General features: G+C 49.5%; 1 protein-coding gene across 2 annotated transcripts; it reads right to left on the bottom strand.

Annotated features, from left to right (window-relative positions):
* Positions 1 to 29049: 29049 nt before the first annotated feature.
* On the bottom strand, positions 29050 to 64367 carry NT5M (5',3'-nucleotidase, mitochondrial). Of its 2 annotated transcripts, none has more exons than XM_045983960.1 (5): positions 64098 to 64367; positions 60877 to 60977; positions 49575 to 49635; positions 31044 to 31176; positions 29050 to 29816 (listed from the first exon to the last, which is right to left on the bottom strand). In XM_045983960.1, exons 1-5 carry the CDS (start codon positions 64365 to 64367, stop codon positions 29674 to 29676), a joined length of 708 nt encoding a protein of 235 aa, XP_045839916.1. In that variant the 3' UTR covers positions 29050 to 29673. The 2 variants fall into 2 exon arrangements, with proteins under 2 accessions (XP_045839916.1, XP_045839917.1); XM_045983961.1 differs by having other exon boundaries at positions 31062 to 31176.
* Positions 64368 to 71223: the final 6856 nt, after the last annotated feature.

Raw genomic sequence — 71223 nt, 5'->3', positions numbered from 1 at the left:
GGCCCGAAGGCCCCAGGTGGGCCTGGTTTCACCTCCCTGGTGGGGGCGGAGGCCCTGAGGAAGGGACCCTGCAGGCTCTTCTGGTGGGAAGAAAACACCACTGGCCTCTCCGTCCCTGTCCCCATCTCCCTCTTCCTCTCCACCTGTCTCTTCCCTGTCTTTCCGAATGTGACCCTCTTGGGTCTGGCCTTGGCTGTGCTGGAATCGCCTACACACAGGGCTGCCACCTGCTCTGAGCAGCAGACCGCTGGCGTCCCCCGCGACAGTGAGCGGCAGTCCCCAGTGAGCCTGGTCCCCCCCACCTCCACATTCTGACCCCCGGGCTCCCAGTGTGGGGAAGAGGTTCCCGCTCCAGCCTGGCTTCCCTGCCTGTCATGGGCCTTCCCTCCCCTTTTCCTCCCCATCCTCCCCATCAGCTAGGACGGTGCTGTAGCTGGGAGCCCAGACACCGGGCTTCCTCCATCCCTGGGTGTCACGCAGGACGGGACCCAAGCGTGTCAGCTGACTTTGGAAAAACCCTTCCTTCAACCTCCCACCGCCCTGCCCGCAGCCCAGGATTTCTGCCCCCATCTTCAGGACAGTCAGAGATTGTGGGGCCTGACAGCAGCGACTGAGGTCTCCTCTTCTAGCCAAACGTGCACATTCCGCAGACGGGAAACTGAGGCCCACGATGGGGCCTCATCTCTCTGTCCTCTTCCGATACATGGAGATAACAGGAGAGTCTGCCTCAGAGTGTTGCTGGGAGGATAAAACAGGGCTTGGCCATGGGAAATGCTCACAGACACTTGTTTGAGCCTGTGTTGCTGTTGCACCCATTTTGCCGATGCGACTCAGAGAGATTGAGGCACACACTTGCCCAAGGGCACATACCAAGCAATAGAACCAGGGTGAACCCTGTGCTGAAGGGACCTGAAGGGCAGAGGGCGTGGTGGGGAAGGTATGGGGTGTGCAGGAGCCCAAGCAGCTGCTGGGGCCTGGCCCGGCCTGGCCCCAAAATGCGGAGAAGGGGTGGGACAGGCGGCTGCTAGGAGCCTGTGCCCTCCAGCTTAGGCTCTTGTCAGCGGCTGACATTTATAACTGTGCCTAATGTTCCTGCTCAACCCGAGGGAGCCTTTCCCTCCCTAATCTGCCTAACATTACCCAGCCTTGAAATGATGGCAATTACCCCTAGGGCTGGGTAAATGGCTGTGGGAGGAGGCGAAAAGCTTCATTGCTCTGAACCAGGCAGCCCGCCCCGCCCCGCCCCACCAGGCACCCCTGCTGCCTGCCTCTGTGTCTCTCTCTCTCTGTCTCTCTCTCCCCAGATCCTACATTACAGGCTTCAGTATGGGGCATGAGAGGCCCCTTTGGCCCCCGATCTGGAAGCTCCAGGCTGGCCAGCACTACAGAGGGCCTCACCCACACCAAGAACCCTTTTCCATCCTCATCCCTTCCTCCGTCCATGCTTCGTAGCAGACTCATCATTTGTCTTCTGGGGAGACTGAGGCTCAGACTTTAACATGTTGCCCAAGGTTCCCTGGGAAGGACCCAAACAGAGACACAGATCCAGGAGCCCTGGCTCCGAGCCCCCAACTCCTTCTCCAGAAACAAACACCCCCCACCCCCGCCACCGTGAGCGGTGTTAACACCCGGGCCTCTGAGACGGCCAGCAAGGAGACAGAGAGTGCCCTCCCCGCCAGATGGTCAGTGACGTTGCCCGGGTTTCGTGGTTATCAACCTCGGTGTCTTCATCTGTAAAACGGAACTGCTTGCGTATCAGTGTCCACAGCGGCACAAACCGTGATTCCCACCCCCCGCAGCGCAAACAACCCAAGTGTCACCAACAGTCCAACGGATCTGCAAAATGGGGTCTCTCCAACAATGGAAAGGCATTCTCAGCCAGGGAAAGGCATGAAGGGCTGGCATACGATGTCACGTGGACCAACTTGAAAACACGATGCTGACTGAAAGGAGCTGGTCACAAAAGGTTACATGTTGGATGGATCTTTGTAAACGAAATGTCCGAGATGCTGGCGAGGATGTGGAGAAAGGGGAACCCTCTTACACCGTTGGTGGGAATGCAAATTGTGAGTGCAGCCACTCTGGAAAACAGTATGGAGGTTCCTCAAAAAGTTGAAAATAGAGCCAACCAACGACCCAGCAATCTCACTACTGGGTATTTACCCCAAAGATACAAACGTAGTGATCCGAAGGGGCACCTGCACCCCAATGCTTATAGCAGCAAATGTCCACAATAGCTAAACGATGGAAAGAACCTAGATGTCCGTCAGCAGATGAATGGATGAAGAAGACATGGGGAATAGATAGATAGATAGATGTAATCTCTATCTTTATCTCTATCTCTATCTGAATCTATCCATTTATACCTATCCGTCTATCTATCATGAAATAATACTCAACCATCAAAAAAAATAAATCTTACCATTTACCATGACATGGAAGGAAAGAGAGGAAATTAGAAGGAACTAGTGAAATAAGTCAATTGGAGAAAGACAATTATCATACGATCTCACTGATATGTGGAATTTAAGAAACAAAACAGAGGATCATAGGGGAAGGAGGGAAAATAAAACAAGATGAAATCAGAGGGAGACAAACCATACAAGACTCTAAATCACAGGAAACAAACTGAGGGTTGCTGGAGGGGAGGGGTGGGAGGGATCGGGTGGCCGGGTGACAGCATTAAGGAGGCCTGTGACGTAATGAGCACTGAGTGTTGTAGAAGACTGCGGACCACCTGCCTCTACCTCTGAAACGGATAACACACCCTATGTGAAGTAATTTAATTTAAATAAAAGGATTTCAAAAAATTGAATGGAATGTCCAGAGGGGCACATCTGGAGAGAAGGTCGGTTGCCTACGGAAGGACCAGTGATGGCTAAGAGGAGCCGTGTCTCCTTCGAGAAGGACAAGAATGTTCTAAAATTGACTGTGGTGACGGGGGTGCAACTCTGAATATATGACAAGTCTTTGTCTATTTCCAGGGCACGAATTCTGTGGAATGTGAACTATGTCTCAGTAAAGCTGTTCAGAAATAATACTTAATGTCTAGCTCTTGGTGCTTCTGGGAAGACGAAAAAAGACTCAAACACGGGGGGTGCGTGGGTGGCTCAGTGGGTTAAAGCCTCTGCCTTCGGCTCAGGTCATGGTCTCAGGGTCCTGGGATCGAGCCCCATATCGGGCTCTCTGCTCAGCGGAGAGCCTGCTTCCTCCTCTCTCTCTGCCTGCCTCTCCGCCTGCTTGTGATCTCTGTCTGTCAAATAAATAAGTTAAAAATTAAAAAAAAAAAAAAAAGACTCAAACACGGGGCATAGCAAGCGCCTGGCCCTCAGCGAGCTCTCAGTCAGCGTACCCACAACCTTGCTGCTTGGCGTGGTCTGCGGACCGTGGCAGCCCCAGGGACTGTGTCCAAAATGCAGACCCTTGGCCCTCCCCCGGCCGCATCAGAATTCTCCTTTTAATGTGAGTCCGGTGCACGGTGAACTTTGATGAGCACTGAACTACAAGGGTGATTCTATCATTATTCTAGGGCAGGGATTCTCAGATTTGAGAGCACATCGGACTCCCCTCGAGGGCTTGTTAGAGCATATATTGCTGGGCCCTGCCCAAGAGTTTGATTCCAGAGCTCTAGGGTTGGGCCTGAGAATGTGAATTTCTAACGCATTGCCACGGGATGCTGAGGCTGCTGGTCCAGGAAACCCACCAGCAAACCGCGGCTCGGGGGGTGAGGGAGGTGCACCTGTATGACTCCCAGCTGCATCCAGGAGGCTAACCGTGCAAGAGAGCAGGTCTAGGACAGGCCTTAGGGACTCGTGGGTCTCAAGCCTGCATACGGAGGCCCGCACTAAGGCGCCGCTGCAGGCAGACAGCAGATTTCCAGGTGCAGCCTGGACATCAGCATTCGGAAACCTTGCCTCGTGATTCCTGAGAGGTGCCTTGCTCAGGTGCTGCCTGGAGGGGAGGCCTTACTAACAGTTCTCTCTCCTCACGGGGCAGGGGGAGCAAGGGGAAAGGGACGCACGACACAGGGGTGTGACCAGGGTCCCACACTCATGCTCCATCCAGGACCTGGACCCTGGGCCTCCTGCGATGAGGAATGAGCAGGCCTGACTCCCTGTGCACGGGCAGCGCTGCCGCTCAGCGCGTAGTGCAGCCTTTCTGGTCCGGATATGAAAGAGACCGGGGGCCAGGCAGAGGCCCTAGCACAGAGGGAAACAGAACAGGCTGAACTGAAGCTGGTGGCCGCCACTGGCCTACCTGCAGAGCGTTTCAACGGCCCGGCTCCTTCTCCAACCCACTTATTAGAAACTCCCACTAAGAACTGTTCTCTTGCCTGGATCGGTGGGATTTTTTTTCCCTCTTGATGGAACAATTTATATTAAGTTGCCTCTAAATAGAGCTCTTTAAGGCAGGATTTGGTTGAAGTCACCCTGTGTTTAATGGGCTGGGGGTTGGATGGGGACCCTCTGGCGCTAATTGCCTATTAGTCCAGTTGGAGGTCAAGGCCATTATTTCTGCAGCCGCCCACGACTGGTTTCTCCTGGGCCTGACCACTCACTTGCTGGTGTCTGCCCCCATCTATCAGGAAGATCAGTGGCTCTGGTGCTCAGGCTTGCTGGAAACTTTCCTGGAAGCCCTGTGCTGGCTGGTTTCTGCAAGCCTCTCTTAAGCTAGGGGACTTCCCTGGGGAGCTACTGGCTTCCTGGAAGGCAGAGAGGAACTAATGAAAAGCGAGATAGGTACTCAGGGGGCTGTGAGGCAGGACATAGGCAAGAGCATGGAGTCTCCTGTGTGAATGAATAAAAACTAGGTTTAGAGGTAGAAACCCAAGGAACCACTAATTCATGTAGGCCCCTTGAGCAAATTAGGAAAAACATCTCTCTCTTTTAGAGCAAGCATGATGGGAGAGCACAGGCTGATCTGAGCCTTGTTTCCTGAGCCAGGCAACTTTTGCAGTCCACACCCTGAACAACTGCAGAAGGGAAGCCATGGGTGCTCCTGCCTCTTCTCTTCCCGGCAGCAGGAGAGGACTGCACACTGGCAAATGGGACCATTAACTCATCAAATCCTCATCAAATGTGCTGAGCTCTGTGCTAAGCTCTGGGGATACAGCTAAGAAAGGTTTTTTGCATATCAGATCCAGTCTGTTGACAGAAACAGACTAAAAAATCATCCCTTGTGAAATAAGGTGATGGTGCATGCTTGGGAAAAGTAATGAGCTAAAATGAGGCCAGTCAGGCGCTGTGCTCAGGCTATTATCATGAGTATGCTCATTTAATCCTCTCAACAGCTCTAGGCTGTAGAAACAGAATTCACCCATGGCTCCAAGGAGACATATTAACAAGGTGACTATGGTGCCTTAGAGTTAAGGCAAAATCAAGAGGCCCCCAAAGGACAGCCACAGTGAGAGGCTGTTACCACCCCTAGGACTGCCCCTCTGTAAGACACACGGCCCAAGCCAAGGAAGGGGAAGAAGCCAAAAAGCAAGTCTCTGATCTCTGATGGTGCCTCCCACTGCAGCCAGAGGACACAGCAATGCAGCCCGAAAAACATGAGCGTCCAGAACCACAGACAACAGAGGAGAGCAGAAGCTGAACCTGGAGCAGTATACATCATTAGCCTTATTTTGCAGATGAGGAAACAGAAACAAAGCCCAGATGGATTCAGTAACCTGCCTGGGGTCACACAGCTCAGAAGTGGCAAGGACTGAATAGGTACGCACCATGCTAAGCTTCCAGAAGAACAAGGGGCTGTAAAGGTCCAAGGAGGAGAGGGTCTCCCTAAGAGGAAAGATCAAAAATGACTTCCTCAGGGTCTGAGAACTAAAGGCAAAGTAGGGGCGGGGGGGGGGGGCGGGGGAGAAAAGGGTGTAATGAAACTAGGCAGGAGTGCAGGGGCAAGAACCCAAGGGTGGGAGAACCGATCCTTGTTCAGATAAGAAGAGGGGCGGGGCCAGCAGGGGGTTGGGAACGCTCAGGGAGGCCACACAGGAAAGGCTTCCGCAGCAAAATTCATCAACTAGGGGGACAGGCACTGGAGAGCCTCAGTGAGGGGCGACCTGGACTAGTCTGCATTCTGGGAAGGTCACTCCAGAGTAGGATCCCGCTCCAGGGCGGGAGCTTAAGGAATAGTCTACAGGTGAGGTGGCAGTGCCACAGAAATGGTGAACTGGGCAGACTCAAGCAATGCAGGAAGTGGAGTTATCAGTAAGACCCAGGCCCTGGGATGGAGGGGGAGGGAGGAGACCAGGGTGGCTGTTGGATTCAAGGCATGGGCAAGTGGAGAGAGTCTGTTGTCTTCTACTGAAAAGGGGGGATGGCGGGGAACAAGCTTGGGGAGGGGCGCATATCAGGCAAGGTTCTTAGTTGCAAACAATAAAACCCATGCCAAGCAATTTATTCAAGATTGTACAGGGATAGATTTATTTAAGTGTGCAGCCAGTTCTCAGGCTCTTCAGGAGAACCAGAAGCTCTGTCCAGATTGAGGACCCTGAAGAACACAGCACCAGCGCCCAGGGCCAGATACTGAGCTGCATTGGACATTACAGCCGGTACAACTAGACCCTGGGCATCCTGGTGGCCTCCATCACTCAAGTGGCTCCTGGATCTCCTGCAGCACCTTGCATGGGGTTGTGTGACTGGCCAAACCCAGACCACATGTAGATGCCTGTTCGCAAGGAACGCTGAGAAACGCGTTTCTCTATTACCACATGGGATATTCCCCCGACCTAGGAAGGATGTTGCAGTTGCTGGTCAGCCAAAAAGTATGGCCAGTGTTGACAAGACACAGGCAGATGGGAGTTCTGTTTGGGTCGTGTGAGACGCGCAGTGGAGGTATCAGTTCTGGCTACAAACACCAGCTGCAGCTCGGGGGGCGGTCTGGGCCACGTCATTTAAACCACTTTCCCTCAGAGATGTTAAGCAAACCTGAAGTGTTATTTACAAACTGCGTGATGAGTTTTAACCCTCGCTCAGGTTATGGTTAAAAAATATGGTTGATACGCAGGATCTATGGATTTAAGAAATCGTGTTTTCAGCTGTGGCCTAATTGATATGTTGATCTGTTTACTTTAAAAAATGTCAAGATTCACTAATATCTGCGGCTGGACAAATTTGAATCTTGAATTTGAATTTGGGAGTCACAGAATTTTTCATCTGGAAAGAACTTCAGAGGGTGACACCCATAGGCACAGGTGAGACAGCATCTCCCACAGGTCAGAAGGGCTAAAATTAACCAGTCAGGAAATGACAGGTATTGGCGAGGATGCAGAGAGAGGGGAACCCTCCTACACTGTTGGTGGGAATGCAAGCTGGGGCAGCCACTCTGGAGAACAGTGTTATAGCAGCGATGTCCGCAACAGCCAAACTATGGAAAGAGCCCAGATGTCTGTGAGCAGATGAATGGATGAAGAGGATGTGGTGTGTATGCACACTGGAACACGACTCAGCTATAAAAAAGAAATCTTGCTACTTGCGATGACGTGGATGGAACTAGAGGGTATCATGGTAAGTGAAATAAGTCAATCAGAGAAAGACAAATGTCATAGGATCTCACTCATATGTGGAACTTAAGAAACAAAACAGAGGATCATAGGGGAAGAGAGGAAAAAATAAAACAAGACAAAATAAGAAAGGAAGACAAACCATTAGAGACTCTTAGTCATAGGAAACAAACAGGATGGGGTAACTGGGTGGTGGGCATTAAGGAGGGCACATGATGTGATGAGCACTGGGTGTTACATAAGACTGATGAATCACTGACCTCTACCTCTGAAACTAATAATACAGTATATGTTAATTAATTGAATTTAAGTTAAAAATTAAAAAAAAAGACTTGCTGTAAATTTCTATTCAGTGAGATGGTGTGGGCTTGACGCAAGGATGGCCAAATACACTGCAAGAATAGGATAGAGTCCAAAAATGAAAACAAACAACAACAACAAAAAAGAATTGAGCCAGAAACCAGTACACATACAGATTCCCTAAGTTGTGATAAAGTGTGATGTGAAAAGGTGGTCTTTTCAGTAAATGGTGCTAAGTCAATTGGATATCCTTATTGAAGAAATATTATCTTGACTCTGACCTCACCCCAGATTCAAAAGACAGGCTCCAAATGGACTACAGATACAGACAGAAAGTAAAACATTAAACCTTTAAAAAGAAACCATGGGAAACATATGCCCATGCAGGAATTTTTACATAAATGTTCAAATCAGCACTATTTATAGTAGACAAAATGTGAAAGCAACCCAAGTGTCCATCGAAGGATGAATGGGTAAACAAAATGTGGTGTACGCATGCAATGGAATATTATTTGGCAACAAAAATGAATGAAATTCTGACTAGCGTTACCACATGGATGAACACTGAAGACATTACATGAAGTGAAGAAGCCGGATCCAAAAGCTCACATATTGTACGATTCCATTTACATGAAACATGCAAAATAGGAAAATCTATTGAGACAGAAAGTAAAACGGCCGCTTAGGCCTGAGAGCGAGGGAGGGATGAGGATAGCGGTGTGATAGTTCAAGGATTCAGGGTTTCTTTTTCAGGTGATGCAAATCTTAAATGGCTGTGATGATGGTGACCCTGCTCTGTGAGTATCTTACAAGTCACTCAATGACACACTTCAGATGGTGGATGGTACGGTATGTGAACTATTTCTCAACAAAGCCAACTTTTTTAGGGGCGCCTGGGTGGCTCAGTTGCTTAAGCATCTGCCTTTGCCTCCGGTCATGGTCTCAGTGTGCTGGGATCGAGCCCCACATCAGGCTTCTTGCTCAACAGGGAGCCTGCTTCTCCCTTTCACTCTCCTTCTGTGCTCTCCCCACCCTCTCTCTCTCTCAAATAAATATTAAAAAAATAAAAATAAGTTTTTTTTAAATGGACAGTATTTTCATGATTTTGGAGAAGGTAGTGGTTTCTTAGGACACCAAAAGTGCTAACTATGAAAAGTGATAAATTGAACTAAGCTAAATTAAGAATGTTTGCTGGTCAAGGCACTATTCTGAGAATAAAATGGCGATCCATAGCCTGGAAGATTATACTGCAACACATATAATTTCTTAAAGGATTTTATTTATTGATTTGAGAGAGTGAGAGAGAGCATGAGAGGGAAGAAGGTCAGAGGGAGAAGCAGACTCTCCATGGAGCTTGGAGCCTGATGTGGGATTTGATCCTGGGATTCCAGGATCTTGACCTGAGCTGAAAGCGGTCGCCCAACCCACTGAGCCACCCAGGCACCCCTGGGCTAATTTTTAAGTCCCTTTGCCTATTCTGTGTATGTCTTGACTTTGACTCCCTTCACCAACCTGGTTGTGTATGGCTGATGGCTATGCTAAAACCCACCAGCAGCCTCTTTCTTTGCAACTTCCTGCAATAGAGCCTGGGAAGCCCCCAATTCACTTCCCCAGTCTTCCTTCCAGTTAGTGTGATCATCTTATCTCATTTTCCCAGGGCTTGTCCAGTCTTAGCACCAAAAGTCCCTGGATCTCTCTCAGTCCCAGGCAAACTGAGATGGTTTGTCAACCTTCCTGCCAGTTCAAGTACCCATATGACCCAGTTCTGGACCAAGACCTAAAGGAAATCCCTTCAGAAGCATCTGGAAAGGCTCCTGCACCCAATAAGAAGGATGATGTGGGAAGGGAGCCTGCAGGTTTGATCTGTTCCCCCTCCCCCTGCTTGAACATAGGTATTATTCTGGGGCTACGGCAGTCATCAAGTGGTGAAAGAATACAGGTGAGCACACCAAGAGTGGAGACGCGAGAGTACAGATGGAGCCCGGCTCCTTGGGGGAACGTCGCTGGACAGTTCAATTGTGCCAGCCACTGGGAGATCCTTGGCTTCTATCTATTTTATTCACTGTTGGTTGAGTTTTCTGTGACTTGCAGCCAAAAGCATTTCTAACAGATATACCGATTTTTTTTCATTTGTTGTGATATCTCTTAAAATTCAGCACTCAGAATTGATTTCCCTCCCCTTCCTCTCCAATAATCCCCGGTTGCAATTGGGATGCATATGGTTCTGGTCCCGCACCTGGATCCTAGGGTAAAACTAACTATAGGACTCGGTCTACGCTAATTAGAACATTCCATTCCCCAGTGTCAAGTTGGCCCACCTGGATCACTTCTTCCTGGGAACACTCCTGAAACTGAGCATGCGGCACATGGGTACTGCCCGCATCCACCATAGGGCCAGGAGGAGCTCCTCCTCCTCCCTAGGGCAGGTCTCCACTGCGGAAGGGAGATCAGAGAGGGAGGGAGCAGGGCCTCAGAGACCTCACTGAGCTTGGAGTATGCCCTGCCTGAAACAACACTGTTCGGGATTTTCTTTTCAGACACTTGAGCCAATGAATTCCCTTTCTTGTTACTCAAAGGTAACAAGACAGACACAGCAGCCCCACCAAGCTCTCTGACAGAGGTAAAATACCTAGATACCGAGCTATGGTCAGGTTAGACTTTCAGCCGTTGTGTCCTTATTGAATTATCTCCTAGAACTTCACCCCACTTCGGACTCCCATTTCCTCCCATGTGAAATTAAGAAGCCCGGATTAATCCTTCCCCTCCAGGGGTGGGTCACCAGGGCCCCAAGCCCCACGAGTGAGCAGGGAAGCCTGCTTTCCCCTGGCTGCCCCTCTCCTGGGTCCTGCAACCAGTCACAGCACATCACCCCGGGACAGCCCTCACCTCCCTCCAGGCTTTGTCTCTGCCTTGCCACTGCCTGTAAACCCCTCTCCACCCTGCCCTCCTGGGAGGTCCGGCTCAAAAGAAGCTTTCAGTCCCTCTGTGTGCAAGTATTTACTCCCCACTCGGGCTTCCCATGGCATTTTGTTCAACCTCTCCTAAGACCACATTCATCGATACATTATATTATAAACGTGTCACAGGTGTTAAGTTTTTCCGCAACACCAGGGGCTCATAGGTCACCTCGCCTCGTTATTTTTGTCTTGTGAATTTTACATATACATTTGTACAATGGTAAAATACACGTAACAAACATTTTACTATTTTAACCATTTTTCGTCTGTTCCGTTTCTGACCTGGGCAGATTCAGCTCTCCTTGCACAACTTCTGAACTCTGGACTTCTGGACCCAAGTGACCCTCCTGCCCCAGCCTCTCACATAGCTGGGACCACAGGTGTGCAGCACTCGCCCGGCTTAACTAATTTTAAGCGTAAGTTCAGCAGAGTTAAGCACATTCACGTTTTTGTGCAACCATCTTTACTACCCATCACCAGAATTTTTTATCTTCCCAAACTGAAACCTTGTCTCCATTAAAAACTAACTCTTCATCCCCTTTTCTCTAGCCCCTGGCAACCACTATTTTACTTTTTGTCTCTGTGAATTTGACTACTGCAGGTGTCTCAGGTAAGTGGAATCACACAGTATTTGTTTCTTTTTCTTTTTTTACTTAGTGTAATGTCTTCAAGGTTCAGTCATGTTTTAGCAGGTGTCAAAATTTCTTCCTTTTTTAGGGCTGAATACTATACCGTTGGATTGTAGACCATATTTTGTTTATTCATTTCTCTATCAATGGACACTTGCATCATTCCCACATTTTGGCTATCGTGAATAATGCCTCTGTGTACAAAAACCTGTCTGAGTGCCTGCATGCAATTCTTGTGGGGTTTTTCCCTTTGTTCTGTGAATATAGTATATTATATTGATAGATGTTTGTATATTGAACCATCCTTGTATTCCTGGGATAAATCCCATTTCGTCATGGTATATAATCCTTTTAATATGTTGCTGAATTCGGGTAGTATTTTTCTAAGGATTCTTGCATTAATATTCATAAAGAATATTGGTCTGTAGCTTTCTTTTCTTGTAGCTTTTCTTTTCTTTGCCTGGCTTTGGTTTCAGGATAATGCTGATCTTGTAGATTGAGTTAGAAAGTGTTCCCTTCTCTCCAATTTTTTGGAAATATTCAAGGAAGGTTGGTGCTGGTTCTTTAAATATTTGGTAGAATTCACCAGTGAGGCCATCAGGTTCAGGGCTTCTCTTCGACAGGAGGGTTTTGGTTTTTTTTTAAAGATTTTATTTACTTATTTGACAGACAGAGACACAGTGAGAGGGAACACAAGCAGGGAGAGTGGGAGAGGGAGAAGCAGGCTTCCCATTGAGCAGGGAGCCCGAGGAGATGCTCGATCCCAGGACCCTGCGATCATGACCTAGCCGAAGGCAGACACTTAATGACTCAGCTACCCAGGCGCCCCCGACAGGAGGTTTTTGATTACTGATTCAATCACCTATTTAGATTTTCTATCTCTTTGTGATTCAGTATTAACAGGTTGCATGTTTCTGGAAATTTATCCATTTCATCTGGGTTATCCAACTCATTGGTGTAAAGTTTTTCATGGTTCACAGTACTCTCTTATAATCAGTTTTATTTCCCTAGAATCAGTCCTAATGTCCTCACTTTCATTTCTGATTTTAACAACTTGAGTCCTTCCGCCCAGTCTCTCTGTCCACTTAGCTAATGTCTTGTCAATTTTTAAAATTTTCTTATATTTTAAAGAACCCAGTTTGGTTTTACTTATTTTCTCCCTTTTTTCTGATTTCTTATTTCTATTTTATTTATCTATTTCTATTTCTACTTTATTTATCTATCTGTTTTATTTATTTATCTCTAATCATATTTCCTTCTTTCTGCTAGCTTTGGGCTTGGCTTATTCTTCTTTTTCTAGTTCCTTAAGTTGTGAAGTTTGGTAGATGGTTTGAGATCTTCCTTCTTTTTTAAGGTAGGCATTTACAGATATAAACTTCCCAGTCAATCCTGTTTTTGCTGCATCCCACAAGTTTTGGTCCGTTGTGGTTTTGTTTACATTCATACCTCTTTAAAGTCGTTTTAAATCCTATTTCAGCAGTCAGTTGCCCGTAGATGAGAGGAAGTCAGAACCAATTAATGTCGGGATCTCTTCACTCCCAGATGTGCAGAACAAACAAGAACTTGGCTGCTGCAGGACCATGGACAGGTCCTGACTCTCAGGTGAAGGGATCCCCAGTCAGCATCACCCCATGCTCAGGCCACACTGAATGTCTGGTGGCCTCCAGTTCTCCAGTCTCCAAGTGCCCAACGGCCCAGTCTGGTTCAGTCAGGTGCCCGTGGGCGATGGACAGCACAGGGGCAGAAAGACGAAGGTGTCATGGGTGCCGGCGCCAGGCAGGAGTAAGGCTCAGCAACTGGGGTCCAGCTGGTGTGCAGGGGCTCACTTGCATGGCACACGGTTACAGTCACTCTGGCAGGTGCACGCCAGACAGTCCCTTCCCGCCCGGCTCTCCATGTTGGACCCCGGGGCCTGTCCTGGTGTGCACTTCTCCCACCTGGAGGGCAGGCGATCCAGGCCAGTCCAGAAGTGAGGGGGTCGGGGTTGAGCTCCGGTCTGCGGCACCCACCCCCAGAGCCTCACCTCCTGGCTGCGAAAGCAATGCTTTCCCTGCACCCACATCCTGCTACTCCACTCTGCCCCTGGGCCCTATGCCCCCCACCACCCAGCAGCCCTCAGCTAAGGAACAGTGAGCGCTGAGGGGCAAATCCCCAGCTCCCTCCCTTTGGGGTTGGGACAACTTGAAGCACACTGAGCGGTCTCCCAGAGGTCCTGGGAAGAACTGAACCCCAACTGCACACAGCAGTAACCTCTAGTGCCTACACACTATAACTGAACCCCCTTTCTTCCCCATCTCATTTCCACTCTCCTATCCATGCTCCTTGGAATCACTTTCCAGACACACTTCTTGCATTCAGATCTTTGTCCCAGCATGTGCTTTGGGGAAACCCACCCAAGATAGGCAACTGGTATTTTACTAAATGCTAAAAGCTAGCATTTAATTGAGTGCTCACAATGACTCAGACTCTCAACAATACCGGGAGAAACCTTTGTTATTGTTGCTTTTTATCAGTGCATCAGTCAAGATAGTTATTTCATGCCTCAGTAACCACCCCCAAATCTCAATGGCTTCATACCACAAAGGTTGGGCTTAGTGGGAAAGGTCTCTCTCCTTATAGAACTTCACAGAGTAAGAGGTGTTTGGTGTCTTAGGACACCATCATCGTGACATGAGTCCAAGTCAGAGGCCAGGGAGGACCACATGTGGCTTTTCCTCGGGGATGTGTCAGCTGTCATTTTTGCTTTGGTTTCCCTGGTCCAGTCAAGTGGCCATACCTCCTCTGGAGAGCAAGGTAGGGGGGAAGGATGGAAGTTCGGGTGAGCACCAGTAAAACTGATCACAACGTCATCTTGCCATCACTCCCTTGACTGAAGAGGCTCCCGGAGCCCCAGAGAAGCCAGCTCAGCACTTGGTCCACAGCTACCCAATGTCAAAGCCACCAAGGAATTGGAAACCTCATTGCCTTTTTTGTCCTAAGCTTCAGGTTGCTTTGCACATTCTATTGCCCCTAAGCGAGTTCACGTTCACCCAGATTCAAGGGGAAAGTTGAGGTCACTTTGCAAAGAAGATGTGGGAGAGAGATATTGCTGTGGCCACTACATCCTGCAAAGGAAGAGGTCATCGGAGTGAGCCCTTACCGCAACCTGGCGACTCCACCCCCAAAGGGGAACCGAGAGGAACCACTCCTCCTCACCAGATGACCTCGGAAATCACCTTGCCCAGGCAGCTGCCTCCACTCTGAGTGTCAACCTTCACGAAGTTTTCGGTCCCTGAAGTGCTCCGTTGGTATCCGGACTAGAGTACATGAAATCTGGTGGCATCGATGGGACCCTCAGTCTCATTTCACGTGCATTTTTGTGATACTGGAGTCCCACCACTACTATGTGAGGTAAGCAGCCAGGCACTGTTACCCCCCCCCTTATGACAGATATGAAACAGACCCAACAGTTTGCAAGGTCAGTTCTAGGACTTGGGGGTGCCGAACTCTGTCCCCCAGCCTCCCAACCCACTACAAGGGTCTTGGCAAGACCTCTCTGCCAGGGTAAAAAGTGAAGCTTTTTTAGGGGAATTAGTCAATGGGATGGAGAAGGACGGGATGTTGAAACGGAGAAAGGAAGCTGCCTCCCCATCACACCTGTCTCCTGCAGGGAAAAATTTCCTGAATCACCCAAATTTAAACAAGAGTCAACTTGTCCAAACTTCTTTTTATCACATAGCGGAAACTGAGGTACAGGACAGGAAGGGGCTTGACTAAGGTCACGCAGAGGGTGCGTGGCAAAGTGGGTGTTTGAACCAGGTTTCTGAAGCCCCTGGGCCCTTAGGGTGGGGGTTGGGGCAGGGATAGCGGCCACTTCCGTGAGACAGAACACAGATGTCACCCTGCTTTCCGAACAGAACAGCTGGCAACCTGATCTCTAAATTTTTAAATTTTTGTGTCTTTTTAAATGTTTTCGTCAGCCATCCCCAGGACTGTAAAAATAGAGCTGCACAGACGCAGGCAGGGTTGAGCCAGAAGCCAGCCTGAATATTCAACTGAGGGGTGCAGAGCTTCAGAAAGCAGCAAAGCCCGATGAATTAACTGGTGTCCCTGAGCAAGGTGACTGCCTTGTTTCCACTTCCTGTTGCTCCCTCCCAGGCCACAGACCAGAGGAGAGGAGCCCCTGCCAGAAAGCGAATGGGCTGGGTCTCTGGGTTCAAGGGAGAGTGGGTCAGAAGCCCAGTGGGGCAAGAGGAGCCAGCTACATTGGGATCGTCTCTTCTAGGGACCCTCCAAGTTTTCAAGAAGGTGTTTCCCATGAAACCTGATTTCTCTTTCTCCCTATCTGGCTCCTTCATTCGTTCATTCATTCATTCATTTTTTAAGATTTTATTTATTTATTTGGGAAAGAGAGAGAGAGAAAGAGAGAGAGCATGAGAGGGGAGGTCAGAGGGAGAAGCAGACTCCCCATGGAGCTGGGAGCTCGATGCGGGACTTGATCCCAGGACTCTGGGATCATGACCTGAGCTGAAGGCAGTTGCTTAACCAACGGAGCCACCCAGGCGCCCCTGTCTGGCTCCTTTAAACACTCTCTTTGGCGTCTGGAAGCTCTACCCAGGGGGCTGCCCTATCCATTCCAGGAATTCAGGGTTATAGCAGGGACACAGGTCCCTCAACCTCACCTAATCCTGGTTTTTATCTCTCTGTGAGGTTGGATGGTTCATTTGAACATCTATTTATTTATGGGTCCTGTAGACAATCACCAGGCGCCAACCAGTCCCTGTGTTGGGTACAGATGAGGCTAAGAAGGACAGGCTGACCTGGAAGACACTTAGAGTCACCCAGGGGGATAGGGTGTGGGCAGGTCACTGTAATAAGCTGGCTGATTGCTAAAGGTGCCATAACAAGCTAGGGACCAGGTCGGGACACAGTGGAGGCTCTGCCTACCCCTGCTTCTTCCCCACCTGTTTCCTGTCCCTGTCTACACTAGTCGCTATATGGGCCTTGTTTCAGTGCCCCACCCACCAAGGTCATGTCCCTCCTGCCCCGGCGTCTTCACACATCATCCCTTTCCCATCCCCGCGACCACCTCCTCTGCCTAGATAACTCCTGCTCCTCCTTCTTGTCCCAGTTGATACGTCTGTCCCTCCCCTGCTTTGGTCCTCATTCCCTCTCATGGAACCCACAAAGCAGTGGGTGCTCATCAAGGTCTCCACCATCAGGAACTTGATCTTCAGGTTCCTGGATCCAGAAACCATTTTCCAGTGGGGAGGAGTTTCCAGGGGCTGGAACTTGGGAGACCACCATATCCACAGGAGAGCCAAGGTCCCCCCGGCAACTGGATGGCTCAGGTTCAAGATCCTGGTGTCCACTCAGTGCTGACATATTTGCCCTCTAGAGCATCCTTGATGGCCACCCCTACTCGGAATCCACACAGGGGAGAGAGCGGGGCTCCTCATGGCCCACCACCACCTTCTCCTTTGCTTGTGTGGCCTATGCTCAGGAAGGCAGGGTTGGGGTCTGTCTTCCTTCACACGATCCTGCACCTAGGACAGGGCTCAGCATACTAAAGACCTCTTTTCTGGCCTTCCGCCTACAGGGATCAGCTGGAACCTGAACCAGAGCCAAGGCTGAGAAGAGAGCATGAGTCTTGGCTCAAGTCTAATGCAGCCACAGACAAATGCCAAGCCTTTCTACCAAGGAAGGGGAGGAGGAGGCCCACCGAGAGGCTAGTCACTGTCCCTGGAGGCTGGTTCTTCATCTGGAAGAAGGTCTTGTGGAACGGCCACCAGCTGGGTGTTTGTGCTGTGTTCAGGCCCTGGCACAAGGACACGTAGGAACGTGGGCACCCTCTCTCACCTCTGTACACCACCTGGGTCCTTGATGGGGCTGTTGGGGTGTATCCTTTCACTCGTAGCCTGTCAGTAGGGATACAAACCATTTCACCAAGAAATCGCATGTTGTGTCCCAGTCACACTGGAGCAAAATCATAATCTCAGCTATCTCTCAACTCCCCCCAGGCTCAGGAGACCCTGGAGGGCCACAGTAGCCAGGAAATATGGGATCTGATGACAGCCGGCCTGAGAGGACCCTCACTCTGACCTCACCGCCCCCGCCCCCACCCAGAGAGAGACACTTCTCTCAAAAGCCACCATCTCTCCAACATCTGTCTGCTCTGGAGCCCAGGTCCTAATCTCTGACCTTTTTCCCTGAAAGTCAGAGGGATTTTCTGTTGTTCCCAGGAGCTCAGTGATCTGTCTTAACCCCTGAGGAGACAGACTGCCTGTTTCAAGCCCACACTCCACCCCTTACTAGCTGTGTGGTCTTGGGCAAGTGGCTGAACCTCTCTGAGCCTTGGTTTCCACATTCACGAATGGGGACACTAGTACCTGCATCAGGCCTTGCTGAGATGATAAGTGGGACAACATGCACAGTTAGATTAGCAGCACACGGTACGTTACCATCCTTACCCTCATGGCCTGTGGCCAGGTGCCAGCCTGCGGCGGGGGGCTGTCACCTGCTGGGACCCATGCTGCAGCAGCACTGAATGTCAGAGAAAAGAGGCAAGCACAGTTGGAGCAGACTTGAGAAAGACGATGCGTTTGGGAGGCCCGAGGGGTCATGCAGGCCCCTGAGGTGGGTCTGGAACCCAGGAGAGCAGGTGGGGCCGCTGGGGGCAGGGGGAGGGAGCTGTCCAGGAAGAGGGTGCTGAACGCAGAGCGGAAGGGCCAGGAAACATCTGGTCTGTTGTGGACTTCAGTTTGGTGGTTCCTCAACAAGTCAAGCATAGAGTTACCATATGACTCAGGAGTTTTGCTCCCAGGTATACGCCCAAAAGAACTGAGAGCAGGTGTTCAAACAAAAACGTGTACATCAGTGTTCATAACAGCACTAGTCACCATCGCCAGACGATGGAAACAACCCAGGTGTCCTTCAACAGAGGAATGGTAAACATTAAAATGTAATCTATCCACACAATGGAATATTATTAGGTCATAAAACAGAATGAAGTCCTGGTGCGTGGCATAGCATGGATGAACCTTGGAAATATGCCAAGTGAAAGAAGACAGACATGGAAGGCCATTGTTGGATTCTATCACATGAAATCTCCAGAATAGGCAAATCCACATACAGAAAATAGGTTGGTGGTTTCCAGGGGCTGAGGGAGGGAAGCATGAAAAGTGACAGCAAATGGGTTTGTAGTGATGAGAAGGTTCTGGAACTAGATAGTGGTGCTGGCTGCACAGCATGGCAAATGTACTCAATGCTACAGAATTGTGCATTTTTTTATGGTTAAAATGGTAAATTTTATGTTATATGTATTTTACCACAAATTAAAAAAATCAACCCATTTGGCCACAGGCTGACCTCTTCTTCTGGTCCCTTTGCTACCTCACAGGTTCCCTGTAGAACTGGATTCTTCCTTCAGCCCTGGATATCACACCATGAGAGAAGAGGCTGGGCCATCGAGGTCATGGCAGTAAGATGGGAGGGTGTTGACAATTCAGCTGTTGTGACCATCAGCCACCAACCAGCTGTAGGACAATGGGCGACTGGGGCAGCTTCTCTGAGCTTCAGAGGCTTACCTGTGATGGCAGGGTTGGACTAGAGAGAGACTCTCAGAGAGTCTGTCTCTCCTTTCTCTGAGAGCTTAAATGGAACCATATGTTCTGTCCTGACCCGTGGGGGCACGAGAACGGGCAGCACAGTCTATCCCAGGACCTCTTGCCCAGGCTTACAGTGGCCCCAAGGGCTGTGAGGCCAACACCCTCCTCCGGCCAGGCTCTCAGAGTTCCTCCTTTCAAATTCTGGAAAGTAGCCCAACATGGGAATCAGGGATTCTTAATATTTCCTGGATCATAGACTTCTTTGAAAGTCGGATAAACCCAACAGTCTCCCTAGAAGGGTACACAGAGGAGGGTTAAGAGCACCTGTTTATGGTGATTTATATTCTTCATGTGGTTTAGAGATTAAGAGCAGTGTTGGCATAAGATGGACCGAGTCCAAATCCCAACCCTGCTATGATTCACTATCCCTGTGTACATCCTGGGGTTTCCATCTGCAAAGTGGGTGTATTAATAGTACCCACCCAAAGATTAGATAATTCATATATACCACTTGGGAGATGCTTGGCACTCACTAACCACTGGCAAGCCCAGATTCATCTGCTCTATGCCTTCCTCCACTTGGGAGACAATCCCTCCCAGCTCTCACCTCCTCAGCCAGAAAAGGCTTCCCTTTGTCATCTTGTCCTCACCTCCCAGCCCCCTTTCCCTGCTTTCCAAATGTCATCTTTATAATTGTCCTGCTCTTTCCCTTTCCCACTGCCAGGGAAGCAGTTGTTCTCGAATATGGTCTTACAATCCAACAACTCTGCCATTGGCTCTTTCTCTCTTTTCTAAGGAGAAATTCTAAGGAGAAATATTGTCTAGAAAATATTGTCTAAAAAATAATTTGCTTTATGTCTTCTTTTTCAAGACTTCAATTTCATGCCCAGTCATTCCATGTATATTGGAAAATAGTGTAATCTCTTTTTTGAACTCTCTATATAAATATATGTATAATATACATGTTCCTTATTTTTGCCTCTTTGATCTGTCAGTTTCTGAGAAAAATGTATTCAAATTTCCTGCTCTGATTGTGAAATTTCCCATTTCTGGTAGATTGTCTCTTTTAGCAACATGAATTCAACTTTGTCCCCCTTTAATGTTCTTCTTTGAATTTTGTTTCATCTGATATTGATGTACACTCATTGATAACCCTTTGTTAGGACTCATGTAGTATGTCTATTCTCCTATACAGAAACTTCCTGAGTAATTACCATTTATATGTGTCTCTTGAAGGCAGGATTGTATTTTTTTTAGAGTTAAAAAAAAGTTTTATTAAAATATAATGTATTATTAACCCCAGGGGTACAGGTCTGTGAATCATCAGGCTTACACACTTCACAGGACTCACCATAGCACATACCCTCCCTGATGTCCATAACCCAACCACCCTCTCCCTACCCAGGATTGTATTTTTTATGTGGAGATTCTTCTTCAAATTTTAATCCATTCACATTTATTGCAATTATTGAAATGTTTGAACTTATTCCTGATATTGTTTTCTAATTATGTTTTGTTTTGTTTTGTTTTCCTCTCTGTTGGTAATATCGTGATCTTACCTCCAGATTGTGATTCTTACACAATCAACACTTATTTAAATTTAATAACTTTTATTGGCTCTTGGTTAATCATTGTTTCTTGTACTTAATTTCTTGGATTAATTTTTCTTCTTGCTAGAGCACATCGATTAGTATTCTTTTTAAAAGGGAGCTTTTTCTTACAGTTAGCTGGGTATAGAATTCTGAGTTTGAAATTATTTTCCTTTAGATTTTGAAGATAATTACTTCATTTTCTTCTTGTTTCTAACATTATGTTGCTTACAAGCAGCCTGGTTTTTATCCAGAAATATTTAGAATTTGTTCTCCTCAGCATTCTAAAATTTCAGTACTCTGTCCAATAGTCAATCTCTTTTCATTCATCCTGCCTGGCACTGGTGACCAATTTTAGTCAGAATTCTAGGACACTGTCAGCCTCAACCCTGGACAATTTCTCCCCCACATTCTTGTCTCCTTTTGGACTAGGAAACAAAATCTCCTTCTTTGTATCTCCTTTTATTTTGTACCTTCCATCCCTTTGTCCTTTTAGTGTTGCACTGTAAGAGTCCTTAGCTTAATCTTTCAACTCACTACTTGCTATTCAGCTATGTCCACTCTGCTATTCAACCTATTTATTGAGGTTTTTTCCCATGACTAGATTTTAGTTTTCTAAATTCTTTAATTGATCTTTTTGAGGGTCCAGTATTCTACTATATCTCTCTAAGGACATTGACCACACCTGTTTCAAATTGTTGTTCTGGTTACATAACTCCCCTTCCCTGGGTCTCAATTCTCTTGTTGAGGAGTGCGATGCCATCATTCATGGACTCATCTTTGTATCTGAATTTCACTCTAGCTGGAGGCACCACATCAACTTCCCACAGCATGCCTTCACTCCTTCGGGGCAGGGAAGAGAATGTACCATTATGCGATCCCTAGTGTTCTGTGTTGGGGGGGTCTCCATTCTCCCTGGTGTCACCAGCTTTCTGGGACACTGCCTAACTCTTCAGCTACAGTGCCCTCACTTGCTTCTCCCCACTTCCCCAAAACACGGATACTGGAGTTCTCTGGCCCAGTTGTGCATGTATGCGTGTGTGTGTGTGTGTGTGTGTGTGTGTGTGTGTGTGAGAGAGAGAGACAGACAGACAGACAGAGAGACGCATGTGGTAGTAGGGAAGAGGGTTCAACTCACCTGGTGGCTCCCACTGAGGTATCCTAAACAGTTAAATAGTCATTCTGCCAGGAGCACAGGGCCCTCTTGAGTCCCCAGATCCCCCCTCCAGGACCTCTGGCCACCCCTCTCCCAAGGCTCCTTCCTTCCACAACGCCCAGCTACCTTCTACCTTTGAGGTGTTAGGCATGTCTGGTTCACCGGCAGCACCATTCTTGTTTTTCACATCGTTGGGATTTGGGACCACGCCGGGAGGCTTCGGTGTGAGTCAGCCGCCACTCGACTCTCCACTTGTGTGTGCCTGTGGGTGTTTTCCTTTCTACTCGGAGCAGCGGCTCTGGATAGCGGGAATGGTATGGCCTTCGGAGTTGGACAGAACCCAGCCTCCACTTTCTCAGCTTCAGTTTTCACAAAATTAAAACCAGATTATCCTGGTCTGACTTCGTAGTCATGTGGGAAGATTAATGACGTGATAAAGCGTCTGGAGTACACTCAGTAAATGTGGGGTCCTTTCCCTCCTCCCAACAGTTCATCTGCTAGACAGGAAACGCTTCCCTAGAGCTTAAGTTTGAAGCTAGAGGTTCAGGCGGTTCGTGCTGAGGGGGTCGGAAGAGGGAGATGTCCCTGCGGGGCTAGGGCAGTCTGTGAGAACCTTCTGGGGGAGGGGGAGGTGGCAGAGGCAAGCAGGGCTTAGACTGAGTGGAGAGGAAAGGGGGGAGTTGCAGGCTGCTGGGGTGGGGGCGAACAGGACAAGGTCAAGAGTGGAAATGTTGGTCAAACAATGGTAAGCCTTGTTTAGGGTCAGAGGCCAGGGGCTCAACTGCCACCAGGGGCCAGGAGATGACTCAAATGTGTGGACAGGCCTGGGTCATGGAGGGAGTGGAGACAAATCCTCCAGGGCACACAGGCGTGAGCCCGTTCATCCAGAATCTCCGCCCAGCAATGCCCAACCAGGACAGTCGCCAGCTGTCCCCGGCCAGACTCGGGGGCACTGGAGTGGGAGGGTATAAAAGTTTCCCTGAAAAAACACTGTTGGCCAATAACACATGCTTCAAGGCTCCAGCTTGTGCCTCAGGTTTGTGTGGGGCGCCTTGTGAAGGAGAGAAGGAAGCAAGCTAGGACGGGAGCCCGAGCAATGCCATCTCCGTGGGAAGAGGGGCCCGTAAGGTCTCTCAGCGCCTGCATTCTCCCCTAGCCAGGCCTGCCCGGGACTACAGTCTCCCACCTGCTCTCTCCCTGGAGCCTGAACTGCTCCCACTGACTCCGCTCTCTTAGGTCAATGTTAGAGCAGATGCCATTGACCCATCCACTCAGGAATCAGTAGCTGAGGTCCGCTCCGTGCACAGCCCAGGCTCAGCCCACAGGAGTTTCCAGAGCGTACAGGAGGTCAGGAAGAGAGACCGGTGGTTGGGAATATCAGTGCGGGACCAGAATATGGTGAGTCTGGTCCAGGAGGCCAATGTTTCTCTTGGGACCCCAGGGAGGCCCGAAGCTGTCGGAGCTGGTCCTCTGGCTCCATCCTGTGGCCATATCTGTGAACTGCAGCTCCTGCTCTCCAGCCGGTCTGAGCGCGAGAGGATGCTAGCCAGGGAGGACCGGGCAGCCAGGGGCAGAATCTGGTAGAAGACCGTACGCATCACAGGCTTAGTCTCCTCAGCCCCACGTCTCCTCTGGCTTCTAAATTTTAAGCACCCTGAGGATGTCTGTCCTCTTTTCGACTCCAGCCTATGCTTCTGAACCAGCTTCGTGGAATCTAACCCAGGATTTAAAAAAATTTATCCAAATTGCCAACAGGGCTGAGGTGTTCACTGGACAGGTGATTGGGTTCCTATTTCTATGAATTTCCATCCTAAAGAGTCATTTTGTCACGTCCCAACCTCATCCTTGGAGGGCTGCCGCTCTGGGGCTTGGGCTGACACCTTGGTCTCCGAGGCCTGGGCCCCAGGCCTGGGCAGCTTTGGATAAAGACCTGCAAATGTGGGGGTGCCTGGGTGGCTCAGCCAGTTAAGCGTCTGACTCTTGATTTCGGCTCAGGTCACGATCTCAGGATCATGAGATCGAGCCCCACTTTGGGCTCCGCAATGAGCATGGCCTGCTTAACATTCTTGCTCTCCCTCGCCCTCTGCCCACGGCTCACAGTCCTCTCTCTCTCTCTCTCTCACCCCTGCAACTGCAGCCACCAGCTCAATCCAACCCTTCCTTCCCGCAGATGGCGCAGGGCCCGGAGAAACAGCAGCCGGCCTCCCCACCACGAGGTCGGAAGTTGGGGTTGGCCCCAAACCCTCCAGCAAAGGGCAGCAAACAGCACGTGTGAAGACACGGTAAGATGCTTTCCGGGGCTGCATAGGTCCAGTATCTGAGCGATGCAGGCAGAGGCAGGTCGGGAAGGGTCTTCCTTGAGCTCTGAGGAGTCTCCCCGTGCCCTCAGGGAGCCAAGGCTGACTTGGGATCTGCACAAGCTCCTGACTCGGAAGAAAGATGACGTTTCTCTTTGGGCCCCCTGAAGTTCTTGAGGCTGGCTGGTGTTCGATGTTTGTGGCCTGAGGGTTTCCTGCCCACCAGGCAGGCTGGACAAGAGTCCTCAGCCTGACACCCAGGGCTCCGCCTTGTCCACAACAGCCCAGGAGGAAGGGGGGAGAAGAGCTGGTCCGGAGGGGTCCGGGAGTTTAGGGACTCTGGCGCTTCCTTCGTTCCCTGCAGTGGCCTGTGCGTCGGCCCCTGCCCCGCTTTGCTGCCCCGGGGTCACGTCGGAGCGGCCAGAGCCTCCGGCCCAAGGCGCGCTCCCCGCCCCCCTCCGCCGTGTGCTTCGCGGCAAGTCAGTCTCCTCCAGGGAGCGGCGGCCTCGTGGAAGGAATGTCCCTGTGCCCTGCCCTTTCTCACGCGATCCTGGAGGTCGACCGACTCTGGAAAGGCCGAGAGACGTGGCTTTGCGGAGCCCCCGCAGCCGCAGGTGGCAACCCCGCCCAGGCCCTCCCGCTGCCCGGCTGCCCTCGGGTCTTCCCTGCAGCCTTCAGAGCGGCCCAGGGCTCCTCAGTTAACCCTCTGAGCGCCGCGCCCTGGGCAGGCTGCGGGAAGAACCAAGTACACGTAAGCTGAGACTCTACGGATGCGCGGACACGGATTTGTTAACTACAACTGACAACCACTTTTTAACCACCAGCTGGACCTAACTCCGCCTCTTTCCACCTAAAATGGCCTCCCTTGGTGTCAAGCATCTAACCCTAAGTCCTCATTCCTCGGAGGGGCTTTTCAGAGGGTCTCCCTCGTTTCGCCCTGGCCAAGAGGACGTCTGGAGCCAGGAGCTGGCTTCTGTGTGGGGCACAGGTGAGGTCTCGTGTCTCCTGGCTTCAGGTCGTGAGCCTCACCCTACCTGTTGGCCCTCCCGAGTCCCTCCTTCAGGGGTAATGAGGGTCTGCTCTGGGCCCCCGACAGATTGGGGGGGTCCGCCTGCAGCCCTCAGCCCCGAGGCCATTTGGCCCCTCCTTGGTGGCCGCCTAATGAGCTCCCAGCCAGAGTCCTTCTCCATCTTCTGGATAGGCATGAGGGGACCCTGCATTCATTCCTTTCTGGGCCAGAGGGAGAGCCAGGATCTTGGGGGCAACCTTGGTCTCATCAGCTCAGTGGCTCCCCTGCTTGTGAGACTCGCCTCCGCAACCAGCTGGGTTGGCTGCTGGAATTGCTCACATGTCTCTCCCACACTTGACACACACACTTGCTAGAGGCTGGCGGGGCGGGGTCCCTTTCCAGGAACCCTCCTCATCCTTGCTCTAGCTGTGGTCACTTCCTCCAGCAGGTCACTTTCTCTCTACTGGGGACTGGCCCAGGCCATCTCCTCCTTCTTGCTCACATCATGCATTTCCTGATCTAGACGACCCGTGCCTGCCTTCCCTTGGGACAGTGGGACTCCAGGCATTGCCTAAATGCCAGGAGTGTGGGGGAGGACCACAGGCAAATCAGGGGCCCCAGGTCATGTACCAAGTGTCACGCATGCTGTGTTACATTCGTCCTTCTGCCTGGCTTGCAGGGGAATCAGTGAGCTTCCCCCACCCTCCCCCTCCTCTTCCTCCTTCTCTTCCGCCTCTTCCTCTTCTCCCCTCCCCAGCACGCCGTTCCTTGGGCTCGTGACGAGGGCCAACTCAGTCAACACTTCTGACTCCTAGGCTACGCACAGGTCTGGCCTGATCCTTTCCCACCTGCCAGTGGGTCTACTCACCGTCGGATAGAGGCCCATCCCTGGACCATGGACACGGCTTTCACCACAGACGGCTGAGCCCTGAGAGAATTCTGGGTCAGAGCACGGTGTTGTGCAGCGGTCACAAGCCCCAGAGCACAGTCGCCTGGGCTGCGGTCCTGGTGGCACCAGTGACTCGGCACAGCCTCGGCCAGGACCCTGGACCCTGCTGAGACCACAGCCCCATCGGTTCAGTGGGAGTGACCCCAAGGGTTATGAGGCCACAGAACATGCCCATCGGCTTCTGGAACAGGGTCAGTGCTGAGGAAATGATCGTTACGACAGTTATGATAGTGGAATGGGTCCCACTGGGGACACCGTGACCCAGAAGAGTGAAGGAACTATACTGAGTCTTTTTCCTAAAACCCCTGGCTGACCCAGAGGTCGTCACTCCTTCAGGGGCTCTGGTCCTAGGGCCCAGACCATTTCCAATATTTTCAAAGGGGTAGATCTCCACTTCTGACCAGGGCCACCTCATCTCGGGACAGGGCAAGTTGGCTTTCCTACCGGGAGGGCGGACTGGCTTCCTTGTAGGCCATGCGATGGTTCAAAAGCAAAACACATGCCTCTCGGGCTTTGAAGAAAGTCACCTTCATTCCAGCTGTGTGTCTCCGTTCGGCAGCAAGAACAAAATCACGACGCCGAGCAGTCCTGGCGTCTGTCATTGGCTGTTGCAGGTGTCCCCACCGTGAGGGCGGCGGCCGGCCCCATGGCAGAATGAGTGCCACGGGACGGGCAGCGTCTGTGCTGGTCTCAGCCCAGGTTCCACCTCCCACCTCCCCTTTCTCTTCTCCAGCTCCCGGTCCTGCAGATTCCTCCCTCCTACACTCTCTCCTGCTCTTTGGCCACACCCTCCTGCCCCAGGACCTCTGCACAGCCTTCCCTCAGGCCAGAGGGCTCTAACCTCAGCTACCAGACCCCAGGAGTGCCCCTGCCGCAAGGGGCCTCTCCGGGACCAGGGACCCACTCTGCTTGACCCCGCGCAATCCCCAGGCCTCTCCTGGAGCGCTGGCTCTCATTACAGTGAGTTCCGGAAGGCCCGGGGCGGGGGGGCACATTCCCAAGCACTGACTACAGGACGTTGCCCCGCGATTATTTTTTCTCCTTTAAATGAAGGAGGCAGCTGAGGCGGTGAGTGTCCCCTCAGGGCGGGTGAGCCTCGAGGAGCAAAGAATGGATCCAGCCATTTGTAGCTTTGGAGTTTTTAGACTGGCCTTTAAAGCTCCTGGTGCCCATCAGCTGAAGAGGGAAGGCTTTGGAAGACTCGGAGCACCGCGCCCTTGCCGTAGCTCTAGGTCTGTGAGGAGCAGACCTAGAATCGGGCCCCCCCATGGGCTGGGAGCAGACAGCAGGGGCTGGCGGATGCAGGGGAGGGAGGTCCTGGGAGGGGGCTCTGGGACCTGGCCTCCCACCCCACCCCTCCTCCAGCCCATGGACCCAGATCTCTCTCTAGGAGCTCGGGGCAGGGGGAGGAAAAGCTGCAGGAGGTGAGCAGGCAAAGGGGTCTCCCTGCCCCCAGCAGTCGGGGCAACTCTCTCCCTGTGACCGAGGCGGCCCATCCCCCAGACACGGGGGGACAGCGATGCCAGCAGCGCCAGCACCCGTGGGTCCAGTGGCACCGAGCAAGGATGAGGAGACGGTTCCCTTCACCGCTGCCGTCACTACACGGAGAAAAGTTCCCCACATCCAAATACGCCCCTGCTCCGTGCTGGGGACGCTCCCCGGAGAATCTCAGATGTGGCTGAGCAAAGCCTGATGGGGTTACGTTTCCATCCTCAGTAGAACGAGGCCCCGGGACAGAAATGAGCAAGTGGCTTTCTTGTTTTGAGGGCGCTGGGCTGGCTGGCTCCGGGCCGCTGCCGTGGCCTTGAGCCCGACACCCCGACCCCCCGAGCCGAGCCGCAGGTGCTCTGCAGGTCCTCCTCCCAGCCGGAAGGTCAAGTCCCGGGAGAGGGTGGTTCTTGCCAAGCCAGCAGCTGTCGTGCCCTGCCAGTCCGGGCCGTGGAATCCCAGGGGATCTCCGCCCGACCACCGAGCAGGGGAGGATCTTAGGAGAGGGCGTGAAGGCTCAGTGGGCAGGTCTCTGCCGGCGACTGGGGCTGGAGGCCACAAGACACAGGCACAGGAAGTACATCCTGCAGGTGACACGGTCTCGTGGCCCCTAGACAGTGGCCTGGTCCTCAAGTGAGCAGCAACAGAGGGTCTCCGCGGAGCAGCTGGGAGCCAGCCCTCCAGGTCTAAGTTCTTCCCAGAGCCTCAGGCTGGCCAAGACCTCCCCCCCTCAACCCCGGACGCTGCCTGCTTTGGTCAGGTGACGCAACCCCAAATACGCTCCTCGTAGGTGGGGACCTGCAGAGCCCCTGCCACCGCCGGAGGGATACAGCCGCATGGGGCCGCGCCGGGAAGACTGCCTCCGACCCAGCAGATGGTGCTTCCTCCTCATCAGGATGGCCGAGCTGGCCCGAGAGCCACGGAGCCAAGACGGGCGGCCAGCCCGAGCCCCAGAGCCTTTCTCCTGATGTCACCAGAGACGCCAACCGCTGGGGCAGCCCAAGTGTGACAGGGGCCTGCCAGGAGGCCCCCAGAGATGGGACAGTTCGGGGTTCTCTGCAGGGCAGTGATGGGGAGGAGAGCGAGGGGGCAGCAGGAGGGGGCAGGGCGAAGGCCTACAAGCCTGGGGAGGTGAGGATGGGTTCGGGTTGCCACTTCCCAGGGGGCCGAAGAGAGGCCGGAAAGAACAAAAGGAGAGAATAACATCACGCGGCCGCTCCCCACACAGATCTCAGGAGGAACTTGGTGCGGGAGGCAGCGGAGAGAGGGGCCTGCTCTGAACCGGGCAGGGGAGGAGGGGCTGGAGGCCGGGGGGCGGGGCATGCATGGAAGGAGGCATGTGGAGGGACAGGTCAGCGTGTGGGGGGCCTACCCAGGGGACCACCACGGCCGCCACCTCCTCCTCCAGCTCCTTCCTCCCGGTCCCCTGCACACCCGTGGTGAAGTGGGCGGTGAGGCTGCACCCTGCTCAGCCCCCTCAGGGTGCAGGGGGCCACCCGAGTACTTACAAGTTGTGCAGCGGGGTGCCCGGGGGCCAGACGCCGGAGGATGCCAGGGCAGGGACTAGAGGGGGCCACATCCTGGGGCGACACGTGAAACGCATTTATTTTGCCAGCTTTCAACAGACGTTGGAGGCTGCTGACTGCTGGGCCCAGAGCAGGGCCCCCGGGACGCGGGCATGAGAAGCTTCTGAGCGGGTCCAAGGCCGGGCCGTCTGTGGGGCCAGCACAGAGCAGGGCATGCCCCGGAACTCAGCGAGTGTTTGCTGAATCCATGGTGGGCCCCGGGGGGACGGAGACCGGGTGGGAGGGCTCGTCCAACCTGCTCCTGCTTGTAGCCCTCTCGCCCCGGAAGCACCTCACTGCTCCCTGGCCAAGGGGCCGCACATGGGGGGACTTCCCTGAGGGACGGCTCCGTGAGGTCTGGAGCCCCTAGTCCCGGCCTGGCTGTGGCCTGAGGTCGGTCTGAGCTGCCTGGCTAGATGTGTCTCGTCCAGGGCCCTTGGGCCTGCCAGCCCTGCCCCGAGATCAGTTTAAGGCCTGGCAGGGCTGGGGAGAGGGGGGAGCCATGCGGTGGGCCTGGGCCATGTGAGAGGGAGCCCCCCGCCACCCCGGGGCCAGAGCCCTAGGCCCCCCCACCACCATCACTGGGGCCCTGAGCCGGGAGCCCTGAGGTCCGGGGCCCCGTGGAGAAGCCCAGAGCACAGTCCAGCTCAGCGGGGCCGCTTGCTGTCCAGAACGGCCTTCCAGTCGTCTGCCCACGAGTGCAGCCTGCGGCCGGGGGGCTGCAGCCGCACGTGCCGGTTGTGGCAGGCCGTGAAGAGGATGTGCTCCCAGCTCGGGTGTGGCTCGGCCCCTGTGGGCGGGAAAGCAGCGCTTCAGTCCCCCGAGTACCAAACGCGTCCTCTTCCCTGTCAGCAAAGTGGTGACGGAGCTGGCTCCTGTCTTGTGGCCCGCGGGAAGCACGGGCATCGGGCGGTGGCGCCCCCGGCGGAGGCATAGCACCACGGCGGCCAGCATCGGAGGCTGAGCCCCGCTGACGCCCGGCCCGTCCCCTCTGGCAGGCTCAGCCTTTCCGCCCCGGCCAGGGCCAGCTCCCGCAGCTTCCCGGCTCTTGGCCATGGGCCCCACGAGCCCCCCTAAGCTCCCATCCCTCATGTCCACCCGTCTACACTGGCAGGCCGGTGCCGCTCCTACTCCTCTCGTTCTGGGCTGACCCCCCTGCCCCCTCCCACTCCCCGTGGCTGGACACAGAAGCTGCTCAGGGCGCTGTGCCCCCATGGGCCTGACTCTCCTTGTGAGACCACGTGGTCGGGCAGGTCATGAGCGGGCACACCCACGAATTCTCCCCTCTGGACACCGTGACTAGTGAGGAGATGGACATGCTTCCGAAAGCCGCGAGGGAAGCAGTGTTCTGGATTCTTCCACTGAGGTGTCCAAAAGAATAGGGTTTACCCCAAAACCGCTGATGGCTGCCGAGAGGAGAGAGCGGTGTTTGAGCTCCTAGATTCATCGTGCCCGAAGCCTTCCTACCTCACCTTGCCAAGCAGGTGCGCTGATAAATTTCCCCTCTCCTTTCTAAGTCAGTTTAAGTTTTGTTTGTTTGTTTGTTTGTTGGGAGGGAGTCACCTATAAGCAAAAGGGATAAACACAGTTCCAAGACCACCTTCCACTAAAGAAATGATGCTTTGCTTTTCCATTTTACATAGTGGGTTCACTCCAAATGGCTCTTGGGGGGAAAATGGCTTTGCTGCTAAAACCAAACGTTTGGAAGCCAGTCTGGCCCTCATTTTACATAAGAAAGGCAAAGCCTCCAGTATAAAGGGACTCATCCCAGGCCACCCAATGAGTTACCCCAGGAGCTAGGACCTGCTTCTCCTGACTCCCAGGAGCACCCCTTCCAAGGCTGGATGCTGAGAATAGCCTTGTCTTCCTGGTAGGGAAGGGGGTCAGCGTTGGGCTGGAGGCTGGAGGCCCACTACGTTGCTGGTGACCAAGTGGGGACCACTCAGGACAGGGGCCGTGAGGCCAGCCCCGTGTGCTGTTTGTCCCAGCGGCTCTCAGCTCCACGCTCGCTCCTCACCTGCCGCAGGCCACTTGCCTGTGATGTCTGGCCGGTCGTCTATGAGAAGGTCAGCAGAGACCACGGTCTTGTCTGCGGCCAGCACGACGTGATCCAGAAAGTCAGGGCCAAAGTGCTTCTCCACCCAGGCATACTGGAACACAAACAGGTAGGGGGAGAAGAGAGTGCCATCAGACCTGGACACAGAGGGAGCGGGGCCCAGCCAGGCTTTCTCCAGGAAGAAGGGCCGCTGTCTAGGGTCTGTGATGATCTCACTGGCAGAGCAAACGGACACTCTGGGATGCTGTGACTTGTCCACGTCCCCACAGCTCCAGTCCTACACGGCACCGTCTGCCCAGGCCTGGTCCACTCAGTCCGACACGCATGCCAGGATGCCTCCTCAAGATGTGTGCGCTCTGTTGGGCTCCAGGGACAGAGGCAAGGGGGGGACAGAGCTTGAAGACACACTGAAGCTGTTCATCCGATGACACAAAGGAGACTGCCACCCAGCAGCGTGGGGCAGCGCAGTGGGGGGCAGGCATGGCCTGGGGCCCCCGTGTCCAGCACACCTACTCCGCAAACACTCGCCACCCATCACCGTGTCCAAGCCTCACACAGCCGATACAGCAGGCAGTGCTCTCCGCGTTCCGTCCTTATGCACCAGGCCTTCTGGGCATCCACGTGGACGTGGGAGCCCACAGTGTGTGGGGGAGATGCTCTCACACAGTCCACGCTCTAAACGCAGGAGACACCGCACAAAATGGACAGCCAAGTTCAGGAGGGACGACGGTCCGAAGGAATACAGCCAGGAGCTCTGACGGAGGGAGGTGACAGGAGGCCTCTCTGGGAAGGGACGTTGTCAGTGGCATGACACGGGGTAGACGGGCAATAACAGTCCAGAAAGTTCCACAAAGAGAGAACAAGAAGTGCAAATGGTGCAGGGCAGGAACACACTTTGGTGTTTCTCTGAGTGGCTGGAGTGCAGAGAACACAAGAGCAGGAGAAAGAGAGAGGCGGGGGCAGGCCAGGTCCCGTGGGGCCTCGCAGGCCTTGTGGAGAGAGACCCCTCGTTCTAAGTCTGCCGGGTTATCTATCAGAGCTCCGTTTTACAAACTGCTTGGGGCATCTGGGTGGCTCAGTGGGTTAAAGCCTCTGCCTTCAGCTCAGGTCATAATCCCAGGGTTTTGGGATCGAGCCCCACATCCGGCTCTCTGCTCAGCGGGAAGCCTGTTTCCTCCTCTCTCTCTGCCTGCCTCTCTGCCTACTTGTGATCTCTATCTGTCAAATAAACAAATAAAATCTTAAAAAACAAAACAAAACAAAAAACCAACTGCCTATGGCCAAGGACTGGCTGTTTTCTTAATTCCCAATTTCTTGTGGACCCCTTTGTCTGTGAGATATGAAACCCATGTCTTCTGCCCATTTCTTGATTGGATTTTTGGTTTTTTTTGGGTGCTGACTTTGATAAGGTCTTTTCTTCAAAGAAGACACACAAATGGTCCACAAACACCTGAGAAAATGTTCCACATCACTCGATCAGGGAAATACAAATCAAAACCACAATGAGATCCCACCTCACACCAGTCAGAATGGCTAAAATTAACAAGTCGGAAACAAGAGATACTGACGAGGATGCGCAGAAAGGGGGACCCTCCTACACTGTTGGTGGGAATGCAAGCCGGTGCAGCCGCTCTGGAAAACCATATGGGGCAAGTTCCTCAAAAGGTTAAAAATAGAGCTACCCTACGACCCAGGAACTGCACAACTAAGTATTTATCCAAAGGATGCAAACATAGTGATCCGAGGGTCACTTGCACCCCAATGTTTATAGCGGTGATGTACACAAGAGCTAAAATACAGAAAGAGCCCAGATGTCTATCGACAGATGAATGGAAAAAGAAGATATGGTGTGTGTGTGTGTGTGTGTGTGTGTGTATGTGTGTGGCTGGCTACAATGTCAACACACAATAACCACTTGTATTTCTATGCATTTGGATATTGAAATGAAGGAAATAATACCTTTTATAATAGCACCAAAAATATGAAATAGGATGATTACACTTAGAAATAGTTCAGATGGTACATTCCATGTTATATGCACTTTGCCACAATCATCAAACTCTTTTTTTTGGAGATTTTATTTATTATTGTAGAGAGAAAGAGAGTGTGAGCAGGGAGAGGAGCAGAGGGAGAGGGAGACGGAGATAATTTCCTGCACACTCTGGGGTGAGCACGGAGCCCGATGTGGAGCTGGATCCCCTGACCCTGAGATCATGACCTGAGCCGAAACCAAGAGTTGGACGCTTAACCAACTGAGCCACTTAGGTGCCCTGACAATTTTTTAAATGAAGAATAAAGCTGGAGAATTCACACTGTGTTCAAGAGTCGCTATAAAGGGGCACCTGGGTAGCTCAGTCGGGTAAGCGTCTGCCTTTGGCTCAGGTCAGGTCCTGGAGTCCCAGGATCAAGCTCGGGAATCTGGCTCTCTGCTCAGCGGAGAGTCTGTTTCTCCATCTCCCTCTGCTCCTCCCCCCCACCCCGCTTCTGCTATCACTCTCTCTCAAATAAACAGGTAAAGTCTTTTTAGAAAGTCACTATAAAACTACAGTAACTGTGAAAGAGTGTTTCTCACAAAAGGATAGGCATTTAGATCAAAGGAACAGAATATATTTAAGAAACAGACCCACAGACATCACGGTAATTCAACAGAGAAAGGGAAGGCTTTCCAACAGAAGAACAGTTGGGTACCCCTGGGCCAAAAAAATACAAAAAAAAAAAAACCCATAAAACCACACACATTAAAACGTCTATTTTTAACTCCTACCATGTATAAAAATTAACTCAAAATGGACCGTAACCTAAATACAAAATCCAAAATTATAAATGCTGCTCTTCAAAGGCCATGGTTAAGAAAATGAAAAGACAAGCCACAAAAAAGCCATCATCCGACAAAGGACTTGTACCTAGAATAAAGATTTTCCCCCACTCAAACGAAGACAAATGGCCCAGTGAAAAATCAGTCAAATATGTGAACCTTTTCTCAAAAAGGACAAATAAGTCCATAAGAGATGATCAACGTTGCTAGTCATTAGGGAAACACAAATCCAAACCACAGTGAAATATCATGAGGAACCCACTAAAACAGCTGCAGTAAAGAAGACTGATAGTACTAAGTGCACATAAGAATGTGAAGCAGCAGGTGCCTGGGTGGCTCAGTCAGTTAAGCGGCTGAAGTCATGGTCATGATCCCAGGGTCAGGGATCAAGTCCTGCATCGGGCTCCCTTCTCGGCGGAGAGCCTGCTTCTCCCTCTCCCTCTGCCTGCTGCTCTACCTACTTGTGCTATCTATGTCAAATAAATAAATAAAATCTTGTAAAAAAATGTGAAGCAGCTAGACATCCCATGCCCTGCTAGTGGGAATGCAAGATGGGACAGTTACTTTAAAAGTTAAACGCACATCTGTCATACAAGCCAGCCAATCCCACTGTCACTATCTGCCCTAGAGAAATGAAAGCATACATCCACCCAAAGATGTGTCCTGAATGTTTATAGGAACTTTATTCATAAAAGCCAAAAGCAGGGAACGCCCCCAAATGTCCACCCACTAGCCGATAAACAAATGATGATAGTCATACAGTAGAATTACATTCAGCAATGAAAAGGAATGCGCTACTGATATATGCAGCAACAATGAATGAATCTCAAAAACATTACGTCTTTAAATGAAAGCCAGGGGCAGACTGTATGAGTCCATACTATATGACACTGTGTAAAGGCAACACTGTAGCAACGGAGAACACATCAGCAGCTCACTCACACCAACAATACCCAGAGAGGGAAAGCACAGGGGAAAAGGCTGATTGAAAAGGACACAAAGGCACATTATTTTTATTTTATTTTATTTTATTTTTTAGAGCAGTTTCAGGTTCACAGCAACTGAGCACAAAGTACAGAGAGTTCCCATATAATTCTTATCCCCAAATATATACAACTCCCCCTTACTGCCATCCAACAACAGGGTGGGACATTTGTTACACTCAAGGAACCTACACTGACACATTGTTATCACCCAAAGTCCATAATTCATATGAGGGTTCCCTCTCATTGTTGTATTCTTTGGGTTTGGACAGAGGTAAGAGGACATGCATCAGCCATGAATAATTGCACTAATTGGAAAATCCTCTGCTCTCCATTTATTCATCCCTCCCTATCCACTAATCTCTGGCCACCACTGACCTTTTTACTGCCTCCACAGCTTTGCATTTTCCAGAATGTCCTATAACTGGAATCTTACAGTATTGTAACTTCTTCAGACGGACTTCTTTCACTTGGTAACACACATTTAGGTTCCTCCATGTCTTCTAACGGCTTGAGGATTCATTTCTTTTTAGTGCTTAAAATAGTTCACTACCTGGGCGTACCAGTTTATTTACCCACGCCGGATATCTTGGTTGCCTCCAAGTCTTGGCTATCATGGATAAAGCTTCTATACACATCTGTATACAGGGTTTTGAGTGGACATACATTTTAAGCTTAACTGGATAAATACCAAGGAGTGTGATTAGCAGATCGTACAGGTAAGAGCAGGCTCCGCCATTTTGCATTCCCACCAGCAGTGAGGGACAATTCCTGTTGCTCCACATCCTCTCCAGCATTTGGTGTTGTCAGTGTCCTGGATTTTGGCCATTCTAATAAGTGCACAGTAGCATCTCACTGTTGTTTTAATTTGCAATTACTTAAGACATAGGATACTGAACACTGTTATATGTGCTTTTTTACCATCTGTAAATCCTCTTTGATAAGGTGATTGTTTAGGTCTTAAGACCACTTTTTCATCAGGCTGCCCATTGCCTGGTAGTTGAGTTGTCAGAATGCTTTGTATATCTTAGATAACAGTTGGTGTCAGTTGTCTTTTGCCAATATTTTCTCCCAGTCTCATTCTCATTCTCTTGACATCATATTTTGCAAAGCAGAAGTTTGTCATTTTAATGAAGCTCAGCCTATCGATTATTTCTTTCATGACTTGTTCCTTCGGTGTCGTATCTAAAAAGTCATCATCATGTCCAAGGTCATCCAGAGTTTGCTATAAATTGTCCACTAAGCACTGCTTTCACTGCACCCCGCAAACTTCGATAAGTCGTTTTCATTTTCACTTAGTTCTAGATATTTGTCTTATTTTCTATTGCACTCCTTCTTTGAACCATGTGTTATTTTTAAGTGTGTTGTTTAATCTCCAGGAATTTTTGGATTTTCCAGCTATCTTTCTGTTACTGGTTTCTCGTTTGAGAACATGTATGATTTCTATTATTTAAATTTCTAAGGTGTGTTTTGTGGCTCAGAATATGGTCAGCCTTGATGAATGTTCCATGTGAGCTCGAGAAGACAATGTATTCTGCTGTTGTTAGATGAAGTAGTCTATAAATATCAATCATATCTAATTGATTGATGGCATTATTGAATCAAAACATATCTTTACTGATTTTCTACCTTCTGGATCTGTCCATTTCTGATAAAGGGATGTTGAAGTCTACAATGTAGTAGTGAATTCATCAAATTCTCTTTGAAGTTCTATCAGTTTTTGTCTCACATATTTTGACACTGTTGTTAAATGGATACACTTTACACTTTAAGGATTAGCATGTCTTCTTGGAGAACTGACACCTTTATCATTATATAATGCCTTTATTCATCCATGATAATTTTCTTTGGCCTGAACTCTGTTCTGTCTCAAGTTCATTTAGCTACTTTCACTTTCTTTTGACAGTATTAGCATAATATCTCTTTCTCTATCTCTATTATTTCAATCTGTCTAAGTCTATATATTTAAATTGTGTTTCTTGTAGACAGCATAAATGTGGGTCTTGGTATTTTTGATCCACTATCATAATCTTAATTTAGACCATTTAGACCATTGATGTTTAAAATGGTTATTGATATAGTTGGATTACTATCTGCTGTATTCGTTACCATTTAAAAAATATTTTTCTTTATTTATTCGACAGACAGAGATCACAAGTGGGGAGAGAGACAGGCAAAGGGAGAGAGAAAGGCTCCCCACCGAGCAGAGAGCCCGATGCAGGACTCGATCCCAGAACCCTGAGATCATGGCCTGAGCCGAAGGCAGAGACCCAACCCACTGAGCCACCCAGGCGCCCCTCTACTTCACTTTTGAAAGAGAATTTTCCTGGGGAAAGAACTATAGGTTGGTAGGGTTTTTTCTCTCAATGCTTTAAATATTTCACTCTACTCTCTTCTTGTTTGCATGATTTCTGAGGAGAACTCAGATAAAATTCTTATATTTGTTCCTCTGCAACTAAGGATTTTTATTCTTCTGGCTTCTTTTTTTTTTTTTAAGATTTTATTTATTTATTTGACAGACAGAGATCACAGGTAGGCAGAGAGGCAGGCAGAGAGAGAAAGGAAGAGAGGCAGGCTCCCTGCTGAGCAGAGAGCCCGATGCGGGGCTCGATCCCAGGACCCTGGGATCATGACCTGAGCCGAAAGCAGAGGCTTTAACCCACTGAGCCACCCAGGCGCCCCCTTCTGGCTTCTTTAAACGTTTTGTCTTCATCTTTGATTTCTGTAGTTTAAATATGATATGCTTAGGTATAGGTTGTTTTGTTTTGTTTTTCCTGTTTATCCTGCTGGGTGTTCTCTAAGTTTTCTGGATCCGTGCTTTGGCATCTGATACTCATTTGGTGAAAAATTCTGTCCTTATTGCTTCAAGTATTGTGTTCCTGTCTCTTTTCCTTCTCCTTCTGGTACCTTCCCATGGTTCTTGGATATTCTGGAGTTTTAGTTTTGGTTTCCTACACTCCTTTCCCCATTTGCTTTTCAGTTACAAAGTTTCTACCAGGATATCCTCCAGCTCAGAGATTCTTTCCTCAGCTGTGTCCAGTCTATTTAACAAGAACATCAAAGGCATTCTTCATTTCTGTTACAGTGTTTCCATCTCCAGCATTTCTTTTTTATTCTTTCTTAGACTTGTTCGCTCTCTCTTCAAACTGTGTTCTTTGCCTTTTAGTATGCCTTGTAACTTTTTGCTGAAAGCCACAGGTGATGTACTAGGTAGAAAGAACTGTAGTGAACAGGCCTTTAGCAATGTGCTGGTGAGGTGTGGGGGAAGGGGTGGTGTTCTCTAGTCCTGTGAGGAGGCCTCAGTCTGTCCATGAGCCCGTGCCCCTGGATTCTGAGGTTCACCCGTGTTTCACAGTACTTCCCTCTTAAGTGGGATAGGATAGCTAAACAGGGTGGAGGAAAGGCCAGGTAAGTTCTGATGAAATTGCAGCAATTTAGACTTGTGTAGAAGTTTTTCTTGCAGGCAGGCCTTGTTAAGAAGAACAGAATATCCTGGTGTATTTCAAAATAGTTACTTTCCCTCCCCCTACCAGAAGCACAGGGGAATTTTTTTTCCCTGAGCTTTACTATGAGAACCTGAAAAACCTCTTAAAAGCAAAACTCACAACAGTGTGGGTCCTCCTATGACTGGGGCCTGAGAGGAAGCATTTTGGTGTGCTGGATGTTTTCTCTATCTTGACTGGTGGTGATTACACTTTAAGGAAATAACTTTGTTGAGTTTCAGTTATATCTTAATAAACAATGCAAAAAAAATAGCAATAAAGTCAAATTTTAAGGCATTTGAGATCTCTGCTAAATTGCCACCCAGAAAGGTTTATTATATTTATTCCCATCAGCCATATCTGAAAATGCAAACATTTACCTAATACTAATTATTATAATTTTTAAACAATTATCCCTAATAGCAAAAAAAAAAAAAATCACTTGAAGTGTGATTTCTTTCTTAATAAAGTTAAGGGCTCTGTGTGTAAGTTCACTGTAGGTTTTTGCCTTCAGGGAATTTTCTATTCACCTCCACAGCCCATTTGTCTCTAGGGTGTTCACTGTTTCCCATGGGTGTAAGAAGCCTCTCAAGTCATCCCCACGGTAACAGTTAAGTCTGTGTGGGTCGTTGTCACTGTCTTGGCTTGGATCCTCCTTATAGCCCATCTGGGGCAATGCAGCAAGCTCTATGTGGCTTCACCGATGAACCCCCTATACCACTGCAGTGAGTGTTCAAAGACACCCATTACGACAGCTTTGCATAAATATCCTTCAAAAGCATCTCAGATCCTGTGGCCTGAAGTACAAACTCTTGATTACCAAAGGCCCTGCCTTTCAGTCTCATCTCTAGCCTCTCCCCTCTCAACCCAACTGCCCCTCCCCCACTGCCAGCACCATCTCCTTCCCATGCCTCTCTGTCCTTACCCCTGCACACCCCATACCCACACCAAGATCCCTGGAATTCCTCTTTGCCTTTGTGCATGCTGTTCCCACCACTCAGAGCTTGCTCTCCCACTTCTTTGTCTTCTCATCTCCATGACTCAACTCAATTCTTCTTTTCCCCGAGAAGCTGACCCTAGCCTCCTCCTCTTGGGTGACCACAGAACCTGTGATGCAGTGATAACCACCAGTCTTCTAAAGCAGAGACGGGGCATTTTGTAAGCACTGTAGCAGATTGCTCAGTAAATGTTTGCTGAATGAATGCCAACCAAAAAAGCATTTACATTTTTATTGCCAAAGTAATGGCTTATCAAAGAAAATTTGGGAAATCAAGAAACATTAGAGAGAGAAACATCTGTAGTTGGCTGTACTTCCTTCCTTCTCATTATTTATTATCTTTAAAACACAGTTGTAATCAAACTGTATAGACGACAGGCAACTATATACAGAACTTATTTTTCTTGGATCCCAGAAAGAAGAAAAACTAATCAATCATAAAGTTGTCCAGACTTTCTGGTTTGAGATGTGTGTGTTGAAGTTCATTCTTTCTTTACTGCTGGGCAGGAGCATTTGGGGACAGACAGAAACAAGGGGATGACACCTACTGCTATCAAGCATAGTGCTAGGTGGTTTGCAAATTTCTTCTTCAGCTTTGTTTTTTAAAAATTTACATTTACTGAGATATGATTGACATGTAACACTGGTGTGTAGCGTATTGACTTGATATATTTATATAATGCAATTGATTTCCAGTCAGCTTTTTTTAATAATGCCCATGAACATTGTAATTTAAGTTGTATTACACAACTGTGCTGACAAAGAAGCCAAGTCCCAGAGAGGTGCGTCGAGAAGCTCACAGGTAGGTCCACAGACCCAAAAGTGCAAGTGTGATGCTCAGGTTCGGCCAGGGTTCAGCAGGGTCAGCTGTCTGAGGGACACCTCTAAGGACAAGTCAAGGCTTGGGCAAGCATCTTTCATTATGTTTATTAGCTGCTGTTTTGGAAGAGAGGCATTGCTCATTATTCACCTGATTACAACTTCAGTTCCTAAAAATACTTGGGGGATAAAATAGTTCCGCCCAGATGAATGTAGAGCTATCCGAGTATAAAATGGTATTGCCATTCCTAAATCAGAATCTGTCAAAATGACTGACACTGAATCCAAACTACATGTTTGCAAAAGAATCACCAGAAGGACTTTCAAGGGAGGAGATCTCTCAAGACATAGGTTATGAGCAGCAAGCTCATAAAACCAGCCACTGTGGGAGTGAAGAATTCAGTATGAAGATGATAAAGGGGGGTGCATGGGTGGGATGAGGCTGGTGCTGAGAAAGCACAGGGGGCAGAACATCCAGGGCAGTGTCAGGGCCTGGAGCAGCTCCCCAACCCTCCTCAAAGCCCTCTCAGAGCCATGTGGGGCCACATGGCTCAGAAATGAAGATATGAGAGTAAGACATGGTCCTTCCTCTTCAAATGTTGGGTGGACTTCCCCCAAAGTCCTCCTCTGCTCAGATGAGCAGATCCCAGGAAGCCTCAAATGAGGGAAGGGATGCAAATCCTGGGAGAGGGTGGGGACATGCCATTACCCAGTGACAGGTGTCATCATTACCAGTCTACTTCATTTAGTGGAAGATGTGAAAATGGTGCCATTAAACCCAAGATTTTCAGGGAAATTGGCTTGACCCAGGATCCTGCACAGGTTACCATGCACGTCCATCCACAAACCCAATTAAGATGATAAAATAACCACATCTAAGCAGAAGAATAGAGTTGGTTTTGGAACTATCAGCCATTCGAATGGCCAAATTTCTTTAGATATAATTTATATACCATAAAATCTACTTATTTAAAGTATACAATTCAAGGGCTTTTCGCATATCTGCTATACCAAAACATGGCTTATCTTACTAAGTGTTCTGTGTGCACTGGACTAGAACAGGTATCCACTGTTGTTGTGTGAGGTGTTACATAAACGTCAGCGTGGTCAAGCTTGTTCAAGGCTTCTACATCCCGGCTGATTTTTTGGGGTGGGGAATGTCTACGTACTCTATCACCTATTAAAATAGGCATATTAAAGTCTCTGTAAGAATTATGAATTTATCTATTTCCCTTTGCAGTTCTATGATATTTTAAAATCTTTAATTAAAATAAAACAGTTCACCCATTTCTCCCACCCCTCACCTCCAACCTCCAACAACTGCCAATCTGTTCTCTGCATTTATACGTTTGGGTTTTTTCTTTTGTTTTGTTTTTTGTTTGTTTGTTTTTATTATTTATAATTTTTTAAAAAGATTTTATTTGTTCATTTGAAAGAGAGACAGAGAGAGCACAGGCCGGAGAGAGACAGAGGGAGTGGGAGAAGCAGACTCCCCACTGAGCTGAGAGCCCAGCATGGGGCTTGATCCTAGGACCTAGAGATCATGACCTGAGCTGAAGGCAGATGTTTAACCATCTGAGCCACCCAGAAACCCGTTTGTTTGTTTGTTTTTAGGTTCCACGTATAAGACATCATACAGTATTTGTCTTTCTCCGTTTGTCATTTCACTCAGCATAATACCCTCAAGGTCCGTCCATGCTGTCACAGATGGCAAGATCCCATTCTTTTTTATGGATGACATCATATTCCTTTGCATATAACAACAACGTTTCTTTCTCCATCCATCCATCAAAGGATTCTTAGGTTGTTTTCATATCTTGGCTGTTGTAGATAATGCTGCATACACAAAGAGGGGCATATATCTTTTCAAATTAGTGTTTTTGTTTTCTTTGAACAGATACCCAGAAGTAAAATCGCAGGATCCTATGGTAGTTTTATTTTTAATCAGTTTTCCACAGTGGCTACATCAACTTATATTCCCACCATCAGTGCACAATAGTTCCCTTTTCTCCTTATCCTCACCAACCCTCGTTACTGCTTGGCTTTTTGAGAACAGCCGAGCTAACGGGCGTGAGGTGGTACGTCACTGTGGTTTTGATTTGCATCCCCTGATGATTAGTGATGTCGAGCTTGTTTTCATGTACCTGTTGGCCCTCTGGATACCTTCTTTGGAAAATGTCTATTCAGATCCTTTGCCCAGGTTTTATTCAGATGGTTCAGTTTTGGGGTTGTGTGGTTTTTGCTATTGAGTTGTATGTGTTCTTTATGTATTTTGGATATAAGCCCCTTATCAGATATAGGATATGTTATTATTTTCTCTCATTGAGGAGGTTGCCTTTTCATTTTGTTGATGGTTTCCTTTGCTGTGCGGAAGATGTTTAGCTTGATGTGGTTCCATTAGTTTGTTTTTGCTTTTGTTGCTTTTGTTTTGGTGTCAGGCTCAAACCACTGCCAAAAGCTATGTCAAGGAGCTTACCACCTATGTTTCTTCTAGGAGTTTTACGGTTTCGGGTCTTATATTCAAGTCTTTAATCCATTTCGAGTTAATTTTGTGCGTGCTATAAGATAGAGGTTTCATTCTTTTGCATGTGGCTGTCCAATTTTCCCATCATCATTTCTTGAAGAGGCTGTCCATTCTCCATTGTATATTCTTAGTTCCTTTGTTGTAAACTGACCATAGATACATGGGTTTATTTCTGGACTCTTAGTTCCACTGATCTATGTGTCTGTTTTATGCCAACACTATACTGTTTTGATGATCAGAGCTTTGTAGTATAGTTTGAAGTCAGGGAGTGTGGGACCTCCAGCTTCGTTCTTCTTTCTCAAGATTGCTTTGGCTATTGGGGTCTTTCGTGGTTCCAAATTTTCGGATTGCCTGCTCTAGGTCTGCAAAAGTTACTCCTGAAATTTTCATAGTGATTGCACTGAATCTGTGGATTGTTTTTGGGTAGTATGAATATTTTAACAATATGAATCCACGAGTACAAAACATCTTTATGTTTATTTCTGTCTTCTTTAATTTCTTTCATTAATGTCTTATAATTTTTAATATACAGGTCTTTCACCTCCTTGGATAAATTTATTCCTCAATATCTTATCCTTTTGATGCAATTATGAATGGAATTATTTTCTAAATTTCTCTCACAGTTCATTATTAGTGTAAATAAATACAACAGATTTTTGTGTATGGTTTTGTATCCTATAACTTTACTGAACTTCTTAGTTCTAACAGTTTTTTGATGGAGTCATTAGGTTTTTCTATATATAATATTATGTCATCTACAAATAGTGCTAGTTTTACTCCTTCCTTTCCAATTTGGATAGTTTTAAATTTTTTTCTTGCCTCACTGCTGTGACTAGGACATCCAATATTATATTGACTAAAAGTGGCAAGAGTGGACATTCTTGTCTTGTTTCTGATCTTAGGGGAAAAGCTTTTAGCTGTTCACCATTAAATATAATATTAGTTGTGCATTTATCATATATGACCTTTATTAAGTTGATATACATTCCCTCTATATCTGCTTTGTTTAGAGTTTTTTAATTAAAATGGATGTTCAGAGGCACCTGGGTGGCTCAGTTGCTTGAGTGACTGACTCTTGGTTTCGGATCAGGTCATGATCTCAAGACTGTGGGACTGACCTCCATGTTGGATTCTGAACTCAATCTGGAGCCTGCTTGAGGTTCTCTCTCCATCTCCTTTTGCCTGTCCCCCTGCTCACATTCTCTCTGTCTCAAAATAAATAAAATCTTTTAAAACAAACAAACAAATAAATAAATAATAAAATGGATGTTGAACTTTGTCAAATGCTTTTTCTGCACCTATTGAAATGATCATGTAATTTTATCTGTTTTGTTAATGTAATTTATCGCATTAATTGATTTGCAGGTGTTGAACCATCCTTGCATTCCTGGAACAAATCCCAGTGATTATGGTGTATGATCCTTTTAAAGTATTGTTGAATTCATTTTGCTAATATTGTGTTCAGGAATTTTGCATCTTTGTTTATCAGGGATATTGGCCTTGACTTTTCTTTTTTGTGGTATTCTTGTCGGGTTTGGGTATCATGGTAATCCTTCATAAATGTGTTTGGAAGAGTTCCTCCAGCCCCCTTCTATTTTTTGGAAGAGTTTGAGGAGAAAAGGGATTAATTCTTCTTTGAATGTTTGGCAGGATTCACCAATGAAGTAGTCTGGTCATGGATTTTTATTCGTTGGGAAGTTTTTGATTCTTGACTCCATATCCTAGGTAGTAACTGGTCTGTTCAGATCTTCTATTTCACCATGATTCAGTCCTAGAAGGTTGTGTTTCTAGGATGTATCCATTTCTTCTAAAATGTCCAATTTGTTGGTATATAATTATTCTTAGTAGCCTCTTATGATCCTTTGTATATCTGTGGTATCAACCACAGTTGCATTCACTCTCTCATTTCTGGTTTTATTTGAGACCTCTTTTTTTTTAGTGTATCACTTTTCTATACTCTAAAAGGCTGTTTCCTTTTATTTCACTTTATAGTCATTTTTAGATATAATTTACATACCATAAAATTCAGCAATTTAGAGTGCACATTTCAGTGTTTTTTTAAAGTAATCCCCTATGTTGTACAACCATTGCCTATCTAATCCCCAGAAGTTTCCATCATCTTACAAAAAAACCCTATGCCAATTACCATGAACAGCCAATTATTTTATAAATAGTAGTTTGAGCCAAAGCATAGCATAAGCCCCAGTTTTAGACACTGGGTAACACACAAAGTGGGAGGTACCACCAGAGGAAGTTCCTGGAAGGCTGGAGTGTGGCTCTCACTGCTCCTAAGAGAATCTATGGTTTCTGCTGGTGGCAAGAGAAAGTGATGCACCTTTTAGTGTAAGTCTTAAAAGAGGTTCAAGTTCTGGGAGCAGTTGGACAAGTTGGTGTGAAATGTGTGATGAAATTTCATTCATTATCTACATTATTTTACTTGAGTTTAAGTGAAGAGGCTTGATGATGTGGTGGAAATGTTTAACATTAATTCTTCAATCCAAACACAGCATCTGGAAGACATCATCAGGAGACCAGACTTCAAATGAAGAGAACATATCCCACTGTTACATCCAAGCATCTCACTTAATCCCACTTGTGATCACTCACCTTGTGGAATGACGGAAAGGAACAGTAAAATGTCATGCTCAAGTATGGAGAATTTAACATGGATTAAAAAAAATCTCTCGGGGGGAAAACTAGTAATATCGTGCTAAGTTCTGAGTGAGGAGGAATCAGAAAAGGGGTCGGCATAGCACAGAGGTGCAGAGCGCAAGCTCTGGAGCCAGACTGCCCAACCCACTCTCACCATGTCTTGCTGCCAACCTTGGGCAAGTGATTTAACTTTTCTGTGCCTCAGTTCCCTCATCTGTTGAATGGGGATAATAATAGCACCTACTTCAAAGGGCTATTATGAAGGCTAATGGATCACTACAGGTGAAGCCCTTGCATATAATACTAACTCATGCGTTAGCTACTACCGAGCAGGTTTGGCTTTAAAATGTCAGCAGGCTCCAGCCAGAAAGAAGGTTCTGATACACTGAATAGCACTTAAGTCTGACTCCTTAGGTATAATAAAGAAGCTGAACTCTTAGCAATTAGGCTTCCCTCCTTTGACTGAGTCTCGAGAGGAATCAACTAAGGAGAAAAACTCCCACTTCGGCTGCCCGAGGCTGATGCTGCTCTGGGGGGCAGGAGCGGAGGGAAGAACTCTGTGAGAGGTCTGGTCTTGTGCCTCCACTGAGACCACTAAGAGAGCAAAACATCCATCCTTAGTTGATGTCTTGAGAACCAGCCCAATACTCCCCCACCACAGGCACCAGGCAAAACCATCGTCAGTCCCCATCTACGCCCAGCCCCAACTAGCCAAGGACACAAGGTCTACTAGGGATGGGAGGGTGCATGGATGGTGGGAGACGAGGTGGCTGGGGCTATTTTCATGTCTTCACAAGATACCCTCCGTCTGTCTTCTCCACTGACTTAGTTCCAGTGTATGTGGGTGGGGGGAGCTGAAACATGGCCGGGAGAGACTCTTGCAACCCAGCCTGACCCCAACCCCACAGGCTCTAGGGCCATCAGCCAACACAATTCACCCAAAGTTCTTCAAACATACTCCACATTTTGCAGTCTTCGTGTCTTTGTTCAGTGTCCCACTTCCTCCACTGACCGACCTGGTGGCCGGTCTGGCCCCTGGGTGGGGAGGGTGCTCGGCCAGCCACCAGCAAGGGGACAACAGTATATGACCCTCCCTGCGGTGCGTGTCACAATGGGCCTTCCTGGTGGGAGCCAGGAATTCTTTCTCTTGGAATCTGTCCTATGGACATAACCACACGAAGATACAGGTACAAGATGACTTCAGCTCTTAGCAATCAAGATTTTGAAGAATATTTGGGGACAGAAAAAAGGCTAAAACTCCACTAAGGAGAAAATGGTGCTAAGCTACATGAGATTCAAGTTTTGTTAGAATATACACATTACATTTAATATGCACCAAAGAAAAACTACAAAGAAACACCTCAAGATGCCAACGGCCTTTCTCAGGCTAGGTGGTAGGTCTGTAGCTGGGGTTTTGTTGTTTCCCCTGTGTCCCGTCAGGGCATCCACCATCTGCTATCACTGCGCCCCTTCCTCTGATCTCAGCACCTTGATTTTTCTCTGCAAAGATCCCTGTCCTAAATGGGACGTCAGTCCGGACGCCCACCCTCCCCTGGCCAAGGGCTGGGAGTGTGACCTGAGCTCAGCTGGTCAGCCTCCCTCCCGGGAACGTGAATCCCAGGCAGAGACACCCAAAGACGGAGAAGGAACCGGCCGTGGTCTTCTGTGAGCCCGTGTGCTTGGGGAGACCGCCTACCGGCTCTGGCTCCCAACCTCCTTGTCCAGGGGCTGCTCCCTCAGATTCTCCTGTGATTCTCTGAGCAAGCCAACAGCGTCCTCATAAACTCTACTTTTGTTCAAGTTAGCGGGATGCCATTCCTGTTGCTCCATCTTAGGGGTCCCAAGTGATACCCTCTTCCCACGTGTTCACTGGACTCCAAACCCTTGGCAGTGAGCATGCGCGGCTCGTGGGAGGGGTTCAGGACGAAGCCCCACCACCTCTCCGATCACTAGACCCGGGAGACCAGCTGCCTTGCCCCTTGCAGCCTCCTCCCCCCTCCGTCCAGACCAGAGGAAACAGACCAGAGGAGGACTGTTTCACAGGGAACGGCTGTACTGATCAGAAAAGTATAAAGCTTGGCACATCGAAGGCACTGGATAAACGGCAAACATTCTTGCTAAGATATGTTGGACAAGTCTCTGCTGAGCTAATTAATCTATTCATTTGACAGCATGCCAGGCACCAGGTCTCACAGCCAAAAAGACAGACATGCTCGCTGCCCTCATGGGGTTGCAGTCCGCTGGGGAGACAGAGATGTGAGCCCACTTCAAGTGTTTATACAGGAAACGGGCTGAAGGCTGTCAGCTTTAAGATACGGTGAGGAAATGGGGCTGGGGCAGCTGAGTGAGGCCCGAGGGTTGAGGAGGAAGGGGGCACACAGAGGGCCCCACAGGTTTAGGGGTACAAAGCATTTCAAGAAACAGGAACATGGAGCATCATGAAGGCAGAATCAGGAACTTCAATGATGCGTGAGGTGGCTGGGAGGGGCTTTGCAGGTTTGGACGAGGAGTTTGTGTGTGTGTGTCTGTATATGTTTCTAATTTCCATTGTAAGTGCAGTGGGAACTGTTAAAAGGTTTTCTGGTAGGGGGCTGACATGATCTACTTTAGGAAAGACCTTCACTGGCTCTGGGTGGAAATGAAATGAACAGGCAGTGTAGAAGGCTCTCTTAGTGGTTCCGGGAAGAAACGCAAAGGTGGTGGGATGGAGAGAAAGTAGGCAGACAGCAGGTACTCCGAGCAGGACTCACAACTTGCTGATGCACGGGGCGTGAGGGGTAGGAAGGGTGTCACAGGATGGCTCCCTGGCTTTCAGGCTCAGAGGCTGGTGGACAATGCCAGTCTACCGAGAGGGGAGGGACGGACGTGGGACCAGGATGTCAGGAGCCCAGGGGCAGACACATCGGAGCTCAGAGGGCAGTCCTGGGCTGAACTGCACATGTGGGATGGTGGGCAGAAAGAAGAACCTGGATCCACAGAAATGCATGGACGAGAACAGCACATCCCTCTTCCCCCAACACGCACTGGCCCCACTACAACCACAGCTGAAGCAGGTGCTCCGGTTCGACAGTCACTCACACTCAAGGGTGCACCTGCGGGACTTGTTAAAACACACCGGGCAGCTCAGACGTTCCCAGGAGGGTCTAGAGAACGTCCATTTCTATCAAGTGTCTGGGGGACGTGGATCCCACTGGTCTGGGGACCCGAGTTCAGATCACTGCTCTAGTAGAAACCTAGGACCAAGGAGGACCAAGCCTCAGTCCTCACTCCACACTTACTGATGGTAAGTCCTTAACTCCCCTGAGTTTAGCTAACTCCTGTGACAAGGCACAGGAAATGGGCACGGGAGCATGCGATGACTCAGTGGCCGCCGAGCACCTCTCGTAACTCTGCTTTTAACTACTGAGTAAGGGGGAGTCCCCGTTCCAGTCAACACACACCGAAGGCATTGAACGTTGGCGGACTGTGTGCATTCTGTGGAGCTGGAGAGAGATCACGTGAACACACTTGAGAAAACTCATGCCTGGAGGTCTGTGCTGAGGGAGTTCTGCCCACCCCCTCCCGCCCAGAGGAGAGGGGTTGTGGGGTCCCCAGTCCTGCCTTCCTGGACTGGGAGGGCTGCTCCCACTTCCCTTGAACCCAACTCTGGTGCAAATGCCCATCTCCTGGACAGCACACCTCTCCTGTGGCCTTGGCAACCAAGGAATTTATGGAATTGGTTCCCAATTTCCATAAAAGCCTCAGTTTTATGTAATTCTATTCCTTTTCAATGACGATGAGGGCATGAGTGTGGAGCAAATGCAACGTAACCATTTCACCTTTGTTAAGACTTTTGCATGAATAAATTCACGCACAATGTCTGGGTTTGGCTTTGGGTGGCTTCGGTGCCTCCCGCCATACGTTTTCTCCCCTTGCCTCGCCCTTCGCAGATGACTTCTCACTACCATGGGGGTGGTCACCTTCCAGAGAACCTGGCATCCTCGCCAGGCTCCCTGCAGAGAACGTGCTGGAATGTCAGACTGGTGCTAGCAAAGGTCTCTGGGAGAGGAGAGCCGGGCACAGACAGGAGGGATGGACGGGAGCAGAGGCAATAATGAAGCCGCCCCAGCTGCCGCAGGCCCTGCTGTGAGGGCCCGCACCCCTCCCCCAGGGTGTGCTGAGTGCCAGCACCCTTTACCCGCAGCACATGGGGCAAGGTGAGGGGAGGCTGCACAACTTACCTTTTCGTAGGGACAATACTTGTACGTCCTCATGGGGCTCGTGCAGATGAAGACATCAGTGCTGTGAGAGAGAGGAAGGAGAGTCAGACTGAGCCCCCATGTCTGCTCAGCCTTCGTCACCCCTGCCCCCTGCCCCCTGCCCCCTGCTCTGCGGGTGTGAGGCACTCCCAGGTCTGCACCCATCCCTGGAGCAGGAAAACCCACCCCCCCACTGCTCTCCCAGCCAGACACATCCCGTCCCCCAGCCCTGAGCAGCCGCGTGTGACTTCTCCTCTGGCCCAGCGAGCAGCTCAGGGACGGGCGTCCATGCATGGCCATTCTGCGTGGCCGGAGCCTGAGCTTAGCTGGGCGAAGCACCCGCGCTCTCTGGAATCTGAGCGGGGAAATACCGAGACAAAGGGGCATCCACCATAAGAGAGGCATGAAAGGGGTACATAGCACGTCACTTGTGGGCCTCGTGCGTTGCAAAGCAAAGAACCCCATGAGGGACAGTCCTCTGGCAGAGGGGGACGGAGGAGGAGCCCCCGTCTCTCAGCCAGGTTCGGCTCCCTCACAACGGGCAAGGGCTCTGCTGAGGACCGCCCCTCCCACAGTCTGGTGACAGCGGGGCAGCTGACCGTGAGGGCCCCAGGCTCCAGAGCCTCACCAAGAGAGTCCTCTGGTCCCCAACACCCGCAGAAGGCCGCCAAGGATGGCTCCGCGCGCTGAGCCTGTGGAAGGCTAGATTTTCTGGGCTCCTTTGCTCTCTGGCAAATTAGTCCCCTGAGAGTCTTGCCTTCGCCAGACTGCCAGGTCCCTCAGCGGAGAGCACGGGCCTCCTAGTTACCCTGAGTCTCTGCTCTCTCGGCCTCTGCCAACCTCACTGTCCCCTCCCACGTGCGCAGCCAGTCCCCTAGGTCCTCAGCCTCTCCTCCCTGTTCTCTTGCCTCCTGCCCACGCTGAAAGCTGGTCCCACGCGAGGAAGCCGCCTCCCCTGTGCGCCTTGGAGACAAAGCTGTTTCCCCGACACCCCACCTGCTGCAGACACACAAGGTGTGGAGGGTCTCCCTCGCCCTCCCTCGTCACTTCCAGACCATTCCTCTGGTTAGAGTGGGTGGTCAGTTAGGTCTTAATGGGATGCCTGGAGGCTGGCCGAGAGGGCGTCACGGTCAACTGGGAGGAAAGTCAGAGGCCTGTCCAGGCAGCGCTCCACAACGAAACCACGAGCAACCGGATCCAACCAGACGGGCCCCAGACGGCTGACAAAGCATCATTCCTTCATCAGGCTACATAGCCATAGTCTATGAAGCTTTTCTCCAGAGGAGGCCAGGAGCCTGCAGCCACACTGTTCGGTCGGGTCACCTCGGCCCCCCAGTCCATCCAGCAAGTCCGTCAAAATCCGTGATTCAGTGAAGCCCATGCCCTGTGACCACCCGTGTGTGACCGTTCCCCCTGCCGTCACCACCCTGCCACCTGCCGTCCTCCCGCAAGGCTCAGCGTGCCTCTGGCCTCCCTGGGGCCCCGCTGTGACCCCCCTGCTGGTCTTCATCTCCCTCCACTGGGAACAGAAAGAACCTGACGCTCCAGCTTCTTCCACCTGCACCCAAGCAACCACATGTTGCTAGAGGAAAACAAAACAAAAACAAAAACAAACCAAAAAACCCCTCACATCAACAGGGCATCAAGGCAGGGGTCCCACCGCCAGGCAGCCTGTCCCCAGGGCCCTGGCGTGCGCTCGCCTTGCTCCGCTCCAGCACAGCCCGCCACGCACCATGCCCGTGACCGCCACTTCTTCTCTGAGACTCCCTGGCTTCTCATGGTGGAATCTAGAACCACGTCCGTGTCTGATCTTCCTTCTCCCTTTCCGTGCATGGAGGGACACCATCCCTCCCGGCTGTCAAGGCAAGCCCTTCATTCGTGCACTGGATCCCATCCCCCATCTTCACGAGGAGGAGCTACCCTGCCGCATTCCCTTTTCTGGGACTGCTCTTCCCCACAACTCATTCAAACACGTGCTGCTCTCTTGCATCTTAAAACATTCATACACAAATACACACACGACCTTGACCTCATACCCGCTCCCGTGACTTCCCGTCTCTCTGCTCCCAAGACATCCACCAAGCGCCCTGCACCTGTTGACCCCACTTCCTCACCTCCTGTGTGTGCTTCGATCCACCCCAACCTGGGGTCCATCCCCTCCACTCTCCAGAAAGCACCTATTGTCACCAAGGACCCTCACATCACCGTAGCCAGTGCGCACCGCCCTCTCCTTCTCTGGCTCACCAGCACTCAAGCCGCCCCGCTCTCCTCTGTGCGGGCTCCTTTCCTGGTGCGCCTGCCCATCGTCAGCCACCCCAGCATGATCTCCCGGCCTCCCTGGTGATTCTGATCCTCAGGGGTTCTTCGTCTACACTTCCTGCTCCGTGATGTCATCCAAGGCTTTACACAAGGCGCCCCCCCCCCCAACTTGACCTTCACCATTCAGCCCTGTCCCCTGAGGGCCAGGCTTATGTCCTTAATATCCTGCCAAATATGTCTGCATGGGCATCTCACCAACACTTGGTTTTTCCAAAAGGGCACACGACGTTCTCCCTACTCCCCATACTTGCCCCTTCCCGCGTTGATGGCACTGTTACATAGATCCAGCTGCTCAAGCAAAAAACCTGAAGATCACCGCTTTTCTCACCCTTCCCCCAACTCCCAGTATCCACCCCAGATCGATGGGTTCTTCCTCAACCTGGGTCTCAGTCCATCAACTTCCCTCTGCGGCCGCCACCCCACTCTTAAGGACTGCCCCCTCTCATGGTTCCTCTCCTTCCAGTTCTGCCCCCGCCAAGCCTTTCTCCACCCAGTATCCGGACTGATGATTTGGGTTTTTTTTTGAGATTTTCTTTTTATTTATTCGAGAGAGAGAGAGAGCGAGAGACTGCATGAGCGGGTAGAGAGGGAGACAGAGGGGGGGTAGGGGGAGGCAGAAAGAGACTCTGAAGCAGACTCAGTGCTGAGCAGAGTCCGAAGCAGGGCTTGATCTCACAACCCTGAGATCATGCCCTGAGCCAAAACCAAGAGTCAGACGCTCAATTGACTGAGCCACCCGGGGCCCCTGGACGGATTATTTTTAAACAGCATGTCTGATTGACATGCAGTAAACGACACAGGTAGAACATGATAAGTCGCACAGGAAACACAGATCTCCACAATCAACATAATAAATAGCCCCTACTTTTCTGGCCCCCTCCTGTCTTCTCTCCACCTGCCCCTCCTTGTCCCTACCCCACCCCCGGGCCGCAGGGAACCACTGATCTGCTTTCCGTCACCACAGATCAGACTGTATTTCCTAGAATCTCATATAAATGGAAACACAGAGTATGTGCTCTCTTTGTCTGGCTTCCTCCATCCAGTAAAGGTGTATCTGGGACTCACTCATGTTATTAAATGCATCCATAATTGGTTGTTTTTATTTTCTTTCATTTTTGAGCAGATTGATTAAAAAAAAAAAAACAGCTTCATAGGGGCACCTGGGTGGCTCAATCAGTTAAGTGGCTGCCTTCAGCTCGGGTCGTGGTCCCAGGACCTGTTCCGGATATTTCACATACATGGAATCCGATAGTGCACGGTCTTTGCCACTGGCCTCCTTCATTCCGGAAAAGGTTTCCAAGGGTGACCCACATTGTAGAATGTGCCCGGGCTTCACGCTTTTTAATTGCTGAGTAATATCCCAGTGCATGTGAATGGATGGACCTCAGTTGTTCACACACGTATCCGCTGATGGGCATGTGGTTGTTTTCACCTTTTGGCTATTATGCACAATGCTGCTATAGCAACATTCATGCGCAAGCTTTTGTGCGGACGTGTGTTTTCATTTCTCCCAAGCACACGCCCAGGAGTGCAACTGCGGGCTCACATGGTAACTCCGCATTTACCATTTGGAGGAAATGTTTTCCCAAGTGTTTGCCACAGAGCTGCACCATTTTTCCAATCCCACCAGTGATGATAAGGAGTCCAAATGTTCTCCATCCTTGGTAACATGATTGTCCTTTTTTTTTTTTTAAGATTTTATTTATTTATTTGACAGAGAGAGAGAGACAGCGAGAGAGGGAACATAGGCAGGGGGAGTGGGAGAGGGAGAAACAGGAGGTGGGAGCCCGATGTGGAGCTCAATCCCAGGACCCTGGGATCATGACCTGAGCCAAAGGCAGAGGCTTAACCCACTGAGCCACCCAGGTGCTTACTCCCCCTTTTTGAAGATTTTATTTATTTATTACAGAGAGAGAAAGAGAAAGTATGAGAGGGGGAGGGTCATGGGAGAAGCAGACTCCCCACTGAGCATGGAGCCCAATGTGGGACTGGATCCCAGGACCCCAGGATCATGACCTGAGCCGAAAGCAGATGCCTAACTGACTGAGCCACCCAGGTGCCCCTCTTTTTTTTTTTTTTTCACTATAGTCATTCTAGTGGGTGTAAAGTGGTAGCTCATTGTGGTTTTGATTTGCATTTCACAACAGACTAATGATGTTTGGGCCAGTTTTCATGCATTCATTGGCCTTTGCATATTTTTTTTGGAGAAATACCTGTTCAAACTTATCATCCCAAGCCAATGTTGTTTTTAAAACCTAAGTTAAGGGGCGCCTGGGTGGCTCAGTCGTTAAGTGTTTGCCTTTGGCTCAGGTCATGATCCCAGGCTCCTGGAATTGAGACCCCATTGGGCTCCCTGCTCAGTGGGAAGCCTGCTTCTCCCTCTCCCACATTCCCTGCTTGTGTTCCCTCTCTCGCTGTGTCTCTCTCTGTCAAACGAATAAACAAAATCTTTAAATAAATAAATAAATAATAGCCCAAGTTAAATCACATCATTGTCTTTTCAGTCCACTAGGGCACTGTCCCTCCCATCCCTGTCAAGGTCACTGAATTCTAGCCATACTGGTCTCCTCGAAAATATTACTCAAGTAAGCAAAATCCTTGCCCATCTGAGGACCTCTACACCCTGGATTCCTACTAACTAGTTCATCTTAACATTAAATTCTGAAGTCCCATGTTACCTTCTCAGAGACACCTTTCCACCCCACCCAAAGTAGCCCTTTCCCCCCTTTAGTTTCAAACACACCGCCTGTCTATTTCTTTCACCACGCTTGCTGCAAACAAAATTATTTTTCTTTTCACTTGCCATCACCCCTACTGTAACGAAAACGCCTCAAGACCTGAGACCTTAGGTTGGGTGTCTTATTTACAAATAGATCCCCAGGACTAGCATAGTGCCAGGCACATGGTGAGCGACACAAAATAGATCTGTCTAGGGGGTGAATGAATACATCAGCCCTATGCAGGCTCCTCAACTGCGGGCCAGTGGCCAACACTGACTCCATTTTGCTCCTGTCCACACGATGACCTCCCTTGGGGGTACATGTTCCAGGCCTCTGGGAGGTTATGTGCCCTGACCCGACCGGAACGTTGGAAGGCTTTTTCTGATCTCCCTAAGGTTGTTTAGATAACGAGAAGAGGTAACATAGTGTCGTCCCCACCCTCTTCCAGCACACAGATGGCGCCACGAGATCTGTTAAATGTCTGACCTCGCGATCCCCTCCGTACATCCCCTTGCCCTATAAAATCTATGGCTGAAGATGAGGACTTTGCAGAGAACAGCTGTGCAGCCCAGGATCCTCACCCGCCTGATCCCCGTCAGGGTTACCCTGATGGAACTGAGTAGACTGTATGGAGTCCCCATGTCAAAGTACTCGCTCAGGGCACCCGGGGGCTCAGTCGGTGAAGCGTCCACCTCTCGCTTTCTGCTCCGCCATGATCTCAGGGTCATGACCTCAGGGTCGTGAGATCAACGCCCTCATCAGGCTCTGATCAGCCGGGAGTCTGCTTGGGGAGTCTCTCCCTTGGTCCCTTCCCCCACTCGTGTGCACGTGCTCGTTCACTCTCAAATAAATAAATAAATAAATAAATATTTAAAATAAAAGACTACACTTACGGGAATGAGCCTGAGTAACGTACAATCGTGGACTATACGGCCCACTTGAAACTAAGAAACACGTGTGTCAATTATACCTCGACAGAAATTATTTTTAAATGCATAGGCCTTTGATTCGGCCAGCCCACTGTTGCACAGAAACACTTGCACACGTACGTCCACACTCTCTGCAGCCCTGATGTACAGGAAGGAATGAGAACCGACTTCAGTGGCTCCCGCGGAAATCATTACCTTACATGGTACACGGTATACAATAAGATGGAGGGCGCCTGGGTGGCTCAGTGGGTTAAGCCTCTGCCTTTGGCTCAGGTCATGATCCCAGGGTCCTGGGATCGAGCCCCGCATCAGGCTCTCTGCTCAGTGGAGAACCTGCTTCCACCTCTCTCTCTGCCTGCCTCTCTGCCTACTTGTGATCTGTCTGTCAGATAAATAAATAAAATCTTAAAAAAAAAGATGCCACATAGTAGTTACAAAGAATAAAATAATTCGATAGTGTTGTTATGGAAGGACAGCGAACACATATTGTTAAGTAAAAGAGAGAAAGCAGTGTCGTCCCACAGATGAGAGCAATCCTATTTTATAAGCAACAACTATGACGCTGTGATGTGAATGTCTCTTCAGCAGATGCCTGAGCGTGTACCACGTGCCAGGCAGCACTCTAGGGCCCAAGATGATCCCTCAGGAAGCTGACATTTGACAGAGGAAGGGACACACACACACACACACACACACAACTTTGGCTTAGCCGGGGCGGCGGTTTGGTGGGCGGAGGTGCGGCGGAATGACTAGCTGGGGACAGCAGCGCCTTTAGCTACGGCAGGACGGCCTCTCTGAGACGGTGACACACGAGGTGTTCAGAGCGGAAGGGTTAAAAACAATGTGGCCACACGCCAAGTGCTCGCGGAGAAACATTCTAAGAGGGTGTGTCAGGAGCGAAGGCTGTGAGATCAGAAACGAGCCCGGCGCATCCACAGGCAGAAAGTCAGCCCGCGTGGCTAGAACAGGTGCAAAGAGGTCAGAGGGTAGCACGGCCAGGTCGCAGACCACCTCACAAGCCTGGCTGAGTTTGGGTTTTATTGGAGTGTAAAAAAGAAGCCAAGAGCGAGTTTTAAGAGGGGACACACATCAGCAGAATTCCGTTCAGAAATACCGCTCTGGCTGCCGGGTAGAACGGATAAGTTTACAACCGTGCATACAAATACCGACGTCGATGCATTTGAGAAGGTCTGGAAGCACGCACCCCGCATTGTCCACCAGGACAGGAAGAGCACGATGGGGGGGAGATGTGCATGGGGAGAGAGGGACAAAATGGGCAACTCACATTTTTTTCACGACGTATGTTCCTACTGTTGGAGTGTTTCGTACGAATACACTCGTACTGCTGAATAAAAGGCAGTCGCCCCTGAAGATGTTCCATGAAAGCTCTTGGACGTGAGGTGACGCCCAGGGAGGCACAGCCTTGTGCTCAGTGCTCCCAGAGCCAGTCCACAGCCTGCCAGGGAGGCGGTTCTAGGAAGCGGGCAGATAAGGTGTTTGCTCACTGTTCCCCTCCTACCGGAAGCCCCTCTGCCTTCTCCACTGGCAGATCTCTTTTCGTTGTTCAGCACAAGGGCGCAGTGCCCCTGCCTGTTCCCCCTGGGGAGTTGCCCTGCCTCTCTCCCCCCGCATACATCAACCACATCGCTTTTGGGTCTATGCTCTAGTCCTTGGTTTCCTAGTGACCCCTCGGAGGCCAGAACTGTCTCTTACCTATTTCTGCATCGCCTTCAGCAACATTTTACATCTTGGCTTCTGGCTCCGTCAGCACCAGACACAAAGCTATCCACTTAGTTCCGGACTAGACCTCTGTCTCTGTCGACACTTAGGGCGTGAACTGACCTTGGGAAGCTACCCCGTTAAGAGCCCAAACGGAGGCAACAGATCACTGGTCTGGTCTAGACTTGCATTTCCACAAAGGGTTCACGGGGAAGCCGTGGGAGAGAGTTCTGGACTAGCACACGTGAAGAAAAGCTTCATCCTCCGCTGCTGAAGGGTCACAATGCACACGAGCAAACCTGCAGCCCTTCGAAGTCCTGTGGTAAACCAAACCTTCTAATCCAATGCCCCCCCACTGTTACAGTCAAAGAACGCTTTTTTGTTGCATACCTGTTAAATCTTGCAGACTACTAACAATTGCGGCAAATGTTTACTGAGCACCTACTATGTGCCAGGCGCTACAGTGAGGCTTTTTCCGTTCCCTTCATTTCACAATTGGAGAAACTGAGGCCCAGAAAACTTAATAACGCACCCAACATCTGAGGATTAGGTTCTAGAAAAGCCCAGACTCGAGCCTGGACAGTCTCACTCCAGTTAGGACATAACCTCAACCGCTATGCCATCGAGCGCCCCAGGATACCGTTGGCTGAATGCGGGCCGGGAAGTGCGAATCCAGGCACAAACAGGGTTTGAAAAGCTTCCGCGCCAACACACTGCTTTGCCTCTCTAGGCGCTTCCTGCGGCTGCAAACGTCAGACAAAACCACTGCACTCTAAATCGAGTTCAAACCCTAAACCAGATGAGACAGGCTACTCCGCACAGCCTGACTCAAGTCTGAAAATAAATTACTGGAGTCCACAATTCAACTCAAACTCTAAGCATTCTGTGTCCCTCTGCTGCCTATTTATCAGGTCAGAACTTGAACGCTGTTGATTTTTGGAGGCATTTGTATGGCACAATAAAGACCGAGTCATACCTTATGTTTCATTGGTCTTTCAGGTTGGTAAATTCAAGCAAAACTGTGACCAATAAAAGTATATACAGGCCTAGAAATAAATTCCAACATTGATGGTCAGTCCATGTTTGCCAAGGAAACCAAAACAATTCAGTGGTGGGGTGGGGTGGGGAAGAGTCTTTTCAAGAAATGGTACTGAAAAGTGGGTCTCTACACACAAAAGAATGAGGTAGGAACCCTTCCTCACACCATATTAAAAAATTAACTCAAAACAGATCAAAGACCTGAGTGTAAGAGCTAAAACCATAAAACTTGTACAAGAAAACATAGGAGCAAGTCTTTGTGACTTTGGATTAGGCAAACAATCTCAGATATGAAGCCAAAAATACAAATGACCCAAGGAAAAAACGAACAGGGGCACCTGGGTGGCTCAGTCAGTTCAGGGTCTGCCTTTGGCTCAGGTCATGATCCCAAGGTCCTGAAATCATGCCCCGTGTCAGGCTCCCTGCTCAGTGGGGAGTCTGTTTCTCCCTCTCCCTCTGCCTCTGCCCCTGCTCATGCTCTCTCTCTCAAATAAATAAATAAAATCTTAAAAAAGAAAAGAAAAGAAAGAAAGAAAGAAAGAAAGAAAAGAAAAGAAAAGAATGCCTGTGTGGCTCAGTTGGTTAAGCATCTGCCTTTTGCTCAGGTCATGACCCCACATCAGGCTCCCTGCTCAGCAGGGAGTCTGCTTCTCCCTCTGATACTCCCGCTGGCTCGTGTTCTTTCTCTCTATGTAATAAATAAATAAAATCTTTTAAAACGAAAAAAAAAACATGTAAATTTAACATCCACATTAAAACTTTGGGTTTCAAAGGATACCACAGAGAGATTAAAACAACAATCCACAGAATGAGAGAATGTATTTGCAACTCATATATCTGATAAGGGACTTAGCATCTAAAATATGTAAAGAATTCTTCGTGTGCCTGGGTGGCTCAGTCAGTTAGGTGTCTGCCTTCAGTTCAGGTCATGACCCGGGGGTCCTGGGATCAAGTACTTCATGAGGCTCCCTGCTCCCCAAAGAGTCTGAGTCTCCCTCTGCCCCTCCCCCTACTCATCCTCTCTTTCTCTCAAACAAACAAACCTTCTTAAAAAATAAAATATATAAAGAACTCTTAAAAATTAGCAATAAAAAGATAAATAACCCAATTGAAAAAAATAGCAAAAAGAAGATAATTCTCCAAAAAACAAAAACAAATGGCCAAAAACACAGAAGAAGATGCTCAAATCATTAGCCATCAGAGAAATGCAGATCAAAACCATGATGAGATACCCCTTCACACCCACTAGGATGGCTAGAATAAAAAAGACCACAAGTGTTGGCAAGGGTGTGAAGTTGAACCCTCACACATTGCTAACGAGAATGTCAGATGGTACTGTCACTTTGGAAAACAGCTTGGCAGTCCCCAAAATGTTAAACAGGAATTTACCGCATGACCCAGTGATTCTTCTCCAGGTTTATACAACCTATATATGAAAACAGACAATCATAAAAAAAAAACTCATACATGAGTGCTCACAGCAGTATTATTCCTAATACCTAAGAAGCAGAAATAAATGAAGTGTCTACCAACTGATGAACAGATAGACAAAAATGTGTCCTGTCCATACAGCAGAATATTACTCAGCCATGAAAGGGAATGACGTACTGATTTGTGCTATAAAAGAGATGACCCAGAAAACACAACGTTGCATAAAAGGAGCCAATCACAAAAGACCGCACAGAGAACTCTGTCAAATGTACGTAAACTCTACACACAATGTTCAGCACAGGCAAACCTCTAAAGAAGACAGCAGCTGCCTAAGGCAGCCGGGGAAGGAGGGGGAAGGGGTAGTGACTGCTCATGGGTACAGGGTATCTTCTGGGGCTGTTGAAAGTGTTTGGAAATTGACTACAACTCCGGGCACAGACTTAAAAACCACTGAATTGCACACTTTAAATGGGTGGAGGGTATGTAAATTATATCTCAGTGTGGCTGTTGTTTTTTACCTCCTCGGGGAAGCTCATCATCTGTAACTGCTCATGGGTTTTGGTGAACAGTCACGGAGCTGGGGCTTCAGCTCCCAGAAGCAGCGACTTCACTAGGACAAGACAGAAACACACACTGCTCCTCTGGCTTTGTCCTCACCATGTGCTGTTAGGACGTCTGTCAGACCTCTGAGCACTCCCTCCTCTGTTCCTTTCAGCACATATCACAATCCGTGCTTATGTTTGCTTGTGAGATTCTTTGTTTAATGTCCACTCTGGGAGCTCCATGAGGGCAGGACCACTTTGTTCATCTCTGTATCACTTATGTCCTGTAGCATCTAACAGTCGGTTCTCAGCGATTTGCTGAATAAATGCATGTCCGGCACCCAGTCAGCCAGGTCCAGTTAGACGCAATATTTCCTCCTGTTACCAGATCAAAACACCTCACCAGCTGAGTCTGTTTCGCTCAGGGTGTTACCAGGTTGAGTGCCAAAGGAACAAGCATGGACCTGTGCAGGGGTGAAGAGAGAGGAGCGAGGGATGCAGTGCAGGGGGCGGGCAAGAGGCAGAAGAGTAGGGTAGGCACTGGCAAGAGGAAGGCACAAATGCACAGGCAGGAAAACAAACTTACTTTTCTAGGTTGGCCATCTGCTTCACAGCTTCCACAGCCCCTGGGAGAGGCTCCAGGTCAAGAAAAAAGTTTTCCGATTCCCATATGCTAATGGCCTTCTCCTAAGAAGACGAGAGAGAAGTGGGTGACCTCAGGGGATTCAGCACATTGCCTCACCACAGAGAGGATGACACAGCTGGGAAGAGCTGTTGACAAGAAGAGTGTGAGCCTTCCACATTCCCCCCCTGCAAACACACAGACACCCAGCGTTGTATCCTGGGGGGACCAGGGGATCACATGGAGCACATGTGTGTTCCAGCCCCTCTCCGGGGGGTCTACTTCTGCAAGGATCCAGCAGAGACCAGCTAAGGGATCAGGAGCCATGGATTCCAAAGCCTGCTCTCCTTGAGGCATGGCTAGAGCTGTCTGGGACCAAAGGCAAGTCATTGTGAATTACGCGCTTGTTTAATTCTAAGGGCCAGAGGCATCTCAAGGGCTCTGAGGTGGACCAGGTCTTGCCATGGCACCAGAGTCCTTCAGTTCAAGAGCTGGAGAAACTCAGAGATTCTTAAGAGCCCCGTTGTGCCATGTGGGGTAAGGGGGGCCGGGGGCCGAGTGGAAGGCCAGATGAGCAGAACTCTAGGTTCCTCCCCCACGTCAACTGTTTTATCTGTCTCCCGCATTGGTCTATCATTAAGCACTTTGTTTAAAAAGCATTCTACTGCTTTTAAAGCCTGAAAGCCAAAAACCCAGACCCTCATTGTTCATATGAGAAAATCAAGGCTCTGAGCGGGGAGGGGATTTACTCAGTGCCACACAGCAAAACATTGCTGAGAGCTGAACACCATCTCCCAGCGACGAAGCTACAAGGTTCTGCCTTATGTCACTGGGCCGAAACTGAGTTTGCAGAATGCTACACTTTTCTAGGCGCAGGACAAGGGAGGGGAGACAGATCCCCAGACTCCAAGGAAGAGGACCTAAATCCCATGTGGGCAGCTGGGGGTGTCTCGGCCAGGCCAGAAACCGCACACTCTGGAACAAGCACCGCCACCATGTCCGCTTTAGAGGCGGAGTGCCCTGAGATCACACTGGCATTATGCCTGCGAACTATGTGGGCTGAAGCAAACGAGCAGTGATTGCTAATAGCGGGTCTCTCTTGTCTGGCCGTCACCTCCCACAAGGGCAAGAATCGCTATCCCAGTTGACTGATGAGGAAAGAGGCTTACAGAGGATTGTTTACAAGGCCACTTATGGGTGATACTGTCAGAACTTGACTCAGGGCTTCTGACTCACACGGAGGCCCAGGGGAAAGCGTACAAGACGCAGGATTAAGTCAAGTACTGCACGGCCCGGCTGCATGACCTTGGCCTCACCGTCTTTCTTCAGTAATCAGCGTCCCAGCATCCCCTCCCTCCCTCCATCCCTAACTTGTCTCTGAAACCCTGCTCAAGGCACTTCCTCCCTCTGGGCTGAGTTCCTCAACTGTCTTAACACGGGATTCTAAGTCGGTTAAAATGAGCTTTCCCTTCCATCTCTGCCCGCTTTACCTCTCCGAGCCCTGAGAGGATCAAAGGGGATACCAATAGAGTGGTATTTTGTAAAGCAGAAATGCCTTCATAATTAAGGTGGGTTGGTGCATCGGTTGTTTTTAACTGTAGGTGCTGGGCCAGCTCAGCCAAGGGGACACCCAGGGATGTCTGCTGGGAGCTTTGCTGGGGACCCAGGGCATGTGTTCGTCTACGAAAATCTTGCAGTGTTCCCAGGAGCAGAACTGCCTCCTTCGTGTCCCAGGAGCCCCTTTCCTTTGCCTCGCCTTAGAAAATGGTAAATTGATCTCCTTAGATCTGGAGTCTGCATGTCTGTACCAAGGAGTGCAAAGGCTTCTGTCCTTTTCAGAGTTGGGGTGGGCTTTATGTCCTCACCTCAGTATACTCCTGGGAGGGAATGAGGTGCCCAGCCTGGCAGCATTGTGTAATGTCTATACACCAACACCCACATGGAGCAGGGGAGTCTGTTACTGAGGCTACAGAAACCACCAGGGTATTCTCTCCAGCCTGAAGTTGGTAATTGGTGTTAGAGCTGCGAGAAGCAAGCACACAGAGCTCTGGGAAAGTCACCTTCCTCAAGTACCTGGTGGTGAGAAAGAGCCGTGGCGCCTGATTTTCTTTTTCGCACCTGCCTCCCAACAAGCCAGTTATGGTTAAGTTACGTTTTTTAAGTCAAAAGAAATGCCACTTGTTAGAGCAGGACAGAGAAGAGGACTTTGGGGGTGGGGAAGGCTAAATGTGCTTGGGAAGGCAGACAGACTTGGGTTGGGATCCTAGCTACGGGACCTGGGACTAGTTTCCTCATCGGCATAATGAGGATAACAATGTCTGCCTCACATGGGAGACGATGCAGTCAACCTGTGGTACAAATTAGGCTCGAATATCACATCATCAAACTTCTGGTGGTGACCCTGGGTAGCCAAGCAAGGGAGAAGAGGCCAGAAAACACCCCACCTCTTTAAGTCTGTGCAAGGCAAAACCCCGTCCTTTTCCTGAAATAGTTTCAACTCAAACACTAAGCCATCTGTCTAGAAACATGCCTGGATATTTCCCCTCCATCCGTCCTGGACTCAGAGAGCAAAGCACAGCAGGACTCAGGGGGATGTGGCGGGCTCAGGTTCAGCAGGGCCACCCAAGCAAGGGGGTAAACCAAGGAGTCGAACCCTCCCGGTCTTGACCTCTGACACTCATTCTGTGATGTCCAGAAAGTCACTCAGCTTCTCTGGGCCTCAAATGCAACGGGGAGCTATGCGCTCATGCAAAAGGACAAAAAAGAACGGCAAAGACACTCATCAAATTCGTGAGGGTGAAGAAACGGGCGTGTGACTGTGGCAGGGGTCAAGAGGACTTTACTTGTCACGTTTATTTCATTTAAAGAATTTCAGGACTTGCGGCCGAAAATTCAAAAGTCAGCTAAAGGCAGAGTCCGTGTTTTAGGCTTCGCGCTCTCCTGACTTTTGAGAAGCCCTCGATGACAGCCGACAGTTCCCGCGCGCCCTTCCCCAGGGCCCCCAGTCTTACGAGAGGACCACCCCGGGGCTCGGGGACGCGACCCACCCACGGTCACGCGGGCTCCCGGCCAGGGCCAGGAAGGAGGGCCGCGGTCCCGCCGGGCTCGGCTGGGCTCGGGGCCCCGGAGCCAGCACGGCGGCCCGGCGGGGGACGACGCGCGGGGCCGGGGCGGGGGATGCTCACGCTCAGGCCGGGCTGCAGGCGGCCGTACTGCTCGGACAGCCAGAAGCCGCGCCGGTCCTCCAGCGCGATGAAGGGCTGGTCGGGGAAGCGCGCGCGGAACTTGCTGAGGAAGCCGCCCTCGAAGTCGGCCAGCACGCCGTCCATGTCCACCAGCACCCGCAGGGCGCGGCCGCCCGCCCGGCCCGCCGGTCCGCCCGCCCCCCAGCGCCGCCCGGCCGGGAACGCCGCGCCGCGGGGCCGCCGCGCACACCAGCCGCCGAGCCGGATCATGGCCCCTGGCGGTGGCTCGCCGCGGGCGCCGGGGCCTGGGCCGCGCCACCTCGCCGCGCCGGGCCCGGAGACATGACAGCGGTGGGGAGGAGGGGAAGAAACCCCGCCGGCCGGGGCGCGCGGGGGGCGCGGGGCGCGGGGCGCGGGGCGCGGGGCGCGGGGCGCGGGGCGCGGGGCGCGGGGCGCGGGGCGCGGGGCGCGGGGCGCGGGGCGCGGGGCGCGAGCGCGCAGGCTCTGGCCCCAGATCGAGGCTGCGGCACGCGCCCGGGAGGAGGCGGGGCTCGGGGGCGTGGCTTTGGGGACCGTCCACAGTCCCAGACTCTCCACTGCATCTTCTGCGGGACCGAGGGCCTGGGCTCCCTCCTCCCACTGCAGCAGCGAGGCTGCGGGAGCCGTGCGCGCTGATGGAGCAGGGCTGTGCCGCTGAGCACTGGCCGTATGGGGCTGCGGACAAAACGGACAAGGTTCCCGCCATCCTGGAATGTCCCTCTTGGAAGAGGAGACAGGCAAAAAGCAGCCAAGCGTACAAAACAGGCAAAAAAGAGGACAATAGTATGAAGGAACGAAAACAAGGACGAGGTTCACTCGGAGAGCCTCCCCGCTTTCTGGTGAACATCTGGGGAGAGATTGATACTAGTAGGGCAAACATCATGAAGCCTCAATAAAACGGGTGGTTTTCAAATAAATCTATAAACATATGTTGTTTGGTACCCTGGTATTGATCGCTTTGATTGCCTTCTTTTTTTTTAACAGAAAAGAAAAAAACAACAAAAAGCAGGATGACACGACGTTGGAGAAGTGGGGAGACTGGCAGGGCGCCCAGGGTAGGTCTCTTGCAGGAGGGATGCTGGAGCAAAGACAGAAATGGTGAGAAAAGAGGATGTAAGAACCAAAGAGACCCAGGGATCCAGACAGCTTGAGCAGCAAGCTCCAAGCCCTCAGAAACTGGAGAGGCCAATGAAACCACAGTTTTCTTATATTTCTTTGGCGCAGACTTGCTGAACATCTCCTATGGGCTGGGTGGTGGGTATCTAGCGGTGAACCAAGTCCCCACCCTCACGGATGGACATTTTTGGATCTGTCCGAAATTATGGTGAAGGAAGGGTAGGGAGGTGCACTCTCAGGCCAGAGAGATAATGAAGGCCGCAAGAAGCAGCGCCGCACAGTTTGAGAAGTATTTGGAGGCACCTGGGTGGCTCAGTAGGTTAAAGCCTCTGCCTTTGGCTCAGGTCATGATTCAATGGTTCTGGGATCGAGCCTCTCTGCTCAGCAGGGAGCCTGCTTCCTCTCTCTGCCTGCCTCTCTGCCTACTTGTGATCTCTGTCTGTCAAATAAATAAATAAAATCTGAAAAAAAAAAAAGTATTTGGGCTGTGGTGTCCCATGGACCCGTGCTCCAGCTGAAGCACACAGTAGGTCCTCAGCACACTTGCACAATGGTTACTCTCATGGAACCAACTGGATTCAAGGGAAGAGACCAAGTGTGATTCATCCGTGCATCCTGAATGAATGAATGAATGAATGAATGAATGAATGTGATTCCTGAAGGAACCTTTTCTGGTTATTCTCTGACCACTTAGCTAAGACTCCCCACTGTGTTTCTGCACCTTGATTTTATTCTTTAATTATGTCACCTTGTTTTTCTTCTTAATTGTATTATGAAAGTTTTCACACAGATGAGTTGAAAGACTTGTATGAGGAAGATACATGTACCCACTGCCTGGATTCTGCGGTGAACAGTTTGCTATATTTGCTTTACCACACATCAGTGCATCTCCCGATCCCTCCATCAGTCCATCTTATTCCTGGAGGCAGTTCAAAGTAAGCTGTAGACATCGGTATACTTTACCCCTAAGCACATCAGCCTCTATAGCTTAAAGCAAGTTCAATGTATTTATTTTTTTAAAGATTTTTTTTGAAAGATTTTATTTATTTATTTGACAGACAGATCACAAGTAGACAGAGAGGCGGGCAGAGAGAGAGGAGGAAGCAGGCTCCCTGCAGAGCAGAGAGCCCGATGTTGGCTCGATCCCAGGACCCTGGGACCATGACCTGAGCCAAAGGCAGAGGCTTTAACCCACTGAGCCACCCAGGCGCCCGAGTTCAAATTTAAATGTAAATTTTACAAGTGAAATGCACAAATCTTAAACTTCACCATTCTGTGACTTTTGACAACCATCCCCGAGGGATGCATCCTTAGGAAGATGTGGAACAACGCTATCCAGATACAGTAGCCACTGGCCGTATGTGGCTGTTAAATAATTAAAAGGTGCCTACTGCAGCTATGGGACCAAGTTTTCCATTTTATTTAACTTTAAGTAATTTAAATAATCCACATTTCTGGTCAGTATGTCAAACAGTGAAGCTGTAGAACATCTCCATCTTCCCAGAAAGTGCCATCCCGCTTCTTCTCCTTCAGCTCCAGCTCCCACTGTTCTAGTTTTCTTCGCTGTGGATGAGTTTTGCCTGTTCTAGAACTATGAGTGGCATCCTATGCTGTGTACTTTTTTGTGACTGACTTCTCCCACTCAGCATGTTTTTGAGTCATTCGTGTTGTTGTATGTATCAGAAATTTCTTCTATTGCTGAGTTCTATTTAAATGCATCAATATATGTCAGCTTGCCCATTCTCCCACTGATGGGCATCGAGCCGTTCCTAGTTTTGGACTATCATGGATAAAGCAGCTATGAATCATGCAAGTCTTTGTGGGGATTTTTTTCTCTCTTGAGTAAATACCTAAAAGTGAGATCACTGAGTCCTAGAAAAAGGTATGTGTTTAGTTTTATAAGAAACTGCCAGTGGGGCATCTGGCTGGCTCAGTCAGTGAAGGATACAACTCTTGATCTCGAGGTTGTGAGCTCGAGCCCCACATTGGGTATAGAGATTACTTAAAAATAAGATCTTAAAACAAACCTGCCAGATATTTTTCAAACCGATTGCACCATTTTACACACCCACAAGCAACGTATGAGAGTTCTGTTTGTCCCATATACTCGCCAACATTTGATGCTGTCCGTCTTTTTAGTCATTCTGGTGGGTGTGTTGGTGGTATCCCATTGCGTTCTGTTTTGCATACATCGCCATGTTTTTATTTCTAAAGTGGTTTGCTTTAGGGGTGCCTGGGTGGCTCAGACTGTTAAGCGATTGCCTTCAGCTCAGGTCATGATCTCCAGATCCTGGGATCAAGCCCCACATTGGGCTTCTGGCTCAGCAGGAAGTCTGCTTCTCCCTCTCTGCTCCTGCTCTCTCCCTCCCTCTCTCTCTGTGTCTCAGATGAATAAATAAAATCTTTTAAAAAATAAAATGATTTGCTTTATTGTTTACTTGTGGGTTTTTATTTTTTGTCTCTCCTTTAGAATGTATGTTACATGGGGATAATGTGTGTTGCATGGTGTGTTTGGTTATATGTCCCTGTGCTTAGAACAGGGCCTGGCATACAGTATGTGTTCAATAAATTCATTCATGGTTATATTCAACAAATAGTTTTTGTGTGCCTTGAGCACAGCAGATATCGCTGATCTCATTTGATAGGTGACAATACTGGGCCTAAGGGACAAGAGGTACAGTCATGTTCAAATAGCTGATAATAAAGGGTAATCAGAACTAACATATGAATGCCTACCTACTCTTGCGTCAGGCACCATCTAGGCTCTTTGTGTGAATTGTCTCGCTTAATCCCACAAAGTTGCCATGAAGAATACTACTATTAACTCATTTTCAAGGAAAAAAGCTCTGAAGCACTGAGAGATTAATAATTGCCCCTTGGTGTGGCCATTTGAAACAAATGATTTCAATCTTCCTTCAAGAGATGGAGCTGAATTCCTGTGCCCTTGGATATGGGCTGGGTTTACTTCTGATCAATACTATGGTGGAAATGATGGTTTGTGATGTCCAAGAATAGGTCATATAAGACATTGTGGCCCCTCTCTCTCTCATTTCTCTCCCTGCCATGCTTGTGGACACTCAAGCAGGCCCATGGAGAGGTCTTCATGTTAAGGAACTCGGACGACCTGCCAACATCCAGAGAGGAATGGAAGTTCCCCTGATGGTCACGTGAGCAAGCCATCTTAGAAACAGACCCTTCCGCCCCAGTCAAGCTTTCAGATGATGCAGCTTCAACTGGTATCTTGACTCTCATGAGAGACCCTGAACCGCCCACTGCTTCTGCTCTCGGATTTGTAACTCAGAAATGGTGAGATAGCAAATGTTCATTGCTTCAAGCCTCTAAGTTTGGGGGGAATTTTTACACATCAATAACTTGCAAATACACTAGGTCACCAGCAAGCATTAGAGCTGGGATTCAGTTCAGTCCAGTCAGACTCCAATTGACACAGTGGACAGAATGACGTCTACCCTTAAATGAGTGTCTCTCATGCACCAGGTTCCATGCAATGGTCTCTCTGCATTAGTGACTGATTGGAGCCTGGTGCCTGATGTTTGCACTGCAGTGCAGTGACTGGGGACTGCAGGCTCTGGACTTCAGCCACCTGGGTTTTAATCATGATTCTGGAACTTACCAGTTATGACACTTTGACATATCTTTAAACAGATTTCCTCATTTGCAAAATGGGAATAATAGTGGCACCTGTCTCCTAGGGTTCTTGTGGAGTCACATGACTTTTTAATGCTTGCAGCATTCACAGCCGAGTCCCATACAAAGCAGACACTCGGTGTCTATCAGTTGTGTTACCATGAGAGTTGTCGATCTTGTGTTACCTGATACTTGATTTTTATCAAACATGATGACCTACACACAGCGTGCAAGCACTTTGTTTTGTTGTACCTTCACAATGACCCTATGAGATAAGCATCATCATTGCCAGGGTAGACATAGCCTCAGAGAGGTAAAGTAACTTTTCCCAGGGCACACAGCTAGGAACTAACACATTTGGCCTGTGAATCGAGCCCGTATGACTTCAAACCAATCCTTCCCATCATAGGATCTTCCCGTCTCTGCATTAACAGATTTTCTGCTAACTGATTAGGGTGGAACAGAGAACTGCCAAGGGTGCCTGGGTAGTACAGTCAGTTAAGTGTCTGACTCTGGATTTCAGTTCAGGTCATGATCTCAGGGTCATGGGATTGAGCCCAACATGGGGCTCTGTGCTCAGGGGGAAGTCTGCTCGAGATTCTCTCTCCCTTGGCCCCTTCCCCCTCCTCTCTTTCTAAAATAAACAAATAAACCTTTCAAGGAAAAAAAGAACTCACATTTATTGAGGGATTGCTGTGTGCCAAAGGCTTTCCATATGTTCTCTCCTTCACTCACAGGCCAAAGCTGTGATTCACTACATACTTCCCCAGGTTTCTTCCTATGCTTGGCACACAAAAGGCACGCAAAAAGTTCTTGTTGAATTAAAAATAGCCCAGAGTGTACAAGAGCTGATTTTTATGATAAAAAGGATTATTTTGCCCTATTGGTTGAGGACAAAACATTGTCTTTGGGTAAAATAGATGAGGATCTCCTGACTGACACCCACACCCTTGAGCCTGTTCTTTTTCCGCTGTCCAGGCTACTGTTGACTGGGGATCCCACCCTGCCAAATGGTGTCCACAAGAAGAAAGCTTAACGTCTCCTGTGGTCCTGGCCTTTTGATTCTTCACAAAGTCCCCACAGCGCAGCCTCCATGTTCTGACCACTCTGCTCGCAGCACTGGGTATGTGTGAGCCACAGCGTAACCTGGCAAGACACTATCTCAGGTCCACTTAATGCTAGATACCCCCCGGGTATTGCAGGCCTGCCGGTGAGGGGCTACATTGAACCAGCCCTCACTTTACATGATCAGTCTCCGAGAAGGCTTAACCTCTTCCGTGTTGATGCCAGGGGAGCTCTGGGAATGCTGTGGTTTCTAACCGACCTGCCCCTTGAGACTTCTGACTCAGGGTGAGAAGAAGCCAGGGCCAACATCTGACTGCTTCTCTATCTAACTTTCTTCTCAAGCTCCTGGTTCTGGAAGATTTCCCCATGGCTCCCTAGGTATCTAGAAACTCCCTTTGTATGGAGTTCTCTCCAAGGCATAGAATACCATGCTTTTCATTTGATATAGAGAAAGAAATTTTAGAATTTAGAAATCTTAACCTGGGGTAAAGAGGGAGAAGCTAGCTGACTGAAAAGGAAAGGGGTGTCAGGGTGTATTCAAATATGCTCTGCCCAGGAAAAAATAAAAGACTTCACAATTTTATAGCTTTTGTGCTTCAAAGGGGTCTACCAAGAAAGTAAAAAGATAACCCACAGAATGAGAGAAAATATTTGCAAATCATATATCTGGAATAGGACTTTTATTCAGAATATGTGAAGAACTCTTATAACTTCAGAGTAAAAAGACAAATAACTCAATCATAAAATGAGCAACGTGCTACTAGACATTTCTGCAAAGAAGGTATGGCTAGGAAGCACAGAAAAGACACTCCACATCATTGCTTGTTAAGGAAATGCCAACCCAAACCACAGTAAGATACCACTACACGCCTACTAGGACAGCAAAAATTGCAAAGACTGAAAATTCTGAATGCAGCAAGCACACAAAGCCACAAGATATCTCACACATTACTGGTAGGCTTGTAAAATGGTACAACAGCTTTGGAAAACAGTTTGGCACTTCCTTGAAAAGTTAGACTTAGTTATCATTTGACCTTCCATTCCTTTGTATAAGTCCAAGAATATGCAAAAACTATATTCACACCGAAACTTACACGTGGATGCCCATAAGAGCATTACGCATAATAACCAAAAGGTAGTAACAACCCAAATGCCTACCAACTGAGGAACAGATAAACAAAATGGGGTATAGCCATGCAATGGAATGGTCTTCAGCCTTGAAAAGGAAGGAAACTGTGACTCGTGCTACAGCATGGATGAA

This window comes from Meles meles, chromosome 18 (genome assembly GCF_922984935.1).
Source record: "Meles meles chromosome 18, mMelMel3.1 paternal haplotype, whole genome shotgun sequence".
Taxonomy (NCBI): Eukaryota; Metazoa; Chordata; class Mammalia; order Carnivora; family Mustelidae; genus Meles; species Meles meles.
The sequence above is the reverse complement of the archived record's forward strand: the minus strand, read 5'-3'. Positions and strand labels throughout refer to the sequence as shown.

Bases quoted from the DNA above. Each gene is read 5' to 3' on its own strand.
- NT5M (XM_045983960.1), bottom strand. From the start codon at position 64,367: ATGATCCGGCTCGGCGGCTGGTGTGCGCGGCGGCCCCGCGGCGCGGCG. The intron at 49,636-60,876 runs GTAAGTTTGTTT...TCTCTCTCACAG, and splicing joins CAGATGGCCAACCTAGAAAA to CACTGATGTCTTCATCTGCA. The intron at 31,177-49,574 runs GTAAGTTGTGCA...TTTGTGTTCCAG, and splicing joins AGTATTGTCCCTACGAAAAG to TATGCCTGGGTGGAGAAGCA.